Source organism: Cupressus sempervirens, chromosome 9, assembly GCF_028749045.1.
Source record: "Cupressus sempervirens isolate cs-2001-9-10 chromosome 9, ASM2874904v1, whole genome shotgun sequence".
Lineage (NCBI taxonomy): Eukaryota > Viridiplantae > Streptophyta > Pinopsida > Cupressales > Cupressaceae > Cupressus > Cupressus sempervirens.
Genome location: NC_143126.1, coordinates 127,053,544 through 127,125,632, shown reverse-complemented (window position 1 = coordinate 127,125,632; position 72,089 = coordinate 127,053,544). Strand labels below are relative to the sequence as shown.

Sequence of the window (72,089 nt, the reverse complement as noted above, 5' to 3'; positions counted from 1 at the left end):
AATCAAAATTTGTTCATTTTCAACTTGAGATGGTCTATATTGTTCTAAGATAGTTGGACTACCTAAATTACTTGTACTATTTAGAAATTTATGTTCATGATTTGTGTTTATATCCATGATGTCTTCTTCTTTTTTAGAATCTCTCTCTCTCTCTCTCTCTCTCTCTCTCTCTCTCTCTCTCTCTCTCTCTCTCTCTCTCTCTTTCATTATGGAGTAGACTTTGTTTCTCCCTTTCTGTATCATCCATCTTTTGTTTTTGTCTACATCTATATTCTCTTTGATATAGTTTTTTATATTGTCTTCTCTCATCTTCAGACTAACAATTAGCACGTCTTGGTAGCATATCTAAAAATTGAGAAGTAAAGTACTATTTAGACTATGTTTCTTTACTTTGATTGTTAGAGAAATTAAAATAAAATAAAAGAGTACATAATTTTATGTAACCAAATATGATTTTAATGTATTTTACATAAAATTAGATTGTCTTAGTATACATAAATTTTAAAATATCATTGAAAATATTTATTGTATTTATTCATTTACATATAAAATCACATTCTTTCCATAGTTAATTCTATCTTTCAAAGAGATAATCATAAGACTATATTTCCCTTGTTCTAAATTAAATACCATGTTTTTTAAAAAGAACATTTTTTATTGGGAAACATAATAAATTTGAAATATTACACTATAAAAGTAGGCCAAAAATATACTTCATCATTAAAAAGAGTATGTTGTATTAGTCACACATGAAATGACTATTTAATAGTGAGATTGTATGTAAAACATCTAGACATGTATATATTTAATATGTTTTTAACAAAGAAATAATAGGATCATATTCTAAAGACAAAAATTGCATTACATGTGGAAATATAAATTACAGATTTGGAGTATTCTCAAAATATATATGATTGTGTTGGCATTTTTTGTTATCTATATAGAATAGTGTCGTGCAAAGGCACCAACAACTTCTCTCAATAGGTTCTTGTCAGGACCCAAGTGGTACTTGAGCTTCACATTCATAGAGTTAATTATGTTTTTAACACTTCTAATAGTATCCACAACATCTGAACTTTGTGACTAAGAATTACATATTGTTTTTTCTTTGCATCATAATATCAATGTCCTCTTTTTGTAATTTAATGTGCATTGACTCAAAACATCATTGAATAATCCGATCAAAGGAACACAATGCTGAAGAACTATCAAACAAATTATAACCCAAACCTTCGATAAACTTTTGTATCCTAGTCATTGATATATCTGGAAAACTTTTTATTGTGTGTTGTTTTTTATGGTAGTTCATGAGTGCTGATCTTCTCAAATTACATACCTTTAACAATTCTTGGAGTGAGGCAATTGAGACTAATTGATCAACATGCATTGTCTTTACCTTTCTTATAATTGGAATATCCCCTTTTAAAATATCAAGCTCCCCAACTATTGTTTCATCAATATCCCATGCCACAATTACCTTGTCAAGGATGCTTCTATATTGTTTGATTTCCTTTTGAATCATGTGAATACCTAGAATTTCCAAATCATCCCTCTATGCTATAAATGCAGTGTGTATTCCATCATCATTGTTCTTATCTGAATGAAATACAAAGTCTTTGACCGGTGATAGAGAACATTGCACATGTTCATATGATTCAACATGAGGTGAATTGCATGTATTTTCAACATTTTGTAGAGACTGAACATGAAAATTTTCATCTTTATTCAAACCATCAGAAGTCACATCATTGATGTCCACTTCAAGAGGAGGTGAATTATCTTCATCCTCATCTATATTGTCATCATTGATAATAAAATCTTGATTTACACTGAGAACTTCATGTGAAACCATAGGTGGGCCCACTGTGACATCATCTCTGACAATATCCATTGGTTTTGTAAAAAAAAGTGTATAATATTCAAATGTGTGATATACCGAGTGCATTGGAAGTAATGTAAATGGATTTTTGACCCAACCTATTCATAGTAATATGACATCCATTGAACAACTTTCAACCAAAGTTTCTCCATGAGAGTACCAATCTATTGGATCAATTGGGAGACCAGATATATTCTATGTTTCATATAATGGAAGCAATCGATTCCCATCTTCTTTTAGGCCTTTTGGAATATTACAACTATTGCAAGATTGCATGAGCTCTAGTGACAATCTACAATAGTCCCCTTTTTTAGTTTGTTTTTCATTTACACAATTTGCCTAGTCAACACTTTCTGCACTTTCTGCTATTTCAAGATCAACACAGGAGTAGTTACCAATAGTTATTGGAAACTTAAAGAAATCTAAACATTAGTCCCCAAATCGTCTTGTTGCTTGAACAATTTATCTACACAACTCCAAAAGCAATAGTTTATTGGAAGGGTAGCGTGGCAACTTCCATGGATAACCATGGAAGCCAGAAACCCTTACATAGATGAATGTTCAAAATTGGATATACTAATTTCCATATTTTGCTATTTTATCAGTAGCCTCATTGGATATTCTTCTTTCCATTTCATCATGAAGTCTTCTTATGAAAGTGAAAGTGAAACCATCATTGACTCTACAAAAATACTTTTTACTTTCAATCCTTTCTAACTGAGGAAAACAATTGTAAACTCCTAGTTGAACCTCTCCAAACCTATCATTCTTATTTATTCCTAGAAATATATTCTGCAAGGCCAAAAAATAGACCAAATATGATGTCATATAGAATTTTTTGCTATGGAGAACATCAATTAACTGTTCGTGCAAATAGTTGTTGATAATGGATGCCCAATCGAATTGTTTTTTGTTCCAAATTTTGTGGATGAAATAAAGCATCCATTTCTCAAAATGAGTTGAGAAAGGACAACCACAAACCCTATTCAATAGAGTGATAAAACCTCTACCCTCTTCTATAAAATCAACTTTGTGTTGTCCTTTGGCTAGTTTTTTCACATTGGTATTTTGTTGATGCATCAATTTATCATTCAAAAAATTTCTTGCAATTGAATCGGATTGGGAATAGTAATCATTGGCAATTTTCATATCGACAATAGCATAGTGGTCATGATGTGGAATATTGAATGCTTCTCTAACAAATTCAGGTGTATTATCCAACAATGTTAAACCCTGGGAATTTTTAACTTTCCTATCATCTGCATCATAATAATGTGTGCATGCCAAAACCAATTCCATAGATTGAAGAGAAATTGGGAACGTAGCTGCTTCAACCAATACTGAATTTGTCAATCTTTGCTAGAGAAGAGACATTCCCTCACCCCTTTTCATTATATCTGAAAATTCCATAATATTAATGAACCCTAAGTTTGTGTCTCCTATCTCCTTGTATGCTGAATCAAACTTAGATTTATGAAGATTCCTTGTAATTTTGTACTTCATAGTGAACAATATAATATACGTGACCTAAAAATATTTCTTTTTAAAATTAATAAGAAAACAAACCTAAAAGACAAATGAGAAATGGATTTAGATGGAAGAAAATAAAAGTGTGGATGTCAAAAAATTAAACGTAGTTTTCATTATTTTTATCAAAGAAATATTTAATAGCGGAAGAAGTTGAAGCAAAGATCAATGCATGGAAATAAAAGCAGTGACAATATAAAATAATTGCATCTATATTTATTTTTTATATGAGAAATAATTTATAGCACAAAAAAGTTTAATGAAAGATTAAATCATGGAAATAAATTCCCATAGCCATTAAACATTGAATATATTATGCCAAATGCAATACAGTTCATGCTCCAAAGATATATGGATCTTGACCCAAATAAAACAATTTCATGTTGAAATCCACTATTTTAGTATCCAACTTTTGTTAACCTAATCAAGGGCTCAACGTACGAGGGAATGAGAATATGCTTATAGAGTTTTAGTTTTGGGAAAAAAGATTTCAAAAAATTGTTAGCAACTTAAAGGAGATTCAAAAATATCTATAACAACACCTGTCAACTAATAATTATTCTCAAACATATTGACAACTAAATCCACTAAAATATATTCAAGTAGGCTAACAACTGGAGGTGAAGGTCGAATAAATTCAATATATAATTCCTCTATAATATGCTCTTAGTTCCATTCATCTATTATAAAATTATCATATTCAATGATGAACTTAGGCCTCTGTGCATCCTATTATGGTTTCAGGGATCCATGCTCCGTTGTCATCACAACACACTTCTACTTTCATCCCGTAATGAAATTCCATGTTGTACAACTTAACCTTCAAAATATTTAATAAAATATTAATTTTCTAATTTAAACATTTAAATCAAATCCTAATGCATCTAATAACCAATGTCTCCAATTTCAAACTACGTAATCTCTCAATTCAGCTATCAATCTAATACTACACATTTTTAAATTTAAATACTTCAAATTTACATTCTTAATTTATTCTTTATCCAAATATGTGATTCTTAATGTATAATAATTTTGGGTCTAAAACAAATTATTTTCTAGGTAGTTTGAATGCATCTAGCAATCAATGTCTCCAATTTCAAACTATGTAATCTTTGTTTATTTTTCTACTTTTATCAATCTAATATTACATATTTCTAAATTTAAATACTTCAAATTTACATTCATAATTTATTCTTTATCTTGCAAAAAAGATAAAGAATTAATTATTTAAATGGTTTTCATGATTTCTTTTCTATAGTTTAATATTCATAATCTTAGGTCACTTTTTACAGTGCAATGTACATTAATAACCATTTAATTACATATGAAATTATACATTTATAAAGATACTTCAAAATATTTTTATTTTTTAATTTCTTTTCTTTTAAAATCTTGATTCAAAATAAACATTTTTAAATAATAGTTTTGTAGTGGTAATATTTTCAAAAAAAAACTATGAATCTTTACCAAATGACAAATTATCCTTTGAATATGACTTGTTTGAAAATATATTTACATTCATAATTCATTCTTTATTTTACAATTCAAAATTTCCTTATTTTAATTATTTTTTGTCTAATACTACTTATTTCCTACCTGATTTGAATGCATCTAACAATCAATGTCTCCAATTTCAAACTATGTAATCTCTCAATTCAACTATCAATCTAAAGCCTTGATAAAACCTATAAAATAACCATAATAAATCAACAACCATGATCCTACTATAAAATAACAATAATAAATCAATAACCATAAATCTATAAAATAACCATGATAAATCAAATAACTATCAAACTAAAGTATAGTAATATTGAGAAGGTATTGATTTATGAGTATGACAACTATATCTCATAATAGAAAACTATGATTGTACAAAGAAATTAAAAATTAAAAAAATGATTGTTCTCACCTAAATGAAAGTTATTCATCTATCAATTAAAGATAGAGTATATCTATGTATATCTATGTATTCTTTCTAACCTTAAGTAATAACACTATTCCTATTGAAGAGTGCAATCTTAGTGTTTTTAATCTTTGACAGCCACAATTTGCATTCCTTATCTTGTCTTCTACTTTCAATTTATTTAATTATTTTTAATTTGAGATTATATAAGATTTTCACACTTATAATATTTAACTGATAGAAATAAAACATATTAAAATTACATATCTTGTAATTATTAATATTTATTACCACTTTTACACTTCACCCATGTTGTTAGTACTATTTATAAATCTGTTCATTCCCATTTAATATATATTAATTATTGAATCATTTTATTTAACTATTTTTTCCTTTTCACATTATTACATTCCACTTACAAGTTTAATCTTGAATATAATAAATAATATTTTTGTCAAGATCATTATAATACATTTGAACACAATAATAGAACCAATAAAGGAAACAGTGTGTTATATATTTCTAGTTCACAATTTAACTTTATAAATTCATTTTTTAAAAAAACTTTTAGAATAACTATGAATATATATTCATATGTCTCAGCTTTTCAAATGTTAACTCTGTGTATTTTTTGGCAAGTAATTCTTCTAAGATCTGAGAAGATTTTTCACACTTATAATATTTAACTATAGAAATAAAATATTTTTAAATTACATATCTTGTAATTATTAATATTTATTCCCACTTATACACTTCACTCATGCTCATGCTGTTATTAGTATTTATAAATATTTTCATTATCATTTAATATATATTAATTATTGAATCATTTTATTTAATTTTTTTTACCTCATTGAGGGGATGACTGGAATTAGCAATTATATCACATAGGAATAAAAGCTTACCCTATTGAAGAGTGCAATCTTAAGGTTTTTAATCTTCGATAGCCACAATTTGCATTCCTTATCTTGTCTTTTACTTTCAATTTACTTAATTATTTTTAATTTGAGAATATATAAGATTTTCACACTAGGTTTATATAAGCAATAGAAATAAAACATATTAAAATTACATATCTTGTAATTATTAATATTTACTCCTACTTTTATACTTCACCCATGCTATTATTAATAATTATAAATCTTTTCATTCCCATTTAATATATATTAATTATTGAATCATTTTATTTAACATTTTGCTCCTTTTCACATTATTACATTCCACTTACAAGTCTAATCCTGAATATAATAAATAATATTTTTCTCAAGTTCATTATAATACATCTGAACACAATAATAGAACCAATAAAGGAAAAAGTGTGTTATATATTTCTAGTTCACATTGTAACTTTATAAATTCATTTTTTTAAAAACTCTTAGAATAACTATGAATATATATTCATATCTCTCAGCTTTTGAAATGCTAACTCTGTTTATTTTTTGGCAAGTAATTCTTCTAAGATTTGAGAAGATTGAGTTTGTGGATTTGCTAGATCTATTTCACACATTAGGCTCTTTTGGCAAACAACCTTGTCAAATATTTTTCATGTTATTTTTCATGTCTTTCCTATGCATCCATATTTTACTTCTTTCAATGTTTAATTACTTTCATAATATGTTCAAAGTGGATGCAACAATCTTCTGTAAACTCTTTCTAAGAAACAAAAATATTTCAATGACAAACCACTTTCCTTATGTTGCATAACTTCAATATAAACTATGATTCTTCTATCACACATATTGCTTATATAAATCCAACTACATTAAGAGGTGAATCAAAGATTTGAATACAAGCTTAAATTTGTTCGTAAGGTAGCACAAGAAGGATTAAAATTTTATTTTTATTTTTTCTAGTACAATAGAAGAAGATTACATCTTTCTATGAGCAACACAAACAAGATTGATTTTTTCTATGGTACAACACTATAGGATTGAATTTCCTATTGTACGGAGACGAAAATATTTAATTAATTCTCTCCTCAGTGGTGCTAGATTTTAAGGAAGGAATTATGATGATTCGTGGAAGATGTGATGAGAAATTCTGGTTAAATGAAATGTCGTATTGTGAAATGGTGTGGAGTACAACAAAGAGGGGTTCTGATTATGAAAGACCAATCAATTTTTCTAACATCATTCTCATCGTCACCTTTGATGCCATTACCAAAAATGCACCTTTAACTGCTCCTAGTTGAATCCATAAATCTATTAGCTTGGCTTCTAATGCCTGAGTGCGTAGTTATTCCCAAGATCCTACTTGGCAATTAGTCTATGAGATCAATATAATAAGGCGTGGTTTTTATTGCAAGTAGTTGATGAAGTAATTAACTATTCAATCCATCATTTAATGCCAAGAAATTGTATCCACTAGCACATTTAGCTTGGCTTACAAAGATATGAAATTGTTAGTCTATCAAAATGCCATAGGTAGGTGAGGCAGATGGAATGGACACAGATATTTTATGCACAACAGCCCTGGTTATACATAATTCTCAAAATATCAAAAACTATAACGATTTTGTCATGTTGACACACATATTTTATATATAACCCCAAGACATAAATATATCGAATACAAATTGAATCATTTCAATTTTATAAATCAATTCAAAGAATAAAGATGTTGCCCAATCTCTCTTGCTATCTTGAATGGAATAAAGATGTTGCTAAATCTTGTTGAAACTTCTCTAAAGTAGAATGTCTGAAGATTTGTAATTGTATATCCATAAAATCAAAATTGCTATGTCAATTATTTATGCATATGTAGCTCACTCCTAGACGAAGGTGCTCAGAATTTTAAAGTTGTTGCATGAATTATTTTTCCAAATTGTATGTGTAGTTGCATTGGAGTTCGATGCTTTCTTTATTTTCCAACAAAACCTCTTTTTCCTTTTTTAAAATGTTCACAAGAAACATATATTAGGGATAGACTTTTGAATATTTTCAAGAAACATATATTATGGTATAAATGGAAGGCTTTTATTATCTCGAATTGTTATTCCTTAATTTTTGGATTCAAAATAAAATCTTTATTGTTGAATAAATAACTATCAAAGAAACCTAACTGTTTAGAATCCAGAATTCTAACTACAATGGTCACGATTCAAGAAATTGTTAAAGAGGGTTTTGAAAACAATCAAATATTGGAGGTCTGGGAAGAAAGATACTAGCCGTTATGGATGAGAATGCATGAGAACAATAGTTAAATTTAAAATATGTTTGTTAATGAAAAAATTCACTTTAACTTGTGTGAATTTTCCTATAGAGTTTTGGAAAAAATGGAGGGGCATTGGCAAACAAAGAAGCAAGGAAAGAAGAATTTCTTTGACTACAGAGTATGAATAAGAAAGACTATTCTATGCTATTGTAATTGTTAAATACGTACCACAATTTTTTTATTCAATTTTATTTTGATTCACAATGTTGTGCAATATAAGTACCAATAGTCTTTTACACAACCTACCCCATGGTGGCTTTTTGACAATGGAAACGAAGCCTCATTCATCTGATTGTGCTGGATACAATTTCTTAGCATTAGATGATGAATTATCATACATTATCAGTTTTAAATCTCAACTATTGGAATAATCAGAAACATGACAAATGCAGGAAGACTAGAAGGCTTAGAAACTCATATTATTTGACTCAACAGCGTTCAAGCAAAAGGAAATGGGAGTAGTGAAAACAAAAATGGCAATCAGTTACATAAAGTGAAATTGTTAGTGTGGAGGAGTGAATTGAAGCTCAAGATGGCATCACTATCATTAATTTCTTACAAACCTATGTCAAGAAAAAGTCTACCGCAACTGGAATTTGACATCAAACTTCACACATGACACGTGATGGACGATCATGTTGATTGACATGTGAAAACTCCAACCTGTTTCCAGCCTTTGCAATCAGTCAATGTCTGTCTTGCTATGACAAATAGGGATACTTTGGATATGCATTGAATTCCCAAAGTCTTGCAAAAATTACCAGGAAACTTCTCCCCTTCAGTATGACAATGGTGAAATTTTAAGAAAACTATGTTCTATCCACATCTCATTATCTCCAAAAGAACGACGACAAATGACTTGAGTCATTGACCTTTTTACAAAGATTAGCAAAAAATCATTATAACTTAACTGGGGATCTTGAACAAAGAAAAGGGTGCCTAGTGAATGGAGTTCTTCAAACTCATCGCTTCAAAAAAGTTGGAGGTGAGGATAAGATTACAGGCAAGAGCATTCAGCAATAGAAAAACTATGAATGTGTTTTAAATCATGATTGTTTGTATTCAAAGAATGACAAAAATATAATTTGAATCTAGTAAAAGTCTTTCAAAAAAGATAAAATTTGCAAACAAAGCCAGATTTAGAACCTGCTTGTGATGGTTGCCAACTGGTCTCAAATTATTTATCTCCCTAACAATTCATCGCTTCAAAAGTCCTACTTCAAAGCAAACAATATTACAGAGTTTAGAAAATGGAATGACAGATAGTAAGAAACAAATAATCGCCAAGCTGGTTGAGATCCTTACTCTGCAAGTTTGAGAGTTCCAAAAAATGATGAATTACAATCAATGGCATGCAACGTATATCAGGAAGTAGTTACGAAAAACGATTCCGGATGGGATGGCATTGTTATCGCACTTAATTACGCCAGAGTATGAATAAGAAAGTTATTAATTTTCATTACACGGAGATAGTTAAGGATTCATTATTCAAATTCCATTACATCTTGGTTTGACACCTGTATTGAGTCTTTACATTATAAGTTGCAGGAACTTGGGTGATATCTAAAATGTTAGTTTGTCTGTGAAGTAAGTATAATTTGGGCCCACAGTAAAATGTTGTCATTCTGGTGCAGTCTAAGCTCTCCTCTAGTCATTCAATGATCTTCCACGTCTTTCGTAAGGCAGCGTATTATTTCCAAGCATAATATGCTGACAATGCATGGTCCCATCTTTACGAGTTTGGGATCTGTGTAATTCATTATAAATAATAATTACACAGATTTTAGATGTTGCACGTTTGAGTGGATCTCATATGAGATTGAAGTAGCCTCTCAGCTAATAACAAAAAACAATTGATGTAAAACAATTTATAATTAGTAAAAATTAGGTACTCTATAATTTTCACATAATGGAACAATTGATATTTGATGGGTAATTACTTTCACATAATCTTTATTTTTAGTAGTGGAGAAGCGGTGTTGGTTTGCTATGGAATTTTTGTTCGTATGAAGTGTGTTCATCATTGTTGCATGTGTCATTGTATTGGTTTTTTTTGTATCTTTTTAAATTTCAATATTCTATGCATAATTGATACATTATTGTTTTTTACCTTTTTAAATGAGATCTAGTATTCTTAGATAAATATTATATATTTATAAATTATAAATAGAACTAATTATAATAAATTAAAATAAGCTGAAATATATTTATATTAATAAATGTGTTGAAAACTAGATGGAGATAATTGTTTGGCTGGTAGGAGGAGACTCTAGATTAAGGCTCAAAGATAGATCATTATGTAAAATAGAGGCAATTATTGATTGAGAGAAAAAAAAAAGTTTCTAAAAAGAGGTTATTAATTAAAAATCAAAATAAATAAGTAAAATGGATTGTTAAAAGTAGATTTTTCAATGTTTAAAAAGATAATAATTAAGTTAAGATAATTAAAACAAATTGCCCATGGAAATTTAAAATGAAAGCTGGCATAATTGTATTGATTCGGAATAATGTGTATTAGATAAAAGACATGTTGATTAAGCTTAAAAAGAAAATAAAAAATCAAAATAATAATAATGTCAAGTTGTAGTTGGTTTGGTACTTTGGACAGTTGTTTTGTGTCACGTTTTATAAAGAAAAAGATATCAGAATGCAATTGTTCAACTTTAATGACATAAAAAATGATATTTGTGTTTAGAGTTTGAAGATGATGTAAAGTGATGAAATATGCAGAATTGGATGAATTTTATGCTACAATTTTTATAAATTGTTTGAGTAAGCATTTATTCATTTTTATTTTTAAAAAATTGAAGTCCATTTTTTAACTATAAAAAATACAGGGTGTAGTTCATGTCAAACAAGTATATGCAAATCATCACTTTTTGGTTTTGATTTGAAAAATATCTTATAGATGACATATATAGCTCGGGAACCAAAAAAAAGATTATGTATATTTTCTTTGTTATAAGTACTCAAGGCCGGCCATATCATAATCCAATAGCTCTTTCCTCCCATCCAAACTTCCCTATCAAATCTATACTTTTTTTTTTTAATTACATATCCTTGAAGAGGACTCTCTCCTCTAGAGATAAATATAATTTTTTATTTTTTTGATATGATTTACTATTTTTTCATTTTTTGAGGGAGCATCTTCCAAAATGTTAAATCGTCGACTTATAATATTTTGAAATTATAACATATTATAACTAATTAAAACACTCTAAAATTCATATAATGGTGATATTGAATCTAAGATCTATAAAAGGGTATTTTTAGTTTTTGAAAAAAAAAATTGAGTTTTGATAAAGAAATGAGATTTGACCAAAAACAAGTTTTGGTATTCCAAACAATTAGTTGTTAATTAATTGACAACCTTTAGAAGTAACTACAAACCAATTTTGTTATTGGTTGTTAAGTTGAATCAAATCTAAACCATTGATTGAGAACCAATCTTGGTTGTAGATTTTTTAACAATAAGTAGTATAAAAGGGGTCAAGGGGCATTCAGAGAACAACAAGTTTGAGAAGTGTTTGTAATGTTAGCAAATGTATTTGCAATGATAGAAAATAGTCTTGCAGTTTTAGCAAGGGCACAGTGACAACATTTGGGATAGTAGCAGGGGAATATTGGCAAGAGAAATTTGGAGATTGTCAGAGTTCTATGAATAAAAAGCCAATAATTTTGTATCTCTTGATTTGTTGAAGTTTAATATAATTCCTCATTTGTAGAAGTAGTTTTCCCTTAGAAATTTTTCTAGGGACAATTTGTCCAGAAATATTGTGTTATTGTGTTGCACTTTTTTCTGTATTTTTATTGGGGAAGTTGTAGTTGTATTTTTTTCAATATTAGTTGTGAATTAATTTTTGGTGATTAAATAATCATTTAAGGTAGGAGATTAATAATTAGTGACTACAATAATAATTTTCACAATTGTGACCTTGAAAAAGATAAGGAATATTTTTAAGAAACCAAATAAACTCTCAAGCTAGAGGAAAAAGTTTCTTATTTTTTATGATTTATGATTGAATGGCTTTAGAAATCACAGTTTGTGGTTTCACTCATTCCCATGTGTTTAAGATAGGAGATTAATAATTATTGACTACAATAATAATTTTCACAATTGTGACTTTGAAAAAGATAAGGAATATTTTTAAGAAACCAAATAAACTCACAAGCTAGAGGAAAAAGTTTCTTATTTTTTATGATTTATGATTAAATGGCTTTAGAAATCATAGTTTGTGGTTTTACTCATTCCCATTGGTTTAGTGTTAACCTTAAGGAAAAATAAGTTAGTTCACACTTAGCAAAGAAATAAATCAAGAGAGAGCTTGTATTGATATTGAAGGATTAATTTGGATCTCTTTGTTAGTAGAGTTTTTTTCTCAAAAGGTTTCTCCACCTTAAAAAAATTATTGTGTTTTTTTAATTTGTGCTTCTTTATTTTTTTGATCTTATGTTAAAATAATACCCAATTATATATACTTTTTATATTAAAAAGAAGTCACAATTTGGGTAATTGGCATAGAGAATAGGTACAAAGTGATAGAGTCACAATCAGAAGATACACAACTTACAAACCCATGGTTAGCAAACTAAACACCCATAGATAATATCAAAAATACAGTAGTGAACATAACCTACAAATAGAAAAAATGAAGACCATCCACTCTAAGCTAATAGCTAAGCTAAGCATAGTATCAGGGAGGTTCATAATTACAACCATTAAAACCATAATGATATTGTTCCAAATCCATCTGCAAAGGGCTTGATATCTTAACACATAACAAAAATAAAGATAAAGACATAGAAAGAGGATAAATCATTAATATTTTTTTCTCCTCTAGGCTAGACTTAGATAGGAACACATCATTCCATTTATCAACCAAGAATAAGTTCAACTTCCATGCATCATCATCATATTGTTGATCCCCTTTCTCCTTTTCCTATTGTAGGAGTTGGACGGTAATAGAAACATCATGTTGTTGATTAAATAAATAAGATTGAAAAATGAGTGTCAACACAGTTAACCATTTTCACTATACATGCCAAGTTATAGTATGTGTCGAGTAACTCAGGATCCAATAGGAGCTGAGCAATGTAGAAAACTAACAAGTGCTAGGTAACACAAGAATTCTATAGGAGTTTAGTAACGTAGGAAACACAATGGATTTCAAGCAATCCAGAATAGATGGTGCTGAGCATCAGTATTACTTCATGTGCCGAGTAATGCAGGATCAGCATAAAAGTTTGTACAATCACAAAAAAAGATGAAGAATGATTATGCATGACTCATAGCAAGATAAGGAGATAAGATCAAATCCTCACATCCACCTATGTGATCCTCATGCAGCCAATCAAAAAATTGGAGACTGCATGCAGCCAATGGGTGAATTTCAAGAGTTCGAGTGCCCAGAACATTTTATCTAAGGATGCATGATAGACCACTAATCTTTATAAGGGAGTCTTGATGCCATTGAACAATGTAAGAGTAAGAGAAGAGAGAGGAATTGTGAGAAAGAAGGAAAAGCATAGCTTATTAAGGTTTTTGCATAACATTGGTGTCAAACATTAAGAGGAAAGGACATCATTTACACATCTAGTTGATCAAAATAGAACAAGGAACACAATCAATAGATCAGATCTAGCAGAGACTAGTTAATAGTAGAGCAGATCAAGTACTTGAAATCAGCATCAGAGATTGCATTAGATCAAGTGTATTATTATAATACTCTCTCACAATTGTATTAGGAACTTGGAAATCCCATGGACTTGGGTAGGTTTAATAACCTTATGTAAATCCTTTAATAGGGTGGCATTCCAAGTTGAATGTTCTTAAGTCCTCTAACAAGGCACACTCCTAACAGGGTGTAGAAATCCTTTAATAGGGTCACATTTAAGAGTGTGTTGTAGCCTTTAATAGGGTAGGTCTTTAATAGGGCAAACCATCAGAAGTGGTTAAAATCAATTATTGCAATAATTTTGTGGGTATCATCCCCACCACAGTTTTACCTTCTTATCCCTGGAGGGTTTCTAGGTCACCAGAATCTCAAGTGTTATGTGGTGATGCATGTTTGTTTCTCATGATTATTTAATGTTTATATATATGTATGTTAATTTCAGTTATATGATATTAAGGGTTTAAAAGTGGTTAAGGGACCAGTACTTATGAAAGATATTGAGATCTCTACTTTAAAGATGTAGAATGAACAACTCCAGAATGAATTGAATAGAGAAAAAGAAATAGTAGAGAATCTCAACAAGTCAAGTGAAGCTATCAAGTACTTTGAATAGTTGCTAAAATCCTCAAGGTTAGCCCATGATACATCAGGACTTGGATACACTAGCACTGAAGTTGGTAGATCATCAAAGAGTGTTGAGCAAAGAAGTGACAAAGGAAAGAATTCTAAACCCACTTGTCATTACTGTAATAAAAAGGGGCATACTGCTAATGTTTGCAGGAGTAGAAGGATCAATAAGCCAAACACACCCAAAAGCAAGGGTTGCTGTCACAAGTGCAACATGCAAGGTTACATGACACAAGACTGCAGGTCCAAAGTCACAAGGACACAAAGATTTGATGGACATTGCCATAATTGCAAAATGTATGGACACAGAGCCTTTGAATGTAGAACAAAGCCTATGTGGACACCAAATCAGCATGTAAGGAGGGACAACTATGTACACCATTACAATTGGGATTACAATACAAGGCAAAGTTGTCAATATTGTCAAGAGTATGGACATATACCCCAGAATTGCATAAGAACACATTTCAAGGGGAACTGTAAAAGATGGTTGAACCAAACTACTTGCTTTAGTTTCTTGAAAATTGGACATGTCAGTAAGAATTGACCAACAAAGGCCAAGGCACCCAAGACTGAAGCAAATAAGGGAAAAGAAAAAGTTGATGAGGAACACACCAAAACAAACATGAAGAAAACATGTTAGAAAAAGGATGGATCAAGTACATCCAATGAAAGGATCACTTCACCCATGAGGTCAAGTGATCATTTCTCATCCAACTAATTGCAAGATGAGCCTATGGGGCTAATACATATAAGGAAGTATCATACATCAGCCCTAAACCATGATGATGCACTGCAAAGTATAAATTTGCATGAGACAAGATGCTAAGACAAAACTTGAATGATGATGTCAAGCTGACTTTAGATGCTGAGTGAAACTACTTTGGATGTCGAGTCAAGAAGTTTAGTGGAAGCTGAGTAAAACTATAAGTGGTGGCTGAGTTATTAACAAAGTTAGAAGATGTCGATTGAGAATAGCTACTAAGTAGATGTTGAGTTGAAAACCTTTGGAAGCCAAGTGATAGGTGAAGGTACAAAAATGCATTAAATGCAAGGTTTTTGAGATGTTTAAAGGGGAAAATCAATTCATTTTGAGACATTCAAATGAAAAGTGATTACCAGGAGTATGACTGAGCAATTTTTGAGTATTCAACTAGCAATTTGCAGTGATTCAGCATCTACCCAAGTGATTTAAGCATTTAACTAGGTATTGCCTTCAGGTGTCAAGTTGTACAATTTGTGAAGTTTTATTTTAAACGTCAAACCCTAGTTCAGTCAAAATGGAATCTAGTTCAAAGTCAACCCAAAGGAAGGAAAGCCATGAAATTCAACTTGTCAGTAGCGAAGTTAAAAAACCTGAGTTTAGGCCCATCCTAGAAGTTGCATATAAAAATGATCCTATTGGTGCCCTATCTGCCATCCCTGAAAAATTTGTTATGGTTCAGGATGTGCAAAAGTGTTATAACTGCAAGATAGGAGCCATAGGAGATGAGAAACTCTGTGATAATGGAATATTGAAGGATGAATTTTCAATCATAGAAAAGAAGGGTTTAACTAAAGCCCTAGTTTTTCCAATCGTATTCAAAATTGAGTGGATACGCATAATACTTAGCAGAATCCATGATGGAGCATTCTGGTTAGAGCAAGGACCAATCAAAATTACCAAGAAAATGGTTCATAGGGTTACAAGATTTCCAACCCTAGATCGGCCCAAGACATTGAGAATTGACAAAAAGGAAACAATCGAGAAGAACACGGGAACAAAGTGGAATAACAGAGGCATGACCATAGACACCATAACTAATCCACTTCTAGACTTTTCTGCAAGGATCATATCACATAAGTTTTATGAATCCAATAGGTTGAATAGTGTACCCTACATAGCAGTGGATGTGGCATATAAGCTTGTAAACAAAGAAAACACCTATGATCTTGTAGAGCTCATGTTGCAGCAGATTAATGAAAATCTTGGAGCTATTAGAAAGTCCAAGGGAGCATAATGTAAATTTGGGTCAGTGCTAGTCTATATGTTCTTCTATGTGATGAAGGAATTCCCTTCATTTGGCAAAGTCAACTGGAGTCAGAACAAACCAATTGTTGATCAAATAAATGATTTTATTGCACAAATGGGAGATAGCTTTGATGATCAAATGTCTATCTATTTTGATGATTTCAAGAATGCAATGAAGAAAAGAATGAGTATACCAGTTTCACTAGTAGAAAAGCATGTAGATGACATATGCTTTCTAGTTGACATTGATTTTACTTACATCCAAGCAGTCCATCCAAGAGCAAGATGGCTTAGACCATTGGGATATGAGCTTGATGTTGACCAAGCTTCTACAGCCATCACAACATTACTTGCAGAGGAAATGGACAAAATTGCAAAATCATTTGGGACATATGACACTGTCAAATCAAGAGTGGTTACAGAACTCAAGATAACCGCAATAGTAAAGAAGAAGGAAAAGTTAGTAAAGAAGATAAAGAAGAAATTTGGTGTTGTAGAAACAAGTGTAGCAGGAGAAGTAGAGGAGATTAGTGATGACAAAGAAGAAGGTGATGAAGAGAAAGATGAAGACAAGTCAGAACAAGAAGATAAAGATAAGAGTGTCGAGGAAGAAGAAGCCAAGGAAGCACCCATCAAATTCAAAGTCATCAAAAGGAAGGCAAAGACACCTCCTACTCCTCAGTCTAAACCGAAGAAAGCTGCCACACCAACATCCAAGAAGCCAACAACCAGAGCTAAAACAAGGGCCTCCACACAAAAATACAAAGAAGAAGAAAACAACCAAGAAGGCACAGGAAGAGCCAAGGAAAAGAAGAAGATATATGGCTCAAGTTGATACTGATGAGGAAGATCAAACTAAAAAGGTAAGTCTTCAGTTGATATATTATGTGAAATGATTGGGAATGGAGGCTTAAGTGATATGAAAAAGATTGATTTCAATAAGTTAAGTAAAGAGGAACAGAATAGCATAGAAGAATCAGTCTATGCATTAATGGCACAGTTCAAGTATACACCTCTTGAACTTGATGGACAATTGCCAAAGGAATTGTCTAAAATTGTAGAAGACGGATGGCATTTCTATCTAATGATGGAAAAGGAGATGAGGGAATCAACTCTACCAAGCATACTGCCTAATTTGACAAGGGAACAGATAACTAAAATAGTCAAAAGGCATAACACTAGGTTTACACCTAAGCATAGGGCACTCTCCATTCTCCAAAACAAAATTGAAGAAGTTGTATAGAAAACCACAAGATTGTGGAAGAATTTATATAAGAAAACTGAAGATATCCTTGAAGAGGAATACAAAGAAGAAGCTGTTGTTAAACCAGAGGAAAGAAGGAAGAGGAGAGAAGAGAAGACAGAAGTAGAGAAAAAGGTTGAAGAGGAAGAAAGAAAAGGTACTAATGAGCAGCAAAGTGTGCAAGACACACAACTACCACCTCCTAGTCCTCCTCACTCTACTATCACACCTGCAAAAATCATAAACATTAAGAATTTTGTTGACACCTCAAGCCAAAACATCAATCCACTAACTATAAAGGATCTCACTAAGATCCTTGACCAAAAAACTCTTCAAGCAAAGTTGTGTACAAGTCCCATATTGGTTAGTGTAGATGAGCTTCAAAAGGTAGTAGATAAACTCAAAGAATCCAAGGTGTCACCACAAGAACCACCTCAGATCACTCAAACTACTGAATTCTCATTTCTACTACCTCCATCACTACCAAGAACAGCCATGCAAGCTCATCAGGAGCCGAGTGCAACTATAGGGGAAGCCACAGGTACACTAGTACAGAAAACAAGTACACCCCTAGCACCAGTGACACAAGAAGAAGGTAAGGAAGAAAAACAGGATAAGGAGGAGTCTGAAATACAAAATTTGGTTGAATTACCAAGAACAGGAACTCCTACCAAACCTATTCAGCAGTTGAGTACTTAAAAGATGACCTTACATGTCAGTACACCAAGCTCAAGTTCTACTAGGGTAGCCAGGACCATTCATTATGGTATTCCTCAGCTTGATGAAGAAATTAAAATACCCTATTATGATTCAAGCAATCTAATTGAGGAAAAGATGAATGAAATATAGAGTGCATTGGATAAGAGAAGGAGGCAAGAGGCATTGAGGAAAGACTACAAATACAAGCAGGGAATGAATGAGATCAAAGATATATTCATGGATGCATTCAGCCTACAACCTCCAAATTCAAGCAGGCCAATCCTTGAGCAACTATCTAATATAGTTGACCAAGTGAATAATGAAGACCATGATACAAATGTAAAACTCATGGAATGTTTAGAGAAGAAGTTTCTAGGAAAATTCAACCAAAAGATAGCCAATAACATTATTTTGGGATAGGTTGATCTAGCCAAGAAATTGGATAAGGTAAAGATTGTACTAGGGAACATCTTTTCCCTTTATAGCAAATTGTGTGATTTTTCTAGGTTCACACAAGAAATAAATTAGAAAATTTTGAGCCTTGAGAGCAACCTTAAGCTCTCCAGTATGCAACTACCCTCAAATCCTACATAGAGTGAAAAGCATTTTTCTCAAATGCTTCACATTCAGAGGGAATTAGTTGCATTATCAACAGAAGAGGCTATTATTAAAGAAAAGCTGATGCAAATGCAAGCCTCTATCACTCCTCATTTAGAAGTCTTATGCAAGGAGAAAATGTATGCAGAAATAGTCCTGAAGAAGGATTAAAATATTTCTACACATGAAGGACTTTTTGATCTAGCAGCAAAGCTTGCAATCCAACACAAATCATTGGATATTGCATTGAATAACTAGGATGCAGCTCTCAAAATTCTTCTTGAGGTAAATAAGACATTTTTGGCCAAGCATGGCATTACTATTTAGGACCCTTTGACATAAGTGTCAAAAAGGGGGAGATATTGTAGAAAAGGGGAGATAATATAGAAAAGTAGAGATAATGTAGGAGATATATAAAGGGGGAGCACAATTGCCAAATTTTGAAATTTAGTTCAGCCTGAAGTTGATTGACTGCAAATAGCAATAAAGGAGTCAAGGGACATGCAAATTTTGGTAATCACATGAATACAGGGTCATCAAATAGAGAACAAACAAGATCATAAAGCAAGAACAGGATCAGAAAGCAAGAATAGGATTAGAAAGCAAGAACAGGATCAGAAAGCAAGAATAGGATCAAAAATAGAAACAGAGAACATCAGGCACAATGGCACAAGATATCAGAATTCATGACATAATAAGGCATAATCAACTCAGGAGAAGTCATAAGGTATATTGTTGTTCACAATATCTTTTTGAAATTTTGTAAGTGAAGAATGTACACATAAGGTTTATATCATGAATGATTAGTTAAGTATTTTTGACACTCATGTCAAAGGGGGAGATTGTTGATTAAATAAATAAGATTGACAAATGAGTGTCAACACACTTAACCATTTTCACTATACATGTCGAGTTACAGTATGTGCCAAGTAACTCAAGATCCAACAAGAGCCGAGCAATGCAAAAAACTAACATGTGCCAAGTAACACAGGAATTCTATAGGAGCCGAGTAATGCAGGAAACACAGTGGATGTCGAGCAATCCAGAAAAGATGGTGTCGAGCATCAATATTACTTCATGCACCGAGCAATGCAGGATCAACATAAAATTTTGTGCAATCACAAACAAAGATGAAAAATGGTTATGCATGACTCATAGCAGGATAAGGGGATAAGATCAAATCCTCACATCCACCTATGTGATCCTCATGAAGCCAATCAGAAAATTGGAGACTGCATGCAGCCAATGGGTGAATTTCAAGAGTTTGAGCAGGAACATTTTATCCAAGGATGCATGACGGACCACTAATCTTTATGAGGGAGTCTTGACGCCATTGAGAGTAAGAGAAGAGAGAGGAATTGTGAGAGAAGGAAAAGAAAAGCCTATTAAGGTTGTTGCAGAACATTAGTGGCAAAGATTAATAGGAAAGGACATCATTTACACATCTAGTTGATCAGAATAGAACAAGGAACACAATCAGCAGATCAAATCTAGCAGAGATCAGTTAATAGTAGAGCAGATCAAGTACCTGAAATCAGCATCATAGATTGCATTAGATCAGGTGTATTATTATAATACTCTCTCACAATTGTATTAGGAACTTGGAAATCCCATGGACTTGGGTAGGTTTAACAACCTTATGTAAATCCTTTAACAGGGTGGCATTCCAAGTTGAATGTTCTTAAGTCCTCTAACAAGGCACACTCTTAATAGGGTGTAGAAATCCTTTTATAGGGTAACATTTAATAGCGTGTTGTAGCCTTTAATAGGGAAAACCATCAGAAGTGGTTGAAATCAATTGCTATAGTAATTTTGTGGGTATCATCCCCACTCCAGTTTTACCTTCTTATTCCTGGAGGGTTTCTGGGTCACCAAAATCTCAAGTGTTATGTGGTGCTGCATGGTTGTTTCTCATGATTGTTTAATGTTTATATGTATGCATGTTAATTTCAGTTATATGATATTAAGGGTTTAAAAGTGGTTAAGGGACCAGTACTTTTGATTCAGCCCCCCCCCCCTCCCTCTCAAAAGCATTTTTCTATTAAGACATTCCAACACATGCATGACCTTGACCCAAAAATCAGCCAAGGTCGTGAAACAGGTCTCTGACTTGATCATCATGTCCTTTTACTTATATAGGTCGATCCAAAACTCCTTCAGCTCCTCTTCAACCTATGAGAAATCGTCCATGTCTAGACTAAGGGTAGGGATTTTGGACAGGTGGTTAGGGTGGGAGGAAGTTCATCTATGGGGAAGGGGGGATGTTGTGCGGGATGAAACAAGGAGGCAATCAAAAGTGCGGGGCTTTTAGGGGTTCAAGATTTTATTTTTTAACTATCAAACTTTGACATTATTTTATTAATATATTTTTATAATCTTCAACCTTAAGAGGTATGAAATCAAACAATAAAAAATACACAACAAAATAGTTTAATGTACAAATACAATATGTAAACGGACAAGTACTAATATATGTATATGTATTTTTGTATATGTATGTATGCATGTATATATACTTGCTGAATATATATATACATATATAGTATTTGTGTGAAGTTAATTATATATCGACCAGCCTGACTCCCAAACTATCCACTTGAAATCTTATAATAATATTTCAAATTAATTTTATCATCTCAACTTTGTTTATTTTAATCGATTATAGAATATATAGATCATAAATAACAAAAATGATATTAAAAAAAATCAACAAAATTCATTTGTGTTTTCATATTTCTAATTTTGACTAAAGATGCATTTTGGCCACGTCCTTAAATATATGGCCTCAATTGCAAACCAAACGTGTATTACTTTTAGTCAACCTATTCTACTTGGGTATATGATCAAACACATGGAAGCTCTATTTTCTCTTTTCGTTGGTTGATATGACTAAGTACCGACCTCCACTTACCTAACAAAAAATTGGTGAACTGTGTCATAAATGTAATTAGCTAGGTAGATAAATTCCAAAAGTACAATTTTAGGTTGGAAAACTAATAGATTTTATATTACTTTAGAGAAGATTATTTATACATAAAAATGGTGAAAAAGAGCAAATAAATTTCTGAAAGATTATCAGTGCAATTTGACATGTTAACTAAAGTAAAGTAATAATCTTGAATTTATTAATTTTCTATAATGATATTTGAAAGGTTTAGATGCAACTAATTTTATCATAATGATGATTATCTAAAAGAGAAATTATAATAGGGGTAAGGGTAAATCAGACATTCAAAAAGAGAATTGTAATGCAGAGAAAATGCAATAGGAAAAATGAGGAAATCAGATCTTTCAGGAAAAAGATATTGTAATCTGAACTATTTAAAAGATATTGTATTCATAGTTTGAAAATACTTGAAATCCATATCCATGATTTAAAATATCTTGAGATCCTAAAAAATCTCATCTAGAACCTACTCAAATTATTTAATGGGGAAACAGTAGCAGTGTGAGGTGGACAACAAACAGTGATCAAAAGCGGCAAATTCTGATAAAAGCATAGAAGTTGCATGTAGCGATGTAAACGAATTGGTAGCGAGCTAAACGAACATCAATATACTAACCCTGGATAGAATGCCTTCCTTGCTGCATGTGAGGAAATAGTCGACAATCCTTCAATAATCTAGGGATCCCTATACTGAAGAGGTAAAGAGGGAAAGGATATCTAGTGTGGCATAAAAGGAATTTTAAGAGATTGAGGTTTGAAGTTAGGAATCCAAATCATAATATATAGTCCAAACTCGCAACAAAACCATCCTTTTTTCTTATTCACCAAATCTCTAGAAGCTTTTGAATCAAAAATAGCAATAAAATATTTTATATTCTGAATCAATATTAAGGATATCCCTTAACTCTGACCAAGACGACTAGGCCCAATTTTTAACAATAGAAAAGAGTAGAGAGTTAGATGAAAACTTACCAATTAAAGTAGTTTGTTGAAGCGGATTGATAGATTTTTGTGACATATGACGAGGAAGTGTAATCATCAACCTATCAGTAGGTTGTGCATGTGTATCATTTGAGATGGGATCGACCACTTGCTTCTTTCTTCGTACTTGATGATTCTTAGTTAGTATGAAGGGGGCCCTAGGAGGATCTTGAGTATTTTTAGAAACCCTGACAACAAAAACTGATTTAGAACCTTCAATACCATAGGATTCATCCTAAGAGATATGGGATAGATCTACAGGGAGAGTGACTATTTCTTGACTTGAAACCGTATCCTAAGCTGTGGCCAGTCGAGGTTGGTATGTGGGTCTTGGGGGAAACCCTTGACAAATATCAAAAACTAGTTGTTTGGCTTGTTGATGACAATTAGATCCATTCTTCTAGTTTAGGTTTGATTGCCCCTTATTCACAAGAGACTCAAATTTGTACCCTTCTTGAAATAAATGTTGTTGAACTCATTTTGAAGCCTACTTTGAAGATTCTCCCTTTTCAAACGTCGAATTGTGCCCATATCGCAATTTTTCCCCAGGATCCTACTGTCAGGTAACATGGAACTAAGGGGTAATGAAGAAAGGTTTAGCTAGTTGTACCACCCCTTTCCCTCAGAATATTGATTTTTCACCTGAGTATAGGTGAGATTCCAAAAAAATACCATAGTTGGAATTGTAGTGTGTCATGATCCTTCCTAGCCGGCTACACTATGGGGATGGAAGAAAAAATACTAGAAAGGGCATCAAGATACAATTTTTTTTTTTTTTGAAAACCCTAGGTTGGTTTTTAATGTTAATCCCTGAATGAAGACCTATCTGTATAGCTAGTTTATGCACACCTAAACTTGCACCTACGCCACCACCTGCACCTGCTTGTGCTTATCCTACCCCTGCAACTACACTTATGCCATTACCTACTATTGTTCCCGCTATTGCTCCTACCATATTCCTGCTATTGCTTCCACTCATTTCATTTTATACTAAGAATTTGTTTTTTTTATACAATTTATATTTACTTCTTCTTTAACTATATTTTCTCTACATGAGCCTCTAAACCTATATCTCATTATCACCTTAAATAATCCCTAATATTTTCTAAAGTAATCATGATCACTCTAAATAAACCCTAATCTTTGTACAATAATTTAATCATGGGATGATCATTAATACTCTAGAAAAATCCATGCTAAGCAGTGATCCTAGATTGATTTGAAGAAACACCTAAATATTTCTTTGCTAGAAAATAATGAGTATTTTTATTCTTTATTGGTTCAAAGATATGATGTATTTGTAACTTTCATGGGATAAGTGTAGCGTTAAATATAGTTCATAATCTTCATATTACTAAGAATTTATAGTCATTGTACTAGTATTTTGTGGAGTTCAACAATCAAAACTTCAAATGAAAGATGAAGTTAGTGTGTATGCTCAAGCCTTCCAAATGCAACATGACACCAAAAGTCTTTGGAAGGAGGCCCTCTATTAGGTTTCAAATATAAAAATGTTTTCATTTGTGTTTATTTTAATCATGGAATTATTCACAAACTTCAAAGGAAGAATTTGTCTCGTCTATAATCTTGAAGACAATTGAACTAATTCTAGATAAGACTCATACTAGGCATAAAAAAGAAGTCATTGGCGTATTAGATTTACACAATTATATTAGATTTCATAATTAGTTAATACTTATGTAGTTTCTTTTTCAACAAAGGCCCTATTATTTCCCAAAATATTTCATATGAAATGACCAATTTCAAATAAAAGAGATATCACATAGAAAATGGTGGAAAACCTAACACCTACTCCAAGATTTTCATTAGTGCAACACATCTAGAAAATGGTTCAAAATAAGCTTATCAACCACATGAGGGTGTGTCCTATGTGGCAGGTATAATGAGGTTTACTTAGTTTTTTTATTATAAAATAAAAAATAAAAAATAAAATTGTATCTATTTTTTCCTGTAAGGCTACTTAACTGGTGCACTTGTCATAGTACAACTGAAACATAAGTAAATGTGTGCATTATATTTTTGTAAAAGGAATGAATAAATTCATTATTGTTTTATTTCCCTTTTATTTTCCAAGTAAAAAGGTATGACTTAATATAATAATAAGAATCTATTTATCAATTTTTAAAATTATATTTAAATTATGATTTTTAAAGGATCTATATAAACATTTATTTGTTTGTTTTAAATCCCTCTATTATATAAAACCATAACTCCTTTTAATTATATAATTCACAACCTAATTTGTTCACACACACACACACACACATGTATGTATGTATATGTATATACATACACATACATATACATATGCATATACATATATATAGATATAGATATATATACACATATATATTGTTCGAAATGTAAGAGGAGTAACTGAGAGGTGAGGGGTGAATCAGTTACCGCAAAAAAAAATTCCTTGTTCCTTAGATGTCAATACAATGTTCCACTTATCATACGTTATTGAATAACTTGGTTAACACAAAAATATAACTGATTCTTAATTAGCAAAGCAATCTTAAGATGTATTAATATATTTTATCCTTGAATGACACAGTTGTAGAAATATAAAGCATAAGTTAATAACATGAACATAGATGACACCAAGATTAACATGGAAACCCAATTTGGGAAAAACCACCTTGCAACTAGTTGAACAGCAATTTCCACTCTTCTAAAGTGAGCCTTGTTAGGAGTTAACCATGTTAAAGGATACAAAACATATTGTTATGTATGACCTTGTTAGATGAGATCACTTTGTTAGGAGTGGCCTGGTTGGAAGGTCTTTGAACACTTCAATCTAGAAATGTCACCTTGTTAGAGGATTTACAAAATGACTGTTAAGTCAACTCTATTAAGAGATTTCTTTACTACTACAGTAGCTAGAAAGAAAAAACAATTTGACCTTATTTAAAAAGAAACTTTCTTTGTTGATTCAGATCTTTGCTCTGGCTTGACCTTTGGATCCATGCTAATCAAATGTTTCTTTGTAGCTTAACTTTTACACTTTCTTGCTATGTGCTACCTTTGCTCACATATCCATCTATTTTATATTCATCTTGATACACCTCTTGTCCTCACAACTTGACCTTTCTTATATATCTTGCTTACAAACCCTTATAAAACATTAATAAAAATCCAAATAGTCAGCCTTAATTAATAAAACATTTTGTAATTTCAATCTATTGTCACTTGATCAACATTGGAATTGAACACTCCGTTGACACTGACTTTTTTGATGCTCGGTCACTCGGTCAATACTAAAATCTTTTGATATCCGATCACTTGGTCAATACTGCAAGTAGAGTCTTTATTATTTGATTGCTTGGTCAATACTAAGATATACAAGGTTAATACTACAAACTCTATATTTTTTGGTTAATATTGTCATTTGTGTAAACATCAATGATAATATACAATTGAATAATTGATTCCAACAAACTCCATATTTGGCACTGATGGCAACACAACATGTTAACATAAACTGATAAAAGTATGAGAAATTATATAATATCCTTAGTTTCTTTATTATTCTTATCCATACTAGCTCCCTCTGACACTCTACTTGGATTTGTCTCTGTTGCTTTCCTGTCATTGCTCTTCTGTCATTTTCTCACTCCTAGCTATCTAGACTCCATCATCAAGACTTTCATTCAATCTCATTAATATTGATCTTTTCACAAACTTCCATGTCACTCCTCCATGTTGACACTAAAATCTCCCTCTTTGACATCAATTTCCAAAGGATACAAACATCTAAAATTACAATGTACCTTATGTACTAATTCATATGCAATATGCTTTGTATTTTACTACATCAACTTAATTGATCTTCAATAGAGCTTGGTTGATACCTTACTATCTTTTTCTTTAGGAATAACCCCTAGTTTACCTCTTAAATACATGAATGCATCCTTAGGTAAATCTTTGATGAATATATCTACTAACTGCTCGTCGATGTTCACATATTCCAATCTCACCTCTTTGTCTTGAACCAATTCCCATAAGAAATTATATTTGATTGCAATGTGTTTTGTCTTAGGGTGCATCACTAGATTTTTGGATATATTGATTGCACTTGTGTTATCACAATAGATAACCACTAGTTCCTTGATTTCTTCCTTCATTCTTGACATCAACTACTTGATCCATATTATGTTAGAGCAATTTACTGCTGCAACAACATACCCTACTTCAGCTATGGATTGAAAAATATATTTTTTCTTCTTACTTATCCAAGATACTAGCCTCTTTCCAAGAAAGAATGCTACTCCACTAGTATTTTTTCTATCATCAATGCTTCCTTCGCAATCTGCATCGGTGAAGGCTCTTAATTCAATATTTCCTCCTTTCTTGTATCATAGCCCATAGCCTTTGATTCCTTTTAGATATCTCAAGATTCTTTTGACTGTCATCTTGTGATTTTCTTTAGGATTAGCATAAAATCTTGCAACTATGTCAACTGCCAATGCAATATTAGGTCTTGTGTGAACCACATACTAACGTTTCCCAATCATTGATCTATAAGTGGTTTGGTTTACCTCCTTTGAATCATCATTCTTTGAGAGCTTATGTCCATTAGACATAGGTGTTCCAACTAGTTTAAAGTCTTTCATTCCAAATACTTTCAATTTTTCCCTACTGTATTTTGACTAAGTGATAAATATCTCATCCTTCATTTGATTAACTTGCAGATCCACAAAAAAATTGATTTCTCCAAACATAGACATTTCAAATTATTTCCTCATTTCTTTAGAGAATGACTTACATAAGTTATGATTTCATGTAAATAAGATATCACCTACAAATATTTTTTCAAAAAATATCTTCTCTTGAGGTCCTTTCTTAATATACAAATTGTTATTATCATTTGCCTTCTCAAAATAAATTTGTACTAGATATCCATGAAGTCTTTCATACCATGCTCTTTTAGCTTCTTTAATCTGTATAGGGCTTTACGAATTTTACATATCGTGTCTCTTTGGCTTGGATCAATGAAACCTCAACGTTGATCAATGTAGACTTCTTCCTCTAAGACTTCATTCAAGAAAGTTGATTTGACATTCATCTGATATTTTTCGAATCTTTTTTGTGTTGCATATGCTAGAAGTGTTCTAACTCCTTCAAGTCTTGCAATAGGGGAAAATTTTTCCACATAATTAATACTTCTTCTTGAGCATAACCTTTGCAAAAAAGTCTTACCATGCTTCTTGTTACTTCACCTTTCTCATTCATTTTATTTCTGAATATCCATTTTGTACCAATCATATTTTTATCATTGAATCTAGGAACAAGAGACCAAGTTTTATTCTTTTCTATATCATCAATCTCTTTATTCATTGCTTCTTTCTAACTTTCATCTTTTACATATCTAGGTTCAACTTAACTATGTAAACATGTACCTTTTAGTTTGTTCCTTGTCAATATGCCCTCTATCTCTCCTCTAATTATTTGATCAGGTGCATGGTGCCTTCTAACATATTTCACAAGCCTTGGATCTTTCTTTCTTTTCTCAAAACTTGGTTCACTTGGTTCTTCAAGATCTTCATCTTGATGCTCAAGTTATGTTAGGATTAACCACAGATAGAAATAAAAGTTACATGAAAATATAACCAATATTAGAGGATAATAAATTGCACAAATAAGAACACAAGACAAAAAGATTTATTGTGATTGATCCAATCCCTGGGCTACGTACACCAACAACAAGTCCAATATTATTATTATCTAGTGATTACAATTTGTAATCCCTTATAGCTCAATACAGCTCAATATAACTATACATTATGAAATTGCTAACCCTAAGCCATTTTATGCATGCTTTTGTCACTTACAAAATTTTGACTAGAATAAGTCATCCAATAGAAAAATAGTAGCTGACACCTTTTACAATATAAGGTCAATTTTTGGCTTTGAGGGCACTGCCACTAAAAACCCCTGCAAGGTCTTTTCCCCTCAACCCCACTCTATATTGTGATAGGGAGCACACCTAGGGCACTGCCCTTAACCCTGCCTTGGGGGTGTTGCCCTCAAAACACCATAGAAATAATATCAGGGAAACTGCACTGAATAAACCTTTGAGTCTGATTAGGCTCCACATCACAAAAATCTCCCATTTGGAGACTAATCAGACTCCATACTAATAACATTCCACACAAAGACTAATCATGGCACTGCTAAACCTATACCTCCCACTAGAATTTCAAACCACCCTAGACTCTGTTGTTCTTTTATTTTCTTCAATCTAGAAGACCAACCAAAGTTGAAGAGGAGTTTAGCATCTCCCTTGTTACTACCTTGGTAAACATATATGTTGGATTATCATTTGTATGTGTCTTCTCCAGTTTTAACTATCCATCATCCAAAACTGAATGAATGAAATGGTATTGCAACTATATGTGTTTTGTCTTTGAATGTAGAGCTAAATTCTTTGCAAGATAAATGGCATTCTGGCTATATGTAAATAAATCATTATCCATCTTTAGGTGTCTTAATTCTTCTGTAAATAATTAAAGCCATATCATCTCCTTACCTTCCTCTGTAGTAGCAACATGCTCTACCTCTATAGTGGATAAAGCACTAACCTTCTGCAAATGAAAAACCCAGCTCACTACTCCCCACCAATAGTAAATACATAACTTGTAGTACTCCACCTGGTATCAATATCCCTTGCCAAATCTAAGTCAACATAGCCCTGTAAATCAATAGTAGAGCCCCCAAAATGTAAACACTTACTGGATGTTCCTTTCAAATATCTAAGAATCCATTTGAGTACATTCCAATGCTCAATCCCTGGATGAATCATATACCTGCTAATGACTCCCACTTCATGTGCAATATCTAGCCTAGTACATACCATAGCATACATCAAGCTTCCAATAGCTGAAGCATAGAATACCTTAGACATTTTTATTCCTCTTTTTGTGTCTTTGGACACATCTCCTTAGTCAACTTCAAATGACCAAGTAAAGGTGTGCAGACATCTTTAGCATTCTCCATAGAGAAATGTTGCAACACCTTTGCAATATAATCATCCTCAAATAATGTCAATTTTAGGTTATTTCTATCTCTTCAAATCTTTATACCAAGGATTTTCTTTGATGCCCCCAAATGCTTCATAGCAAATGAATGTGCTAATTGTTCTTTTAACCCCTTAATGTGATCCATGTTAGACCTAGCTACAAGGCTATTATCAACATATAAACATAAAATAATATAGTTGTCATCATCTAACCTCTTAAAATAAACATAATGATCTTGATGGCACCTACTATATCCATGCTTATGCATAAAACTATCTAGTTTAAGATACCTTACCGAGGTACTTGCTTCAAGTCACATAGACTTTTCTTCAATATGCACAGTAAGTTATCCTTATCTTTGACCTCAAATCCCCATGGTTGGGCCATATATATCTCTTTATCCAACTCACAATGAAGAAAGGTTATTTTAACATCAAGTTGCTCCAAATTAAAATCCTCAATAGCCAGAATACTTAAAATAGTGTGAATAGAACTCTTTTTAACAATAGGAGAGAATATATCATCAAAATCAATGCCCTTTTTATATGTAAATCCTTTTACAACTAATCTGGCTTTAAATATTTTCTTACCTCCATCCTCTTCTTTCAACTTGTAAACCCATTTATTCTGTAGAGCCCTTTTAGCTTCAGGCAAAATGCATAAAACCCATGTCTAATTTTTCAGCAAAAACTCCATTTCTTATTTCAATGTAGACTCCCATTGAATCTTTGTATCCACCTCCATAGCTTCATCATAACATTTAGGTTCACCAATATCAGTAAGCAAAATAGAATACAAAGAAGGAGAAAATCTCTCTAGAGGGCTACTTAGCCTTGTTGATTGTCTAACATTCACTGGGACATGTGGTATTTGTTGTTGTGGTTGTTGCAGATCATGAGGAACTACTGGAACATCATTTTTTGGAGTATCATCTAGCACTACATAATCATTTTCTTTATTCTCATGTTGTTACAATAGATCTTTGTACAATGTTTTCTCATTGAATATGATATCCTTACTTCTTACAATTTTACGATTTTTTAAAATCCCAAAGCCTCTAAAAAAATTAATCAATGCCATATCCAACAAATACACATTTATTTGACTTAGCTTCTAGCTTGGTTCTATTTTCATAATCTATATGTGCAAATGCTTCATGATCAAAGGTTTTGAGAAAAGAATAACTCACCTTCTTACCAGTCCATGCTTCCTCTGGAATACCACATCCCAACAAAGTAGAGGGACCTCTATTAATCAAATATAAATCAGTATTGATAGTCTTCTCCCACATGTTTAAGGGCTACACCCACCAATAGTAAGTCCAATATTATTATTCTCTAGTGATTACAATCTGCAATAACTTATAGTTCAATACCATCGAAAGAAGCTACAATATCACCATACATTATAAAATCCCTAACCCTAAGCCATTTTATACACACTTTTTCCACTTACAAAATTAGGGCTAGAATAAGTTGTCCAATAGAAAAATAGTAGCCAACGACAATATAAGGTCATTTTTTTCCTTCAAGGGCACGGCCCACCAAAACCCCCATGGGGTGTAACCCCTTGACCCCACCCTATATGAAAACAAGGAGCACACCTGGAGCACTGACCTAGGACCTCGTAGGGATGCTAACCCTTGACCCCATCTTGGGAGCACTACCCCCATAGAAATAATTAGTGGGAAACTTCACTGAATAATCCTCTAAGTCTTACTAGGCTCCACATCACAATAGGGTTCTTAGATAGTTGAACTTGATGTAAGTTAGGTAGTATTGATTGTGACTCATGTTGAACTAATTGTGATTTGGGTTCCTTTCTTATGACTAGGGCTAAACTACCAATGAATTGCTAGGTGAACTTAGTTGTTGATTGGCTTCAACCTTTTGAGGTAATGTTTCAAGTTTTTCATAGTATACAAACCTTATGTAATCTACAAGCTCTTTATTTCTTTATTCTCCACTTCTTTCTGCAAACTCATCAATTTTTACATATGCACTTTCTATGACATTGTGAGTAGAAAGATTCAAACATTTGTATGCCTTGCTTTTATTTGAGTACCCTAGGAGTATTCCTTCATCACTGTTTGCATCAAACTTTCCTAATTATAGCATTTTCTTCAAAACACTTTAAGATAGAAAACATTAGGCTTATATACATACCATAATTCATAAGGTGTTTTGTTTGTACCTTCTTTAATTGAACTCAATTCGGTATGTGAACTGTTGTGTTGATTACTTCTCTTTGGTACTTTGGTGCAACATTCTTCTCTAATAATAATATTCTTTCACATTCCATGATGGATTTGTTCCTTCTCTCTACTATTCCATTTTGTTCTGGAGTTATGGGTGTTTATACCTATCTTTTGATTCCTCTTTCATTGTAGAACTTTTTGAATTCATTTGAGATGAATTCTCCTCCTCCATCTAATCTTAGGCATTTCAAATTTTTCCTTCTTTCTTTCTCAACTCTAGCCAAATACCATTAAATCTTTTGAAAAGCATCAGACTAATCTTTTAAAAATATTACAGTCATCATTCTAGAATAATCATCAACAAATAAAATGAAATATATATATCCACATTAGCTTTCTTGATGAAGGGCTACACCACTTTTATTGACTCACAACCAAAATCACAACAATATGGAGACAAAGAGATGAAAAAATGCTTCCCAAAGAATGCTTTTATTATACTTGAAAATCCTTACAAAATCATCAAAATGATATCATAGACATGAATTCTTCCAAAAGAAGTTTACAAATGCTTCAACATAAGAGAACTCCCAAATAAGAGCTTCCATAAGAAGAGTCTTCACACCCAGAGCTTCACCAAGAAGAACTTCCCAACTAAGATCTTCCACATTAAGATCTTTCACCTCCAAAGCTTTCTTACAAGCTATTACACCATGAGAGCTTATACTTGAAGAACTTATACTTGAAGAGCTTACACTTGAAGAGCTTATACTTGTAGAGCTTGATCACAAATGATCGTAAGCCTTGCTTAAATAGGCACTTATCATCCAAGATATTTCAAACACAACCAATGTGGGATAAAAGGTAAATACAACTACCTTAAAACAAATGTTAAATTCCCACCCAAATACAACTAAGCACCACCATGTGGCCAAATTACAAAATTATATTTCTTTTGTGGATCACAACAAATATTAAATGCATGATTTAAGGAACTTTCCACAAGCTTCTAAGATGCCACAAACACACCTCGATAAATGGAATGACAACCATTTTACTTAATTTTCTATTTATGCCACCTATACACCTTGAAAGTAGAAATTCCTCTTTTTCTCATTTTTTCTATTTTTTTTATTTTGAAATTGTTTTCCTCTATTTTTTCACTTTCTCTCTCCTCCAATTTTTTTTTAAAAACTTCCAACATGCCCCTTTTATTTTTTATGCAAGATGCTCTTGCATCAAATACCCATGGTAGGAGAAATTTTGTGAATATGGATTCACAAAATGAAGTAGCCACTGCTGTCATTTTTTTTTCTCTTCTTCCAACACCTAGCTAGAACAAGTATCCACTACCAATATATGTATTTCTTTCTTCTTTTCCAACACCTAGCTAAAACAAGTGTCTGCTGCTGAAAATACTCCTCTGCAATGAACTCTCTCCAAGTATAACTTTCATCCTCATCTAATCTTGCTGAATTAAATACACCTATAATAAACTCAACAATGTCATAACAATCTTCCTTTCCATACCACACTTCACTAACAAGATCCTCATGCAAACTATCATCATTATCTTTCAAATTCATCTCAAATGAACAGCATCCTATAATTCATAGAAATTTACCTCTTTCACATATTCATCTTCACTCACTTCTTTCATGTTGTCAACAAGGCATATAACTGCTTCAATTGTTTGATCTCCAACCAAGGCATTCTAATCTACTTGTACTATTGCAGTCTTCAAATCATCTTCATCTTCTTTTGTTTCACAAATATTTTCATCTTTGTGCCCTTCATCTTCTTTCTTTTCCACATCTAAAGAATTGTCAACATTTCTTTTCTGGTGACATGCTCTTTTCTTTCTCAACTCTTCTTCTAATTCATTCACTTTCTTCTGTAAATCAAAGAATGCAATTCGCAATACCTCTTGATTTATTGCTCTAATTTTCTCAAGTCTAGGAATCCTCAAAATTGATCCAATAAAAAAATTCATCTTCTTGTTTCTCTTCTCCATGCTCAAGTCTTCATAAGAAAAAAATTCATGCACAAGCACCTCGTGCAAACTGCCTCACAATTGATGATCGGTCTAAACAATCAAGAACTCCTTCTTGACAAACTTTACCCAATCCAAGGTCCTAGTGCAAAATGCCTCACATTTGATGATTTTTCCACATGCTCATGAACTCTCACTCTGATACCACCACGCCACCCTTACTAACTCACAACCAAAATCACAACAACATGGAGACAAAGAGATGAAAAAATGCTTTGCAAAGCTTATGTATATATATGATGTGTGTGTGTGTGTGTGTGTGTGTGTGTGTGTACTAATAAGAGGAATTCACATTTTCCAATGAGAGGATGTGTAGCTTTTTATAAATAATATATATTTATATAAATAAAAGTGATGAATTTAATCTATATATTGAATTTAACTTCTAATTACATAAAGATATTCAATTGATCTATGATCCATGATTTTGATTTTGAGTATACTAATATAATTTAGATAGATTAATGCATAAATGGTGATCAAGGATACTATAATTTTATTGGTTAGGGTTGTATCATCATGTGAATCATGATTTGGGTTATCTCTTGGCACTTATTAGAACCCTTATATTATTATTTTATGATATTTATGTGATGTAGTTATTGGAATGATTGCTAACGTATTTCATTGTTGATTTGAGGTTTTTTTCTTTTGATTTTTTGTTATCTGAGATTTTACTCCCTATGATATTCTAAGGTTTTCTTTGAACTCAACTTAAATGTTATTATTCATTATATGTTCTTTATCATGATGATCTTGATATGGATATTATTGGATCCACATTTGGGGTTGACACATGAACATTTATGAAAGTTATGCCTTTGAGGAAATTTAGTTGTTGTGTGGAGATATTATTCTCATGGTGTATAGGTTATCTTATTTATTATACCCCTTGGGTATTTGGTGGATATTTATGATTATGTTTTGGTTATGATTCCATTTTTTATTTTGATGTTATGGAAGGGTTTTCTAGGATCGTTGCTTAGAGAGTGGATCACTACAATCATCGCTCAGGCCCAAAGTGATTAGTCTAGGATAACCCATTGTGGAGTTGTAATCAAGTAAAAATATAATTAAAATGAACTAGGATGGGTTATAATTTAAATAAGATAAATCAAATACCTCACTCATTTTCATGTGAGATCCTATATGGACCATGAATGGGATGGAGAAGGACTAGTTGTATTTGTAGTCTTCATAGATAAATCAACAATCCTTGTCCTCACTAAAGGTTATCAATTCCACATGAGTTCCACCTGGGGACTAGGGTTTGGAGAGACCTCTAGAATAAATTTAGAGAGGGAGCTATGTGATGACACTCTCCAATGTGTTTCTTGGGATTCTCTTATTCAACCTTATGGTTTTCCTCTAGTATAGAGTGGTATATTTTGGTATGATCCCATGTGTATCTTTGTGCCATGATATTTTTTATGTCATTTTTTATTTTGTTCTTCTTTCCTATAATTTGTTTTTTTATGTTTTCTTTTGTAGTGAGGGGCCATGTGTTATCTTCTTGCTCAAGGGAGTGGCCTCAAGGTTCCATGTGGTTGAGTGAAAAATATTTTTCCATCAAGATTCCTGATTTTAGTCATGACTCTCTAGCTTTCTAGCATATCCATTGTACCCTAATGCTAGCTTCTTGATAAATTATCATTACTCTAATTTGTATCATATGTTGTGAGGAAAATTTTGAAAATGTAAAACATATTATTATGAATTATTATAAACTTTTCATTCATTTGTATTATCGATTACTTAGGTGTAACATTTAGTATGAAAGGGGTTGATTATCTATTTGATCGTTATCATTATATAATCTACTACATTCATGTGGATTTATTAGTCATATAAATCGATGTAGCATTATTAATCTATAGTTTATGTTTTATGTTTACATTATTTTTTGTTCATGCTTTTATCTGTAGCAACATCAGAGGACCTAAGAGGACATGGTGTGCATATTTTAATACTCTAATATATTTCATTACATGATGTAATATTATAGTTAGATGTGTAGTTAAATCATTTTTTTAAAATTGTGTCATGTTTATGAAAATTCCATGTTGTCTTCTTAGATTCCTTGGTTAAGTGTTACGTGAAATCCCCATGCAAAACCTACAATAGGTTAACATTATAAAGATAAATTATAAATCCCTTATCACAAAACATGCCATAACTCAAAAAAATTGGGTACTCTACTTTGCACTCATTTCTCTTTTCAAAAATACTCTATCATGTACCATAAATTTGTTAAAATTCATAGTCAATTGTGGGCATCATAATATATTGATTGAATATTAAACTATCATAGATGATTCTATGCATATTACATGACATTAGATATTATATCATCATATAAAAAAATTACACCTAGCATAATTTGTCACCTCAAGTGGGACTCCATTTTTCATATGAGAATATTGAATAATATAAAATAAATAAACCAGCAAAACATTAAGATTACAAGAAGTATGATAGCTAATCTCAATAGGATTATATAATAAACATCATCATATAAACTATTATAAGATAAAGACAGGAAAGATCTAACGTGATATAAATAAAATTATTTTTCCATTATATATAATAAGCATATATTCATTAAAAATGTTACCATTGGAAAGAATTGGTCACAGTAATATGAAGCATACAAGAATGAATAACATCTAAGAAATTATCATGTATTTCTTAAGAAATGTGATCATTACATTGAGCATGAATAAACAACATATAAGGGTAGTAAAGTGAGCTTGGGTTGTGGGTTTTCTTCCCATTGGTCTCGAATCTTTGCTTCCAGTTTAAAGATGTGAGATAATTACACATGGAGGATCTCATTCATGGAGTACCCATAGAAGTACCCAAGATATAGGTTAAATGTTGGGGTAGATCATTAAGATAGCTCCCACGTATTAAAAAAATACCATAAAAAATAAACAATTTGATATATAATAATGTTTAAATTTTAATTCAACATTCACTAAAAAAAACTCAAAATTTATTAAAATCATAACATTCAAAATCTAAATGCAATCTCAAATATCAAATTATTGTGTTTTCATTTAATATAAAAATATATTTAATTGCTCAACCTTAAAGCCATCAATTTTCTTGTATAAAATACGTTGAGCACATTCGGAGGAAAAAAGAACATCCCATATTTTAATATGATTGCTTAATACTGTTACCTAGATACTCTTCATCTTTATTTAGAGCATAATGTCAACAAAAACTAAAACTTTTAGAAAGCATAAAATTCCACATAGCAATCTCCATGAAAGAAAATCATAAGTAGCGTTCCATATATGAATCCACGGTTGTGTATTTTACTTCTAGATAAAGCTCGGTAGCTTCTACTCCATTAGCTCCAATTTCAAAATTATAAAGATTGCCCTTATAGAACATCTGGTAGAAATGTGCTATTCCAATTTGCTCTCCATATGGTTGACCTAACACAAGCATTGCAAAAAGACCATATTAATGTCTTAATTTTTTTTTTTTTTTTTTAAATTATGATAAAAAATTGCAACATATACCTTTCATGCCTGCAAGAAAATCCTCAACGGAAATATATATTTTATTCAAGCTCTTTCTCGATAATTTTTCCCATTTTTCAACCACTTCCTTTTGAGAAAGAATGTTCAAAGGTGGCCTGATGTACATAGTCTTATTTACGGTACGAGGGTCATCAATTGCTTTGATTGTATATATTCCAACATCATCTTCATCTACCCAAACAGCTGTCAAGAGAATACATACCTTTTGTTACAGTAATTAATCAAACCATATGTTTTTGTTTTTCTTATATAGAGATGCATAATATTTTAGAATATATTAATCACTACAAGGGTAAAACCATAAGTTAAAAATTTGAAAATCTTTGATAGATCAGCGAGATGTATAAGCTTAAGGGTAACATACTATTATTGTGAGGCTAATGATTTTATGCTTTAATACATTTTAAAGTAGTGCACCTTTATATAAGGTAAGCAAACAACATGATATGTTTTGATGAGTCAAATTACTAGAATATTGTAATTTACATTTAATCATTGAAAAAATGTATTAAAAACATATAATGCATTGTAAATACCTTTGACATTTCCATCTCCATATAGCAATACTTTGTCTAAAGGAGGCATTACACGGCCAAGTTGAGCTAAACCACCAACCAAATAGCCAGCAAATATGTTGGCAAAGATATAAGTGTGAGGAATGGTTGCAGCTTCTATGGCCTCTCGAACTTTTATTTTGTCCATAAATACAATGTTGCCAGGTGCCATTGCATGTTCCATCAACCCTGGATCCATCCCAAATTCTGAAGGAACAAACCTCTAAAAACAATAAAATTTATGAAGCTCAATGTAAGAGATAATATTGTATATTATTTTTTATTTTATTTTTCAACTATCAAACTTTGACATTATTTTATTAATATACTTATGTAATTTTCAACCTTAAGAGGTATGAAATCAAAGAATCAAAAAAACCACAAAAAAATAGTTTAATGTACAAATACAAAATGTAAAAGGACAAGTACTAATATATGTATATATATATTTTGTATATGTATGTATATATATATATATATATATATATATATATATATATATATATATATATATATATATATATATATATATATCCACACACACTTACTGAATATGTATATACATATATAGTATGTGTGTGAAGTTAATTATATATCTACTAGTCTGTTTCCAAAATTATCCACTTGAAATCTTATAATAATATTTCAAATTAATTTTATCATCTCAAATTTATTTATTTTAATCGATTAGAAAATATATAGATTATAAAGAACAAAAGTAATAATAAAATTCAACAAAATTCATTTGTGTTTTCATATTTCCAATTTTGACTAAAGATGCATTTTGGCCACGTCCTTAAATATATGGCCTAAATTGCAAACCAAATGTGTATTACTTTGAGGCTGCGTTTTCCCTTTTCGTTGGTTGATATGACTAAGTACCGACCTCCACTTACCTAACCAAAAATCGGTGAACTGTGTCATAAATGTAACCGACTAGGTAGATAAATTCCAAAGTACAATTTTAGGTTGGAAAACTAATAGATTTTATATTACTTTAGAGAAGATTATTTATACATAAATATGGTGAAAAAGAGCAAATAAATTTCTGAAAGATTATCAGCGTAATTTGACATGTTAACTAAAGTAAAGTAATAATCGTGAATTTATTAATTCGCTATAATGATATTTGAAAGGTTTAGATGCAACTAATTTAATCATTATGATGATTATCTAAAAGAGAAACTGTAATAGGGGTAAGGATAAATCAGACATTCTGAAAGAGAATTGTAATGCGGAGAAAATGCAATAGGAAAATGGGGAAATCAGATCTTTCAGGAAAAAGATATTGTAATCTGAACTATTTAAAAGAGAATGTAATATGAAGAAGGGGAATTGAGATGTTCAGAAAAGGATAATGCAACTAATTTTAGACATTCTGAAAGAGAATTGTAATCTGAACTATTTAAAAGAGAATGTAATATGAAGAAGGGGAATTGAGATGTTCAGAAAAGGATATCAGATCTTTCAGGAAAATGGGTAAATCAGATCTTTCAGGAAAAAGATATTGTAAGTTGCATGTAGCGATGTAAAAGAATTGGCAGTGAGCTGAATGAACATGAATATACTGACCCTGGATAGAACGCCTTGCTTGCTGCATGCGAGGAAATAGCCGGCGATCCTTCATATAGAGTTAATGTTTTCATATACTTCATAGTTTACATGATTCGATCTCTCGATATCTAAAAAGAAATCGCTACGATATACAGCATGTCAAACCCTTTCTTCGTTCTTTCAAAACGGAAGATTCGCAATCATCTGAATAATTCTTTTATAAATATTTTAAAATACAAACTAGTCATATTTGAGATTGACACATTTAACAACCTACGAACAAAGATATCCGCGGAAGTTCTAGGTATTAACAGACAAAAATTTAAAATATTTAAATTTTATTTTGTCTTCCGTCTTGTGCTTCTGATCTGCTCAATTCTTAAGAAATAATCGACAATTTATCAACTATTTACACAGCAGATCTACCCTATTTTCACAAATTGATCAACATCACGTGCCTAAAATCTGTCAAAGAGAGTGACAAAGGAATCACAGACCTTAATATTTCCAGCTTCTTTAATGGCCGCCACTAATTTGAGCTGTTGAAGGATGTGATGCCGCATGTGGTTTCCGGCAACTGCGCTTATCACAACATCAACCTGCTTCACGGCATTTACAAGGCTTCCGTGATCATCAAATGAAGAGAATATGTAAGGTAAAAAGATAAAAAGATAACATGTGGTGTGAGGAGAATATTTTTAGAATAAAGAGAGTGAATAATAATTGTAAGGTCAAAAAGTTATGGAAATATATGTTTGAATATTAATTATTTATTGTTATTGTAAAAGAAATTTATAAATTTTTTATTAATTATTTTTTATTGTTTCTTGAGTTCCAACATTTCTTTCAATAATAGTCTCAGTGAAAAGTTTTTTGTATACTTTGGAAGCAAAGCCATCAGGATTCTCTATATTTGCCAACCGTGTCAACATTTGATGGTAGGTCTCAGAACTTTTCTCTACTTTGGATGCATACTTTGCAATATACTTAATAACAGCATGTGCTGACAAAACAGGTTGCCAATCTATATTTTCTCTCCACAATTGTAAAATGTAACAATTATGAGAGTTGACTCTATCATCATTCCTTTGAGGTTCAAATTTTTTTCTCCACTTTCTACATCCTCATACAATTTTGATCCATTTATATTTACTGCCCAAGGAGCATTATACCTACAATTGGTATGCAATTAGTTAGAATGCAATAAATAATTTATTCTAATAGTTTTGTTTAAGAGAAATTAAATAGATAGTACCTACATGTCATTTTTCCCTTTTTTTTTTGAGACATGCTCCCTCTTTACAAATTGTATGTCATTGCATAGTATTCAATATTTCTTCATAGTCCTTGTCCACATTCATTTCTAGTATTTGGCTTGTGTTTCTAAGACATGGATCTTGTGCAAAATTCTGCAATGGCTTCATGAAGACAAATACATTTAAATCGAGAAAGAAAAGATGGTTGTGAACAAATAACAATTATAAAAAATTAAATTATAGAAATCTCAACACAATGAAACTTAGTGTACATTGAGGTGTATATGTTTTTCACTGTCACATGCTAGTGGATTCCATGCATGCACAATGTGATGGAAAAAAGATTCAGCTTCTCTTACTTGTTCTTCATTATGCCAATCTAACTTATCCATATTTGGAGCACCATGAAGCCACAAAAAACCATGTACATGTGGAGATCCCCTATGTTTCCATTCAAATCTTGACCAGAAGTCTTTAACTTTGAGGCCTTTCTCCAAAATTTCTTTATGAAACATTGTGTGCCTGAGGTGCATGTAGTGCGCAACAATATGAGGATAATCAATAACATTTTCTCTCTTCCACTTCTAAGCCTCACTTGGATCTGATGGTTGAGTTCTAGGCATGAGTGCATGTAGATCGGGCCAATACAAATCAGCTGCACTAAGTGTAAAGAAAATTGTGGGGGTCCCTAGTTGTTTCAGAAAATCGTATAATTTTGATTGATTTTTTTTCTAATATGACCTTGTACATCTTAAGGTTGTTCCAAAATGCATCAATCTATCAGCAAGGTGTGTGCCAGAGGAATTTTCCATATGTTTGTGTATCTCATCAATGGTCATTGGCAACTCTTCAATATTTCTTTTTACGAAAATTGAACTGGAATTTTGTGCACGGTGCCGCATTATCATGTTTTCCATGTAATATCTAAATCGGGGATGTCTACCAAAGCGATGATCCCTATACTGAATTAGATGCTTCACAAATTCATGAAGGTATACTTTTCATAGTTAATTTTATCTTTCAAAATATAAATCTCAATAGCTTATTATATTCTTGTATATAATAAGCTATTGAGACAAGGTCCCGATCCTTTTTTATTAACAATGATGGAAAGGATAGAATCCATGTTGTATTTCTGTATAAACCAATTACTGAAGGATGTAGATAGGATACACAAACTAAAAATGGAAAAAGAGGCTTGGAAATGAGAATTCGATAGACAAAGAACCCTAATGTGCCAACAATTGAGGAGTTCATTATTATGTACAAGGAAGAGAAGATAGCATGTCGATTCTAATACTCTGACGGACATGAAGAATAGCGTTGTTTATATGCAATAAGTGCAGACACATTCATACACAGTCAGAAGAAAATGTAATTCAATAGGTGCAAAGAAAGCCAAATTTGGAACCTGGTTGAGATGCTTGCAAACTGGTGTCAACTTGTTTGCTCTCCCTAACAATTCTTTAGCTCAAAATTCCCTGCTTCAAACCAAAAAATAGCATAGAATTATGAGAATGCAAACACAATAACATTGATTTTATTTTTCATTCTTGGCAACTAATTGAATCAATTTCCTTCATTAAAAAAAGTTAAATGTACCCTCTACTCAAAATTAACTCATCAAAACATTATAGTTTGCAAGAACAATAGAATAGAATGCTTGAATTTTGAAGGCTTGTATTCGTAATCGAGGTTGATCATCTCAAACATCATAGTTGGGTATATGCTGGGTGCATTTGGTCTTGGAAATCACACATTTATGGACCTCAAATTGACAGAAAATCTCCACTAACATATTTATAATTATTCAAAAATGGGTTTCATACAATAGTAAAGAGAATATCAAGTGAGTCAACATAATCATCCGATTCTTGGTAACTCCAATCTTATATGAACTTGAATAGCCTGTACAGGGATACTTTATGCTGTACAACGATGGTAAAGTGAGAGACAGTAAAAAACCATAATTTCCTATGTCCAACTAATTGTTTGTGCCAAAGTACGCATTTAGCTAAATCAAATACTGTGTAACTGAAAATCAACCCTCTACTCTAAGTTAACTTATCAAAACATTACAATTTGCAAGATTGACATAATAGAATGCTTGAATTTCAAAGGCTTGTATTCGTAATCGAGGTTGATAATCTCAAAAGATCCCACTTACCCTGCAAGTTTTTCAATTCCTCTCCAAGTTTCTGACTTCCAAACAATGTCGAATTACAATCAGATGGATGCAATGTATATCACGAGACGGTTACGAAAAATGATTTTCGATAGTTGCGACTATTCAAGCATGAAGGCTCGTATCAAAAACCAATAGGCTGAGGATAGTTGTGATTATTCAGACATCTTCAATAAAATAATAATCGAACAAGCTTTGTTATGATTGCTATTCCCAGATGAATTAGAATGATTGAAAAGCAATATTATGATTATAATTCGAATACATGTGCTGAAGGTGAAGAGTGCAGACATTATACTAAAGTCGTGTGGAAAAAATCATAGAAGCTCGAATGTGCCCATGTTAAATGTGACAATGGTGCCATTTTCATCTCCTACAATTACGCTCATTATGGGAATGTTGTTAGGCAGAAGCCATACTAACTCATGTATGTTGTATTTTTTATGTTTAATGTATGTTGTATTTTATAAAGTTTTGGTATAGAATATGTCTATTCTAAATGTGGGCGTTTGAATTAATTTAAGGTTATTAAAATTTCAATGGCATGGGAGTGCACAATGCGGGAGATGTGACATAGTTGGCACCATTGGTGAAGATAATGACAGATGTAAACGTGGGCTCCCCAAAATTGTAGGTTATTATTTTTTTTTTTAAACGATGAATTACACAGACCTCAAAATTGTAGGTTTTTTTTTTTTTTTTTTAAACGATGAATTACACAGATTTCAGATGTTGCACAGTTTGTGCTATCCTCTGGCTAGCTTTTTCACATTGCTATTTTGTTGCTGCATCAATTTATGATTCAAAAACTGTCTTGCAATTGAATCGGATTGGGAATAGTAATCATTGGAAATTTTCATATCAACAATAGCATAGTGGTCATGATGTGGAATATTGAATGTTTCTCTGAAAAAATTAGGTGTATTATCCAACAATATTACACCCTAGGAATTTTTAATTGTCCTATCATCTACATCATAATACTGTGCACATGCCAAAACCAATTCCACAAATTGAAGAGAAATTGGGAATGTAGCTGCTTCAACCAATCCTGAATTTTCCAATCTCTGTCAGAGAAGAGACATTCCCTCACCCCTTTTCATTCTATCTGAAAATTCCATAATATCAATGAACCCTAAGTTTGTGTCTCCTATCTCCTTATATGCTGAATCAAACTTAGATTTACGAAGATTCCTTGTAAATTTGTACTTCATCGTGAACAATATAATATATGTGACCTGAAAATATTGTTTTTTTTTAATTAATAAGAAAACAAATGTAAAAGACAAATGAGAAATGCTTTTAGATGGAAGAAAATAAAAGTGTGGATGTCAAAAACATTAAACACACTTTTCATTATATTTAGGTAAGAAATATTCAATACCAGAAGAAGTTGAAGCAAAGATCAATGCATGGAAATAAAAGTGGTGACAATATAAAATAATTGCATCTATAGTTATTTTTTATATGAGAAATAATTTAAACACTTATGAAAATTTTAATGAAATATTAAATCATGGAAATAAATTCCCATAGCTAGTCAAAATTGAATATATTATGTCAAACGCAATACAGTTTACTGTCCAAAGATATATGGATCTTGACCCAAACAAAACAATGTCATGTTGAAGTCCACTATTTTAGTATCCATCTTCCATTAACCCAATCATGGGCTCGACGTATGAGGAAACGATAATATGCTTGAAGAGTTTTAGTTTTGGGAAATAAAATTTCAAAAAAATGTTGGTGACTTAAAGGACATTCAAAAAAATCTATAACAACACCTGTCATTGTTTGATCTCCCATGCCATTAAAATTTTAATAACCTTAAATTAATTCAAATGCCCACATTTAGAACAGACATGTTCTATACCAAAATATTATAAACTACAGCATGCATTAAACATAAAAAATACAGCATACATGAGTTAGTATGGCTTCTACCTAACAACATTCCCATAATGAGCATAATTGCAGGAGATGAAAATGGCACCATTGTCACATTTAACATGGGCACATCCGACCTTCTGTGATTTTTTCCACATGACTTTAGTATAATGTCTGCACTCTACGCCTTCAGCACATGTATTCAAATTATAATCATAATATTGCTTTTCAATCATTTTGATTCATCTGGGAATAAGTTATATAATATTATATATATATATATATATATATATATATATATATATATATATATATATATATATATATATATATATATATATATATATATATATATATATATATATATATATATATATATATATATATATATATATATATATATATATATATATATATATATATATATATATATATATAAGTTATATATATATATATATATATATATATATATATATAGACGCGCTTTACTTCTAATGTCTATATATATATATATATATATAAAGTTATTAATACAGATACTTTATCCATGATGTCTTCTTTTTTTCTAGAATATATCTCTCTCTCTCTTTCATTATGGAGTAGACGTTGTTTCTCCATTTCTGTATCATCCATCTTTTGTTTTTGTCTACATTTGTATTCTCTTTGATATAGTTTTTTATATTCTCTTCACTCATTGACAATTAGCACATCTTGGTAGCATATCTGAAAATTTGAGAAGTAAAGTACTATTTAGACTATGTTTCTTTATTTTGATTGTTAGACCAATTCAAATACAATAAAAGAGTACATAATTTTATGTAACCAAATATGATTTTAATGTATTTTAAATAAAGTTAGATTGTCTTAGCATACATAACTTTTAAAATATAATTGAAAATATTTATTGTATTTATTCATTTAGATATAAAATAACATTCTTTCCATAGTTAATTGTATCTTTCAAAGAGATAATCAAAAGACTATATTTCCCTTGTTCTAAATTAAATACCATGTTTAAAAATAAATAACATTTTTTTATTGGAAAACATAATAACTTTGAAATATTACACTATAAAAGCAGGCCAAAAATATATTTCATCATTAAAAGGAGTATGTTGTATTAGTCACACATGAAGTGACTATTTAATAGTGAAATTGTATGTAAAACAGTTAGACATGTATATATTTAATATGTTTATATCAAAGAAATAATAGGACTCTATTCTAAAAACAAAAATTGCATTACAACCACTAAGTTGTCTGCGATTGTCATATTAATTACAAAAATTGCATTACAAAAATTGCATTACATGTGGAAATATAAATTATAGAATTGGAGTATTCTGAAAGAATATATGATTGTGATGACATTGTTTGTCATCTATATAGAATAGTGTCATGCAAAGGCACTAACAACTTCTCTCAATAGGTTCTTGTCAGGACCGAAGTGGTAATTGAGCTTAACATTGACAGAGTTAACTATGTTTTTAACACCTCTAATAGTATCCACAGCATCTGAACTTTGTGACTAAAAATCACATATTGTTTTTTTTCTTTGCATCATAATATCAATGTCCTCTTTCTATAATTTCTTATGCATTGACTCAGAAAATTGTTGAATAATCTGATCGGAGGAACACAATGCTAAAGAACTATCAAACAAATTACAACCCAAACCTTCGATAAAATTTTGTATCCTAGTCATCGATATATCTAGCAAACTTTTTACTGTGTATAATTTTTTATGACAGTTTATTAGTGTTGATCTTCTCAAATTATATACCTTTAACAATTCTTGGAGTGAGGCTTTGCTATGACTTATACCAATTGAGACTAATTGATCAACAGGCATTGTCTTCACCTTTCTTATAATTGGAATATCCTCTTTTAAGAAATCAAGCTCCCCAACTATTGTTTCATCAATATCCTGTGCAACAATTACCTTGTCAAGGACACTTTTATATTGTTTGACTGCCTTTTGAATCACGTGAATACCTAGAATTTCCAAATCATCCATCCATTCTATAAATGCAGTGTGTATTCCATCATCATTGTTCTTATCTGAATGAAATACAGAGTCTTTGATCGACTATAGAGAACATTGCACATGTTCATATGATTCAACATGAGGTGAAGTGCATGTATTTTCAATATTTTGCGGAGATTGAACATGAAAATTTTCATCTTTATTCAAACCAGCAGAAGTCACATCATTGATGTCCACTTCAAGAGGAGGTGAATTACCTTCATCCTCATCTATATTGTCATCATTGATAATAAAATCCTAATTTACACCGAGAACTTCATGTGAAACCATAGGTGGGCCCACTGTGACATCATCTCTCACAATATCTGTTGCATTTGTGAATTCTTTTGTATGATATTCGAACATGTGATATACCGAGTGCATTGGAAGTAATGTAAATGGCTTTTTGACCCACTCTGTTGATAGTAATATGACATCCATTGAACGACTTTCAATCGAAGTTTCTTCATGAGAGTACCAATCTATTGGATCAATTGGAAGACCAGATATATTATTTGTTTCATATAATGGAAGCAACTAATTCCCATCTTCTTTTAGGCCTTCTGTAATATTATGAATATTGCAAGATTGCATGAGCTCTAGTGAAAATCTACAATAGTCCCTTTTTTTAATTTGTTTTTCATTTACACAATTTTCCTAGTGGTCCTCTAAAGCAGCCTGGTGTTTGAAACTTCCATTTACAATACCAGATATCCTTCCTATTGGATCAAAGTTATATCATACATCGCCAATAGTATTAATTCAAAGATGAGCCACATCAAGTTCTGCACTTTCCACTATTTCAAGATTAGCACAGGAGTAGTTACCAATAGTTATTGGAAAACTAAAGAAATCTAAACATCGGTCCCCAAATTGTCTTGTTACTAGAAAAAATTGTCTACACAACTCCAAAAGCAATAGTTTATCGGAAGGGTAGCGTGGGAACTTCCATGGATAGCCATGGAAGCTATAAACCCTTACATAGGTGAATGTTCAAAATTGGATATACCAATTTCTATATTTTGCAATTTCATCAACAGCCTCATTGGATATTCTTCTTTCCATTTCATCATGAAGTCTTTTTATGACAATGAAAGTGAATCCATCATTGACTCTACAAAAATACTTTTCACTTTCAATCATTTCTAACTGAGGAAAACAATTGTAAACTCCTGGTTGAACCTCTCCAAACCTATCATTCTTATTTATTCCTGGAAATATATTTTGCAAGGCCAACAAATAGACCAAATATGATGTCATATAGAATGTTTTGCTATGGAGAACATCAATTAATTGTTTGTGCAAACAGTTGCTGATAATGGATGCCCAATCAAATTGTTTTTTGTTCCAAATTTTGTGGATGAAATAAAGGATCCATGTCTCAAAATTAGTTGAGCGAGGACAACCAAAAACCCTACTCAATAGAGTGATAAAATCTCTACCCTCTTCTATAAAATCAACTTTGTGTTGTCCTCTGGCTAGCTTTTTCACATTGCTATTTTGTTGCTGCATCAATTTATGATTCAAGAACCATCTTGCAATTGAATCGGATTGGGAATCGTAATCATTGGCAATTTTCATATCAACAATAGCATAGTGGTCATGATGTGGAATATTGAATGATTCTCTGACAAATTTAGTTGTATTATCCAACAATATTACACCCTAGGAATTTTGAATTGTCCTATCATCTACATCATAATACTGTGCACATGCCAAAACCAATTCCACTGATTGAAGAGAAATTGGGAATGCAGTTGCTTCAACCAATCCTGAATTTTCTAATCTCTACCAAAGAAGAGACATTCCCTCACCCCTTTTCATTCTATCTGAAAATTCTATAATATCAATGAACCCTAAGTTTGTGTCTCCTATCTCCTTATATGCTGAATCAAACTTAGATTTATGAAGATTCCTTGTAAATTTGTACTTCATGGTGAACAATATAATATATGTGACCTAAAAATATTGTTCTTTAAAAATTAATAAGAAAACAAATGTAAAAGACAAATGAGAAATGCTTTTAGATGGAAGAAAATAAAATTGTGGATGTGAAAAACATTAAACATGCTTTTCATTATATTTAGGTAAGAAATATTTAATACCACAAGAAGTTGAAGCAAAGATCAATGCATGGAAATAAAAGTAGTGACAATATAAAATAATTGCATCTATAGTTATTTTTTATATGAGAAATAATTTAAACACTTACGAAAATTTTAATGAAAGATTAAATCATGGAAATAAATTCCCATAGCCAGTAAAAATTGAATATATTATGTCAAATGCAATACAGTTTACGGTCCAAAGATATATGGATCTTGACCCAAACAAAATAATGTCATGTTGAAGTCCACTATTTTAGTATCCATCTTCCATTAACCCAATCATGGGCTCGACATATGAGGGAACGAGAATATTCTTGAAGAGTTTTAGTTTTGGGAAAAAAAAATTCAAAAAATTGTTGGTGACTTAAAGGAGATTCAAAAACATCTATAACAATTCCTGTCAACCAACGATTATTCTCGAACACGTCGACAACTAAATCCACTGAAATATATTCAGGTAGGCTAACAACTGGAGGTGAAGGTCGAATAAATTCAGTATATAATTCCTCTATAAGATGCTCTTGGGTCCATTCATCTATTATAAAATTATCATATTCAATGATGAACTTAGGCCTCTGTGCACTGGCAACATATCCTATTATGGTCGCAAGGATCCATGCTCTGTTGTCATCACAACACACTTCTACTTTCATCCCGTAATGAAATTCCATGTTGTAAAACTTAACCTTAAAAATAATTAATTTTAGATTAATTTTCTAATTTAAACATTTAAATCAAATCCTAATGCATCTAACAATCAATGTCTCCAATTTCAAACTACGTAATCTCTCAATTCAGCTATCAATCTAATACTACACATTTTTAAATTTAAATACTTCAAATTTACATTCTTAATTTATTCTTTATCCAAATATGTGATTCTTAATGTATAATAATTTTGGGTCTAAAACAAATTATTTTCTAGGTAGTTTGAATGCATCTAGCAATCAATGTCTCCAATTTCAAACTATGTAATCTTTGTTTATTTTTCTACTTTTATCAATCTAATATTACATATTTCTAAATTTAAATACTTCAAATTTATATTCATAATTTATTCTTTATCTTGCAAAAAAGATAACGAATTATTTATTTAAATGGTTTTCATGATTTATTTTCTATAGTTTAATATTCATAATCTTAGGTCACTTTTTACAGTGCAATGTACATTAATAACCATTTAATTACATATGAAATTATACATTTATAAAGATACTTCAAAATATTTTTATTTTTTAATTTCTTTTCTTTTAAACTCTTGATTCAAAATAGACATTTTTAAATGATAGTTTTGTAGTGGTAATATTTTCAAAAAAAAACTATGAATCTTTAACAAATGACAAATTATCCTTTGAATATGACTTTTTTGAAAATATATTTACATTCATAATTTATTTTTTATTTTACAATTCAAAATTTCCTTATTTTAATTATTTTTTGTCTAATACTACTTATTTCCTGCCTGATTTGAATGCATCTAACAATCAATGTCTCTAATTTCAAACTATGTAATCTCTCAATTCAACTATCAATCTAAAGCCTTGCTAAAACCTATAAAATAACCATAATAAATCAACAACCATGATTCTACTATAAAATAACCATAACAAATCAATAACCATAAATCTATAAAATAACCATGATAAATCAAATAACTATCAAACTAAAGTATAGTAATATTGAGAAGGTATTGATTTATGAGTATGACAACTATATCTCATAATAGAAAACTATGATTGTACAAAGAAATGAAAAATTAAAAAAATGATTGTTCTCACCTAAATGAAAGTTATTAATCTATCAATTAAAGATAGAGTATATCTATGTGTATCTATGTATTCTTTCTAACCTTAAGTAATAACACTATTCCTATTGAAGAGTGCAATCTTAGTGTTTTTAATCTTTGACAGCCACAATTTGCATTCCTTATCTTGTCTTCTACTTTCAATTTATTTAATTATTTTTAATTTGAGATTATATAAGATTTTCACACTTATAATATTTAACCGATAGAAATAAAACATATTAAAATTACATATCTTGTAATTATTAATATTTATTACCACTTTTACACTTCACCCATGTTGTTAGTACTATTTATAAATCTGTTCATTCCCATTTAATATATATTAATTATTGAATCATTTTATTTAACAATTTTTTCCTTTTCACATTATTGCATTCCACTTACAAGTTTAATCTTGAATATAATAAATAATATTTTTGTCAAGATCATTATAATACATCTGAACACAATAATAGAACCAATAAAGGAAAAAGTGTGTTATATATTTCTAGTTCACATTTTAACTTTATAAATTCATTTTTTTTAAAAACTTTTAGAATAACTATGAATATATATTCATATGTCTCGGTTTTTCAAATGTTAACTCTGTGTATTTTTTGGCAAGTAATTCTTCTAAGATTTGAGAAGATTTTTCACACTTATAATATTTAACTATAGGAATAAAATATTTTTTAATTACATATCTTGTAATTATTAATATTTATTCCCACTTATACACTTCACTCATGCTCATGATGTTATTAGTATTTATAAATATTTTCATTCTCATTTAATATATATTAATTATTGAATCATTTTATTTAATTTTTTGTACCTCATTGAGGGGATGACTAGAATTAACAATTATATCACATAGGAATAAAAGCTTACCCTATTGAAGAGTGCAATCTTAAGGTTTTTAGTCTTCGATAGCCACAATTTGCATTCCTTATCTTGTCTTCTACTTTCAATTTATTTAATTATTTTTAATTTGAGAATATATAAGATTTTCACACTAGGTTTATATAAGCAATAGAAATAAAACATATTAAAATTACATATCTTGTAATTATTAATATTTATTCCTACTTTTATACTTCACCCATGCTATTATTAATAATTATAAATCTTTTCATTCCCATTTAATATATATTAATTATTGAATCATTTTATTTAACATTTTGTTCCTTTTCACATTATTACATTCCACTTACAAGTCTAATCCTAAATACAATAAATAATATTTTTCTCAAGATCATTATAATACATCTGAACACAATAATAGAACCAATAAAGGAAAAAGTGTGTCATATATTTCTAGTTCACATTTTAACTTTATAAATTCATTTTTTTTTAAACTCTTAGAATAACTATGAATATATATTTATATCTCTCAGCTTTTCAAATGTTAACTTTGGCAAGTAATTCTTCTAAGATTTGAGAAGATTTAGTTTGTGGATTTGCTAGATCTATTTCACACATCAGGCTCTTTTGGCAAACAACCTTATCAAATATTTTTCATGTCTTTCCTATGCATCCATATTTTACTTCTTTCAATGTTTAATTACTTTCATAATATGTTCAGAGTGGATGCAGCAATCTTCTGTAAACTCTTTCTAAGAAACAAAAATATTTCAATGACAAACCACTTTCCTTATGTTGCATAACTTCAATCTAAACTATGATTCTTCTATCACACATATTGCTTATATAAATCCAACTACATTAAGAGGTGAATCAAATATTTGAATACAAGCTTAAATTTGTTCATAAGGTAGCACAAGAAGGATTAAAAAATAAATTATTATTTTTTGGTCATCTTTCTATGAGCAACACAAACAAGATTGATTTTTCTATGGTACAACACTATAAGATTGAATTTTCTGTTGTACGAAGAGGAAAATATGGAATTTTTTCTCTCCTCAGTGGTGCTAGATTTTAAGGAAGGAATTATGATGATTCGTGGAAGATGTGATGAGAAATTTTGGTTAAATGAAATGTCGTATTGTGAAATGGTGTGGAGTACAACAAAGAGGGGTTTAGATTATGAAAGACCAATCAATTTTTCTCACATCATTCTCATCATCACCTTTGATGCCATTACCAAAAATGCACCTTTAACTGCTCCTAGTTGAATCCATAAATCTATTAGCTTGGCTTCTAATGCCTAAGTGCGTAGTTATTCCCAAGATCCTACTTGGCAGTTAGTCTATGAGATCAATATAATAGGTGTGCTTTTTATTGCAGGTAGTTGATGAAGCAATTAACTATTCAATCCATCATTTAATGCCAAGAAATTGTATCCACTGGCAAATTTAACTTGGCTTACAAAGATATGAAATTGTTAGAGTCTATCAAAATGCCATAGGTAGGTGAGACAGATGGAATGGACATAGATATTTTATGCACAACAGCCCTGGTTATACAGAATTCTCAAAATTTCAAAAACTATAATGATTTTGTCATGTTGACACACATATTTTCTATATACCCCCAAGACATAAATATATCGAATACAAATTGAATCATTTCAATTTTATAAATCAATTCAAAGAATAAAGATGTTGCCCAATCTCTCTTGCTATCTTGAATGGAATAAAGATGCTGCTAAATCTTGTTGACACTTCTCTAAAGTAGAATGTCTGAAGATTTGTAATTTTATTTCCGTAAAATCAAAATTGCTATGTCAATTATTTATGCATATGTAGCTCACTCCTAGACAAAGGTGCTCAGAATTTTAAAGTTGTTGCATGAATTATTTTTCCAAATTGTATGTGTAGATGCATTGGAGTTGGATGCTTTCTTTATTTGCCAACAAAACCTCTTTTTCCTTTTTTAAAATGTTCACAAGAAACATATATTAGGGATAGACTTTTGAAAATTTTCAAGAAACATATATTATGGTATAAATGGAAGGCTTTTATTATCTTGAATTGTTATTCCTTAATTTTTGGATTCAAAATAAAATCTGTATTGTTGAATAAATAACTATCAAAGAAACCTAATTGTTTAGAATCCAGAATTCTAACTACAATGCTCACGATTCAAGAAATTGTTAAAGAGGGTTCTGAAAACAATCAAATATTGGAGGTCTGAGAAGAAAGATACCAGCCATTATGGATGAGAATGCATGAAGACAATAGTTAAATTTAAAATATGTTTGTTAATGAAAAAATTCACTTTAACTTGTGTGAATTTTCCAATAGAGTTTTGGAAAAAATGTAGGGGCATTGGCAAACAAAGAAGCAAGGAAAGAAGAATTTCTCTGACTATAGAGTATGAATAAGAAAGACTATTCTATGCTATTGTAATTGTTAAATAGGTACCACGATTTTTTTATTCAATTTTATTTTGATTCACAATGTTGTGCAATACAAGTACCAACAATCTTTTACACAACCTACCCCATGGTGGCTTTTTGACAATGGAAACGAAGCCTCAGTCATCTGATTGTGCTGGATACAATTTCTTTGCATTAGATGATGGATTATTATACATTATCAGTTTTAAATCTCAACTATTGGAATAATCGGAAACACAAAAAATGCAGGAAGACTGGAAGGCTTAGAAACTCATATTATTTGACTCAATAGTGTTCAAGCAAAAGGAAATGGGAGTAGTGAAAATAAAAATGGCAATCAATTACATAAAGTGAAATTGTTAGTGTGGAGGAGAGAATTGAAGCTCAAGATGGCATCACTATCATTAATTTCTTACAAACCTATGTCAAGAAAAAGTCTACCGCAACTAGAATTTGACATCAAACTTCACACATGACACGTGATGGATGATCATGTTGATTGACATGTGAAAGCTCCAACCTATTTCTAGCCTTTGCAATCATTCAATGTCTATCTTGCTATGACAAACATGGATACTTTGGATATGCATTGAATTCCCAAAGTCTTGCAAAAATTACCAGTAAACTTCTCCCCTTCAATATGACATTGGTGAAATTTTAAGAAAACTGTGTTCTATCCACATCTCATTATCTCTAAAAGAACGACGAGAAATGACTTGAGTCATTGACATTTTTACAAAGATTAGCAAAAATACATATAACTTAAATGGGGATCTCAAACAAAGAAAAGGGTGAATAGCGAATGGAGTTCTTCAAACTCATCGCTTCAAAAAAGTTGGAGGTGAGGATAAAATCACATGCAAGAGCATTCAGTAACAACAAAACTATGAATGTGTTTTAAATCATGATTGTTTGTATTCAAAGAATGACAGAAATATAATTTGAATCTAGTAAAAGTCTTTCAAAAAAGATAAAATTTGCAAACAAAGCCATATTTGGAACCTGCTTGACATGGTTGCCAACTGGTCTCAAATTATTTATCTCCCTAACAATTCATCGCTTCAAAAGTCCTACTTCAAAGCAAACAATATTACAGAATTTAGGAAATGGAATGACAGACAGTAAGAAACAAATAATTGCCAAGCTGGTTGAGATCCTTACTCTGCAAGTTTGAGAGTTCCAAACAATGATGAATTACAATCAATGGCGTGCACTTAATTACGCCAGAGTATAAATAAGAAAGTTATTAATTTTCATTACACGGAGATAGTTAAGGATTCATTATTCAAATTCCATTACATCTTGGTTTGACACCTGTATTGAGTCTCTGCATTATAAATTGCAGGAACTTGGGTGACATCTAAAATGTTAGTTTGTCTGTGAAGTAAGTATAATTTGGGCCCACAATAAAATGTTGTTGTTCTGGTGTGATCTAAGCTCTCCGCTAGTCATTCAATGATCTTCCACATCTTTCATAAGGCAGCGTATTATTTCCAAGCATAATATGTTGACAATGCATGGTCCCATCTTTACAAGTTTGGAATTTGTGTAATTCATTATAAATAATGAATTACATAAATTTTAGATGTTGCACGTTTGAGTGGATCTCATATGAGATTGAAGTAGCCTCTCAGCTAATAAGAAAAACAATTGATGTAAAACAATTTATAATTAGTAAAAATTAGGTACTTTGTAATTTTCACATAATGGAACAATTGATATTTGATGGGTAATTACTTTCACATAATCTTTATTTTTAGTAGTGGAGAAGTGGTGTTGGTTTGCTATGGAATTGTTGTTCATATGAAGTGTGTTCATCATTGTTGCATGTGTCATTGTATTGGTTTTTTTGGTATCTTTTTAAATTTCAATATTCTATGCATAATTGATACATTATTATTTTTTACCTTTTTAAATGAGATCTAGTATTCTTAGATAAATATTATATATTTATAAATTATAAATAGAACTAATTATACTAAATAAAAATAAGCTGAAATATATTTATATTAATAAATGTGTTGAAAACTAGATGGAGATAATTATTTGGCTAGTAGGAGGAGACTCTAGATTAAGGCTCAAAGATAGATCATTATGTAAAATAGATGCAATTATTGATTGAGAAAAAAAAAAGTTTCTAAAAAGAGGTTATTAATTAAAAATCAAAATAAATAAGTAAAATGGATTGTTAAAAGTAGATTTTTCAATGTTTAAAAAGATAATAATTAAGCTAAGATAATTAAAACAAATTGACCATGGAAATTTAAAATGAAAGTTGGCATAATTGTATTGATTCAAAATAATGTGTATTAGATAAAAGACATGTTGATTAAGCTTAAAAAGAAAAGAAAAAATCAAAATAATAATAATATCAAGTTGTAGTTGGTTTGGTACTTTGGACAGTTGTTTTGTGTCACGTTTTATAAAGAAAAAGATATCAGAATGCAATTGTTCAACTTTAATGACATAAAAAATGATATTTGTGTTTAGAGTTTGAAGATGATGTAAATTGATGAAATATGCAGAATTGGATGAATTTTATGCTACAATTTTTATAAATTTTTTGAGTAAGCATTTATTCATTTTTATTTTTAAAAAATTGAAGTCCATTTTTTAACTATAAAAAATACAGGCTGTAGTTGATGTCAAACAAGTATATGCAAATCATCACTTTTTGGTTTTGATTTGAAAAATATCTTATAGATGACATATATAGCTAGGGAACCAAAAAAAAAAAAATTCCCTTAGAAAATTTTCTAGGGACAATTTGTCCAGAAATATTGTGTTATTGTGTTGCACTTTTTTCTGTATTTTTATTAGGGAAGTTGTAGTTGTGTTTTTTTCAATATTAGTTGTGAATTAATTTTTGGTGATTAAATAATCATTAAGATAGGAGATTAATAATTAGTGACTAAAATTTTTCACAATTGTGACCTTGAAAAAGATAAGGAATATTTTTAAGAAACCAAATAAACTCTCAAGTTAGAGGAAAAAGTTTCTTATTTTTTATGATTTATGATTGAATGGCTTTAGAAATTATAGTTTATGGTTTCACTCATTCCCATGTGTTTAAGATAGGAGATTAATAATTATTGAATACAATAATAATTTTCACAATTTTGACCTTGAAAAAGATAAGGAATATTTTTAAGAAACCAAATAAACTCACAAGCTAGAGGAAAAAGTTTGTTACTTTTTATGATTAATGATTAAATGGCTTTAGAAATCATAGTTTGTGGTTTTACTCATTCCCATGGGTTTAGTGTTAACCTTAAGGAAAAATAAGTTAGTTCACACTTAGCAAAGAAATAAATCAAGAGAGAGCTTGTATTGATATTGAAGGATTAATTTGGATCTCTTTGTTAGTAGAGTTTTTTTCTCAAAAGGTTTCTCCACCTTAAAAAAATTATTATGTTATTTTAATTTGTGCTTCTTTATTTTTTTATCTTATGTTAAAATAATACCCAATTATATATACTTTTTATATTAAAAAGAAGTCACAATTTGGGTAATTGGCATAGAGAATAGGTACAAAGTGATAGAATCACAATCAGAAGATACACAACTTACAAACCCATGGTTAGAAAACTAAACACCCATAGATAATATCAAAAATATGGCAGTGAACATAACCTACAAATAGAAAAAATGAAGACCATCCACTCTAAACTAATAGCTAAGCTAAGCATAGTATCAGGGAGGTTCATAATTACAACCATTAAAACCATAATGATATTGTTCTAAATCCATTTGCAAAGGGCTTGATATCTTAACACATAACAAAAATAAAGATAAAGACATAGAAAGAGGATAAATCATTAATATTTTTTTCTCCTCTAGGCTAGACTTAGATAGGAACACATCATTCCATTTATCAACCAAGAATAAGTTCAACTTCCATGCATCATCATCATATTGTTGATCCCCTTTCTCCTTTTCCTACTGTAGGAGTTGGACAGTAGTAGAAACATCATGCTGTTGATTAAATAAATAAGATTGAAAAATCAGTGTCAACACACTTAACCATTTTCACTATACATGCCAAGTTATAGTATGTGCCGAGTAACTCAGGATCCAATAAGAGTCGAGCAATGCAGAAAACTAACAAGTGCTGGGTAACACAAGAATTCTATAGGAGTCAAGTAACCCAGGAAACACAATGGATGTCGAGCAATCCAGAATAGATGGTGCTGAGCATTAGTATTACTTCATGTGCTGATCAATGCAGGATCAACATAAAATTTTGTGCAATCACAAAAAAAGATGAAGAATGATTATGCATGACTCATAGAAAGATAAGGAGATAAGATCAAATTCTCACATCCACCTATGCGATCCTCATGCAGCCAATCAAAAAATTGGAGACTGCATGCAGCCAATGGGTGAATTTCAAGAGTTTGAGCAAGAACATTTTATCCAAGGATGCATGATAGACCACTAATCTTTATAAGGGAGTCTTGATGCCATTGAACAATGCGAGAGTAAGAGAAGAGAGAGGAATTGTGAGAAAGAAGGAAAAGCAGAGCCTACTAAGGTTGTTGCAGAACATTTGTGTCAAAGATTAAGAGAAAAGGATAGAATTTACACATCTAGTTGATCAGAATAGAACAAGGAACACAATCAACAGATTAGATCTAGCTGAGATTAGTTAATAGTAGAGCAGATCAAGTACTTGAAATTAGCATCAGAGATTGCATTAGATTAGGTGTATTATTATAATACTCTCTCACAATTGTATTAGGAACTTGGAAATCCCATGGACTTGGGTAGGTTTAATAACCTTATGTAAATCCTTTAATAGGGTGGCATTCCAAGTTGAATGTTCTTAAGTCCTCTAACAAGGCACACTCCTAACAGGGTGTAGAAATCCTTTAACAGGGTCACATTTAATAGTGTGTTGTAGCCTTTAATAGGGAAGGTCTTTAATAGGGCAAACCATCAGAAGTGGTTGAAATCAATTGTTGCAATAATTTTGTGGGTATCATCCCTACCCTAGTTTTACCTTCTTATCCCTAGAGGGTTTCTAGATCACCAGAATCTCAAGTGTTATGTGGTGATGCATGTTTTTTCCTCATGATTATTTAATGTTTATATGTATGTATGTTAATTTAAGTTATATGATATTAAGGGTTTAAAAGTGGTTAAGGGACCAGTACTTATGAAAGATATTGAGATCTCTACTTTAAAGACGCAGAATGAACAACTTCAGAATGAATTGAATAGAGAAAAAGGAATAGTAGAGAATCTCAACAAGTCAAGTGAAGCTATCAAGTATTTTGAATAGTTTCTGAAATCCCCAAGGTCAGCCCATGATACATTAGGACTTGGATACACTAGCACTGAAGTTGGTAGATCATCAAAGAGTGCTGAGCAAAGAAGTGACAAATGTAAGAATTCTAAACCCACTTGTCATTACTATAATAAAAAGGGGCATAGTGCTAATGTTTGCAGGAGTAGAAGGATCAATAACCCAAACACACCCAAAAGCAAGGGTTACTGTCACAAGTGCAACATGCAAGGTTACATGACACAAGACTGCAGGTCCAAAGTCACAAGGACACAAAGATTTGATGGACACTGCCATAATTGCAAAAAGTATGGACATGGAGCCTTTGAATGTAGAACAAAGCCTATGTGGACACCAAATCAACATGTAATGAGGGACAACTATGTACACCATTACAATTGGGATTACAATACAAGGCAAAGTTGTCACTATTGTCAAGAGTATGGACATATACCTCAGAACTGCATAAGAACACATTTCAAGGGGAACTATAAAAGATGGTTGAACCAAACTACTTGCTTCAGTTGCTTGAAAACTGGACATGTTAGTAAGAATTGTCCAACAAAGGCCAAGGCACCCAAGACTGAAGCAAATAAGGGAAAAGAAAAAGTTGATGAGGAACACACCAAAATAGACATGAAGAAAACATGTTAGAAAAAGGATGGATCAAGTACATCTAATGAAAGGATCACTTCACCCATGAGGTCAAGTGATCATTTCTCATCCAACTAATTGCAAGATGAGCCTATGGGGCTCATACATATAAGGAAGTATCATACATCAGCCCTAAACCATGATGAAGCACTGCAAAGTATAAATTTGCATGAGACAAGATGCTAAGACAAAACTTGAATGATGATGCCGAGCTACCTTTAGATGCCAAGTGAAACTGCTTTGGATGTCGAGTCAAGAAGTTTAGTGGAAGCTGAGTAAAACTGTGAGTGGTGGCCGAGTTATTAACAAAGTTAGAAGATGTCGAGTGAGAATAGCTACCAAGTAGATGTCGAGTTGAAAACCTTTGGAAGTCAAGTGATAGGTGAAGGTACAAAAATGCATTAAATGAAGGCTTTTGAGATGTTTAAAGGGGAAAATCAATTCATTTTGAGCTATTCAAATGAAAAGTGATTACCAGGAGCATGACTGAGCAATTTTTGAGTATTCAACTAGCAATTTGCAGTGATTCAGCATCTACCCAATTGATTTAAGCATTTAACTAGGTATTGCCTTCAAGTGTCAAGTTGTATAATTTGTGAAGTTTTATTTTAAATGTCAAACCCTAGTTCAGTCAAAATGGCATCTAGTTCAAAGTCAGCCCAAAGGAAGGAAAGCCATGAAATTCAACTTGTCAGTAGCGAGGTTAAAAAACCTGAGTTTAGGCCCATCCTAGAAGTTGCATATAAAAATGATCCTACTGGTGCCCTATCTGCCATCCCTAAAAAAATTGTTATGGTTTAGGATGTGCGAAAGTGTTATAACTGCAAGATAGGAGCCATAGGAGATGAAAAACTTTGTGATAATGGAATATTGAAGGATGAATTTTCAATCATAGAAAAGAAGCGTTTAACTAAAGCCCTAGTTTTTCCAATCGTATTCAAAATTGAGTGGATATGCATAATACTTAGCAGAATCCATGATGAAGCATTCTAGTTAGAGCAAGGACCAATCAAAATTACCAAGAAAATGGTTCGTAGGGTTTTAGGATTTCCAACCCTAGATCAGCCCAAGACATTGAGAAGTGACAAAAAGGAAACAATTGAGAAGAATACAGGAACAAAGTGGAATAACAGAGGCATGACCATAGACACCATAACTAATCCACTTCTAGACTTTTCTGCAAGGATCATATCACATAAGTTTTATCAATCCAACAGGTTGAATAGTGTACCTGTTATCATTTGTTCGCCCCGCCAAGATTCAAATTTCAAATGTCTAGCCCGTCCAATGGCTAATTCCCAAAGTTAATATTATTTTAATGCCTAAGCCTTATAACATGGTTTCTACGGCCTGCAGGTTCTCCATCGTCAGATCTAAGAAGATCTACAGTTGGCGCTATCTTGCCATCGAAAGCTGCACAAGATTTATGTTTGCGACATGGCGCCCTGATGACACGTGTCTGGTGGGTCTAGCTTGTCGGGCAAACATGTTTTTGCAGGTTACAGCACCGTGGGTGCTATGTCACTATCATGTGTTGGCTGAAAAATCTTCATAGTGACATAGCGCCCGGCAGGCCAAAGGGTGTTCTACGGTGAGTCCTAGTGTTCGGAAAGCAAAGTTTAGCAGGTCAGAAAAGTCACCATGGCAAGAGCTTTAGGCAAGTGGTTGAGTCCCATTTTGTACCTCATCTACCTAGTTGGTGGAGTTCGGTACCATGGTGGTGAATCATTAGAAGACACATGCAAATCAAAAGACATGTCATCGTTGGGTGCCATGGCGCTATGAGAAGTTGGCCTCGATTTTCCCATAGCAACATAGTGCCTGGGTGCCATGTGTCCCTCAGTAGGGTCAAAGCAGTACAGACCCTCCAGGTTGGTGCCTTGTCAGACCAAGGTGGTTCTTCGTTAGGCTAATGGGGAACAGCCATGTATGCCAGGTCAGAATACAGATAGATCATGGGACCAGATCTTCAACACGGCCAGTGCAGTAAAAGGTTAAGATCTCCACCGTCTAATATGCAGTGATCAAGGGTAGGCACAATTGCGCTATGGAAGAGTTGCATGGTTATTATGATAGCGAGTTGGCACCTGGAGGACACGTTTCCTCGTGGGTCCAAGCTTGGAGGTGTAGGAAATACAGACAGTGATACGTGGCCGATTTCCATTGATTGATACACTAAGGAGCAGTATCTATCGCTTGCCGTTAGATCAAGGAGAATCGACGGAAGACGCCATGTCACTATGGTGAAGTTGTGTGATCTTTACCATAGTGACATAACTCCCATCTGCCATGTGGATCAGTAGGATCAGGTCTCACCAAACTATGCCAGGTGTCATTCAAGTCTGATGCGGTTGCTAAGGTGGCGCCAGATATGATGGGCCCAGGGTAGGGGCAGCATAGTGGTACGATGAGTCTTCATGATCATTTGATTTTAGGCAAATCAATGGAAGGTGTTGTCTCGCTATGGAGAAGTTGTGCGATCTTTAACATAGCAACATAGCATCTTGCTGACACGTGTCTCACTGGCTCGGCCAGGGTTGATAGCTAACGGTTGGCAGTTAGTGTCGCGATCAGGTTGTAATCGCCACAGTTAATGATAGTAGTTAGAGAGTGGCACGGTTAGTTCAATAAAAGCAGGTCAACCACGGAGGACTTCCCAGGTGGTAGAAGGAAGGAATGTGATTGGCCCGCGTGGCCCAGTTGGCTTGTGGAACCATTTGACCTCATTGATCCTACTGATTCATGTACCAAGAACGAAGGTAATCAACTTGGTTGTACGATCTGATCTTCATGATCAATCCCGACCTACCTGGAGTGAATGCAGAATGAGGAAGAACACTCCACAGCCTTAGTCGATCCATCTACCCAGTCAAAACATCGATGGCGCTACTTTCAATCCTCTCAGGACACTTGTTGCAACAAAGATCAAATTTCCATGATTGTCCTACGCAGGACTTAATGGCAGGTAGCTGCAAGGTCACTTCAGTAGAAAAAGATCTCAGTTATGCCTAAACTATAAAGGAAAATTTTGTAGTTTTTTGGGGGGGACTCCTTTCTAATTTCTCTGCTACTTCTTGCAAGTCTGCAGTGTAAAATTCCCTTTGTCTCTAAGCTGTATAACATTTTGTATCATCTCGTTCAGCCATCAATGTATATGTGCATCCATCTTGCCTCCCATTGGTGTATTGTTGAGATCTGTGGCCTGCATACTGTTCAATAGTGCATATGTGGGCAAAAATGAGTCTGAACACTCTATTTTGGTGCATCACCTCCTTAGATTAGAATTAGGTAGATTTTCTTTCGTGCTCACTTCCTCCCTTTTTCTCTCCAAAATTAGTTAGGTGCACCCTAATAGTAAGAGGAAGTCAGCCTTCTCCGAAGACTCAACCTCACAGTTCAAGTCCCACAGCTTGGAGGTTGTTTCCATGTTTCACTAGGTTTTCCTCGCACATAGGCCTTGGACAAGGGTGTAAACCTAAGTGACAAAAATTTTTGGCATGCCCGATGGGACAACATCTTCCATACAAAATTTAAAGTCTACTGGTGTCAAGAAGAAAGAGTTTCAGAGATTAATACTGAAGAGGTAGTGTTGGCTTCAATATTCAAGCTTTCAAGAGGCTAATTCTTCAAAGTACTTGGCAACTCTGAGCATCAACAAATCTGGTTCCAGGCCAAAGTTGCAGCAATTCATGCCCAAAGCTAAAACAAGGGTGTCTTCTAGAGGTAAATTTCAATATCAAGAGCTTTCTCTTTCAAATCCTAGAAGAAGGAGGACTAGAACTTCATTATCACCAATTAGGGGTGTAATAACAGTTAATATACTTGTAAGATCTATCTCTACTCCTCCTATCACTCAAACTCAGCCTAGATTGCCATCAATGCTCATCAATAGAACACTTGTTTACATGGCACAGCCAAGAATTCATGCTTTTGCCACCTTTAATGGTGGAAGTCCTCTATTGTTAGCCCAAAGACATGATATACCAGTATCTGCACTAAAAAGTATACCTGATTTTACTGGTGAAACTTCCATCTCCCCTTTAGAGCATATCCAAGAAGTAGCAAATGTCTGTAATATTCATGGTATCACAGAGGATGATGTTGTTGTCAGACTTCTAGCCTCATCTTTAAAAGGAAAAGCATTACAGTGGTATAGAGGCCCCTCTTCCTACAACTTCTACATCACAAGCCCTTACTCTAGTTCCCCAAGCTTCCACATCCTCAAATGGGATACTCCAAGGTCTAGTGTTGAATATAGATAAAAGAGAGAAGACCCTAGATAAAAAATTGCAAGAGCAGGGGAGGGAGTTGAAGGACCAAGTGAAGAGATCAGAGGATAGTTTTTCTATAATACAAAAAATGAGTAACGAGGTGGTGGCCTTAGAAAGGCAGCAAGCTCAAGGTGGCAAGCCTCCCCAATTGCAATATCAAGCTCCAAATGGTGGTAGGCCTCCTAATAAGTGGAATAGCTCTTTTGATCAGGGTAGGAAAAGTAGTCATGCTTCTGCTTCAAGCTCAAATCAGAACAGAGCTATAGTCCCTCAAAATCACTTGGCCCAAGATCAAGATTTTGTCCTTCCTGCAACTATTCTTATACCTATTGCATGTGCTAGAATGCAAAATCTTATTTGGCCCTAACTGACCAAGAACCTGTAGCAAAGCAATCATACAAGGAGGATCATCCCAAGGAGGCCTCATATATTCAAGGACATGATGATTGCTCATTCATGAATCATCAGATTGGGGAGCATTGTAATGTAAACCAGGATTCCGTTTCTCATAACACAAGAAGTAAGAGGAGAGCTATGGAGCATGCTGCCCCTCCTTCTCCTAGGTAAGCCTCAACTTCAAGTGCTACACCTCATATGCATACAGAAAATGAACAAACAAGTACTTCACAACAGCAAAGGAAAGATTCTAGAAAGAATGATGCAGGTGATCCTTATGTTGCCCCATCTCAACCTCCTATAAGTGCAACTTCCAAAGTTTCTACCAAAGTTCATAACACACCATTCAGTGTGGTAGAGAAAATGAAGAAGACCAATGTGAATATCTCCATGTGGGATGCTATTGCTACCATACCAATACAGAAGAGGATGATACCAATATCTATCATGGAAAGTGCCACAAGTCTAGTACAACCAGCAGGGGATGTGGAGACAAATAAAAAGGTTAGACCTCCTCCATTCTATGTTTCTCTGATTATAGGGGGCAAATTAGTCCACAATTGCATGATAGATTCAGGGGCTAGTAGCTCAGTAATTCCTAGGTGTGTTGTTGATGCTTTAGGAATGAAATATGAGCCCATTGTTAGGGATGTGTTACAATTAGATGGTAGTACTGTCAAAACTGTAGGTATCCTTAGGAATGTGGAGATGGCCCTACACGCATGCCCTAGTTGCACTATGATTCAAGACATATCTGTTACTAAAGCTAAGCCCTACTTTGCTATCTGTCTTTCAAGAGACTTCACTGCTCAAATTGGTGGGTTCATATCTACTGATTGGTCATATATGTCATTTAAGACCCGATATGGAGCCAATGCCTCAATTAGAGCAGAACCTCAAGCCCTTCATCACACTGAATCTTACAACCCCTATCCCATCAACATGAATTGTCCTATTTTAGAGATGGATGAAAATGACATGGTAAATGAGCCTACCACTTCCATAGCAGAGATTCCTGATTTCTTCTTGGATGAATGGGAAAAAGCATATCAGTTTGAACCTATGTCAGAAACTCTTGAGACAGGCCTTAGTACATATTGCATAATAGAGAAAGATGCTCAAGTTCTTGACCTTGTTGGGACTAATGATGATATAAATGGAACATGGAGTATGTACTTTGATGGCTCAAGGAATATAAATGGATCAAGGGCTAGTGTTATGTTGATCTCTCCTGCACAAATAAGATATTACTTCTCCTTTAGGCTCCAATTCAGTTGCACCAATAATGTGGCCGAGTATGAATCTTTGATTCAAGGTCTCATACTTGTCCAAAAGAGAGGAATTCAAGCCTTGAGAGTATATGGGGATAGTGATTTGGTAGTTAACCAAGTGAGAAACTAGAATATCACCAAAAATGGCCTGCTCAAGTCTTACAAACATAGAGTTTGGGATTTTCTTGAAGGCTTCAGTACATTTAATAGTCAGAGCATTCCTAGGAAAGAAAATAGACGTGCTGATAGACTTGCAGCAGTGGGTGTAGCTTATGATGTACCAGGGAATCTTGAAGAGAAGAAGAAGCAACAAATAAAGGTGGTAGTGAGGCTTGCCATCCCTGAAAACAACACTCATTGGCAGGTGTTTGATTCTGATGAGCAAATTGTGAGTTTCTTGCAAAATGAGGCAGAATTCTCAGATAGAAACCAGTCAACATTGCAAGATCAGTATGGTGATCAGATCATTCATCTCAGTTCTAACAAGTTGCCCAAGGGTCTCATTACCTTGGAGAGTGTCTTTAATCTTGATGATCAAACAAGAGGCAAAGGAATGAATCTAGCTATAGAAAAGGATGATCATGCCCCAGTTACAATTGCTGATGGAAAATCTCTGAATATAGGGAAGGTATGTTCTGAAACTGAGCAAGAAAACTTCATTTAGTTATGTCAAGAATTTAATGATGTATTTTCTTGGACATATGATGATTTAAAAGGGTTTGACCCTAGTTTGTTTCAGCATACCATAGATTTAATTGATAGGGCCAAACCAGTAAGGCAAAAACAGAGGCCAGTGAATCCTAAGATTGAACCTCTAATGAGAAAAGAGCTATCCAAGTTGATTGAGGCTAATATAATTTTTCCCATCAAACACTCATCATGGGTAGCTAACCTTGTCCCTGTACGGAAGAAAAATGGAGAAATTAGACTATGTGTGGACTTTAGGGATCTTAATCAGGCTTCTCTTAAAGATCACCATCCTCTCCCTTCCATGGAGCAGATTCTGTCCAAGGTTAGTGGTTCAAGGAGATTCTCTTTTCTTGATGGATTCTCTGGTTATAATCAAGTGCTGCTTAAAGAATCAGACAGACATAAGATAGCATTTACTACTAAATGGGGCACCTATTCTTATTGCAAGATGCCATTTGGACTAACAAATGCAGGTGCCACATTTCAGAAGGCAATGGAGATGGCCTTTAAAAAATTAATTGACAAGTTTGTCTTAGTATACCTTGATGATATAACTATATATTCAAAAAATATAGAAGATCATTTTGATCATCTAAGACAGGTATTTCTAAGATGTAGAGAGTTTGGGGTTTCCCTTAACCCAACCAAGTGTGTCTTTGCTACAAGTCAAGGAAAATTATTGGGACACATTTTGTCTAAGGAGGGGCTGACCATTGATCCAGAAAGAACAAAGGCAATACTTGTCCTTCCTCTTCCTAAGCACAAGAAAGGGCTGCAAAGTTTCCTTGGTAGAATAAATTTTGTAAGAAGGTTTATTCCTAATCTTGCTACCATGGTGAAACCTCTTACAGCTATGCTTAAGAAAGGTATGGTCTTCTCATGGACCAAGGAAGGGAAGGAGAGTTTCGAAGAAATCAAGATAGCCATAGCCTCATCCCCTACTCTCATGAACCCAAATTTCAAAAAAGATTTCATTCTCTACACTCTAGGTGGTGAGTCAAGTATCTCTGTTGTCTTGACTCAAACAAATGACAAGGATGAGGAGCAGCCCATAGCCTTCTTTAGTGAAGGGCTCAAGGAATATGAAGATAAGTATAGCTTTGTGGAGAAGTAGGCCCTTGCGGTCATCAGAGCCTTGAATAAATTCAAGCACCTCTTATCCCACAATAAAATCCATTTTTTGGTGCCCCATGCTAGTGTAAAAGACTTCCTGTTAAGCAAGGATATCAGTGAAAAGAGAGCTGGATGGATCACTAGGGTAATGGAATATGATGTTGATATTTAGATTACCAAGCTGATAAGAGGGAGAGGATTATGCAAAGAAATGTTATCAAGCCAGGATTCAGATGAAGAGGCTGCTATGGTAATAACAGAGCAGCAGTAGGAAGGAAATGTTAATGGTCCAAGGAGCTGGATAAATGATATGAAGAACTTCTTATCAGGGAATGGATACCCTCAGGGATTGGACAGAACTAAAAGGAGACAATATAGACTACAGTCCATCCCCTATGTTGTAATTGAGGGTATTCTATTCAGAAGGGATTTTAATGGGACCCTGCTGAGATGCATTGAAGTGGATCAGGCTGAGAGGATGATTAAGGAACTTCATGATGGCCCTAATGGTGGTCATTTCTCTGCAAGAACAACTGCCATGAAGATCATGAGGGCTAGTTATTATTGGCCATCTTTGTTCCATGATTGTTATGGATATGTGAGAAAATGTGAGAAATGTGCTTTCTTCTCAGGCAAACAGAGGCTTGCAGCTCTCCCCCTTCGTCCTATTCAGGTGGATCAGCCCTTTACCCAATGGGGGTTGGATTTTATAGGCCCCATTAATCCTCCATCTAGTGCAGGTCATAAATGGATTTTGGCTGCTACTGATTATTTCACTAGATGGACAGAGGCAGTTTCCTTGAAGGATGCCATAGAACCATCAATTGTTGAATTCCTTGATGGAATTGTATTTAGGTTTGGTGCTCCTTCTACTATCATCTCGAACAATGCTAAGTCTTTTGTTGGAACCCAGATCTCTGCATGGGCAATGAATCACAATATCTACCTGAGCACATCATCAAATTACTATCCCTAGGGTAATGGTTTGGCTGAGTCTTCCAACAAGAATCTGATCAAAATCATGAAGAGAACAATAGAAGACAATCAGAGGGTCTAGCATAAGAAATTAAGAACTGCTCTGTGGGCTGATAGGATAACACCCAAGAGATCTTTTGGGAATTCACCTTTTGTGTTGGTATATTGTAGGGAGGCCAAACTCCCAATTTCATTGGAATTCCCATCCTTGGAATTGGCTCATCAGCTGGAATTGATTGAAGATAATGCCATGTCAGTAAGAATGGCAGAGCTGATTGAATTAGAAGAAAAGAGAAATAAGGCTATGCAAACCCTAGAGATACATTAGCAGCAGATGAAAAGGAGTTTTGATAAGAAAGCTAGGGTCAGAACCTTTAGAGAAGGAGATTTAGTTCTAAAGTGGGATGCAGATAGGGAAAAAATAGGAAGACATTCCAAACTTGATGCACTATGGAGTGGCCCCTATCTGATTGCCAGTTGCAAACAAGCTAATGCATTCCAACTAAGCCGGCCCAATGGAGAGATTTTTCCCATTCCAGTCAATGGGATCTATCTAAAGCCCTGTTTCTAAAAATTTGGGATCCATGTACATAAGTAGTTTAGTTTCTTTTCTATTGTTTCCTGCTTTGCAAGAAGTGCGCAGACACAATCGTCTCCCTGTGAGGTAGCATATTTTGAGGTGTCTCAAGTTGCAGAGGAAGTTTTGTTTTTTGTTTCCAGTTGCAGTTGCAGAGCTAGGGTTTTCAATGTTTTGATCTCCTCGCAGAAGGGTTAGGGTTTTGTAGTTCTTAGATTCATACTTTTTGACTCCATAGCCCAATGGATACATGAGGCCACTAGTCATATACATAGCAGGCTTGTGTCCCCTATGAGTCGCCAAAAATGTTATCATTTGTTCGCCCCGCCAAGATTCAAATTTAAAATGTCTAGCCCATCCAACGGCTAATTCCCAAAGTTAATATTATTTTAATGCCTAAGCCTTATAACATGGTTTCTACGGCCCGCAGGTTCTCCATCATCAAATCCAAGAAGATCTATGGTTGGCGCTATCTCGCCATCGGAAGCTGCACGAGATTTATGTTCGCGACATGGCGCCCTGATGACACATGTTTGGTGGGTCCAACTTTTCGGAAAAATGTGTTTTGGCGGGTTGAAAAAATTCCATGGCACCATGGGTGCTATTTCGCTATTATGTGTTGGCTGAAAAATCTTCATAGCGACATAGCGCCTAACCAGCCAGAAGGTGTTCTACGGTGAGTCTTAGTGTTCGGCGGGCAAAGTTTGGCAGGTCAGAAAAGTCACCACGGTAAGAGCTTCAGGCAAGTGGTTGGGTCCCATTTTGTACCTCATCTGCCCAGTTGGTGGAGTCTAGTGCCATGGTGGCGAATCGTTGGAAGACACATGCAAATCAGAAGACATGTCATCGTTGGGCGCCATGGCACTATGGGAAGTTGGCCTCGATTTTACCATAGGAACATAGCGCCTGGGTGCCACGTGTCCCTCAGTAGGGTCAAAGTAGTATGGACCCTCCAGGTTGGTGCCTTGTTAGACCAAGGTGGTGCTTCGTTAGGCCAATGGGGAACAGCCACATATGCCAGGTTAGAATACAGATAGATTGTGGGACTGGATCTTCAACGCGGCTAGTGTAGTAAAAGGTTAAGATCTCCATCATCTGATCTAGAGTGATCAAGGGAAGGCACCATCGCGCTATGGAAGAGTTGCACGATTATTACGATAGCGAGTTGGTGCTTGGAGGACACGTTTCCTCGTGGATCCAGGCTTGGAGGCACAGGAAATACATACAGTGATACGTGGCCAGTTTCCATTGATTGATACACTAAGGAGCAGTATCTATCACTTGCCATCAGATCAAGGAGAAGCGATGGAAGATGCCATGTCGCTATGGTGAAGCTGTACGATCTTTACCATAGCGACGTAACGCCCATCTACCACGTGGATCAACAGGAATAGGTCTCACCAAACTATGCCAGGTGTCATTCGAGTGTGATACAATTGCTAAGGTGGGGCCAGATATGATGGGCCCAGGGTAAGGGCAGCATAGTGGTACGACGAGTCTTCATGATTGTCCGATTTTAGGCAGATCAACGGAAGGCACTATCTCGCTATGGCAAAGTTGTTGGATCTTTACCATAGCGACATAGTGTCTTGTTGACATGTGTCTGATTGGCTCGACCATGGTTGATGGCTAACGGCTAGCAGTTAGTGTTGCGGTCAGGTTGTAATCGCCACAGTTAATGATAACAGTTCAAGGGTGGTGCAGTTAGTTCAATAAAAGGAGGTCAACCACGGAGGACTTCCCAGGTGGTAGAAGGAAGGAATGTGATTGGCCCGCATGGCCCAATTGGCTTGTGGAACCGTTTGACCTCATTGATCCTACTAATTCATGTACCAAGAACGAAGGTAATCAATTTGGTCGTGCGATCTAATCTTCATGATCAATCTCGACCTACCAGGAGTGAATGCAGAATGGGGAAGAACACTCCACTGCCTCAATCAATCCGTCTACCCATTCAGAACATCGATGGCACCATTTTCAGTTCTCTCAGGACACCTATTGCAACAAAGATCAGATTTCCATGATTGTCCTCTGCAGGACTTAATG

The 72,089-nt window shown here is 32.7% G+C and overlaps 1 protein-coding gene across 1 annotated transcript; it reads right to left on the bottom strand.

Moving 5' to 3' along the window:
- Positions 1 to 37,619: 37,619 nt before the first annotated feature.
- On the bottom strand, positions 37,620 to 40,948 carry LOC149537852 (bifunctional pinoresinol-lariciresinol reductase 2-like). Its single transcript, XM_089802228.1, has 4 exons — positions 40,758 to 40,948; positions 38,689 to 38,929; positions 38,132 to 38,335; positions 37,620 to 38,044 (listed from the first exon to the last, which is right to left on the bottom strand). The coding sequence occupies exons 1-4, from the start codon at positions 40,821 to 40,823 to the stop codon at positions 37,881 to 37,883; spliced, it is 675 nt and encodes a 224-aa protein (XP_089658354.1). The 5' UTR covers positions 40,824 to 40,948; the 3' UTR covers positions 37,620 to 37,880.
- Positions 40,949 to 72,089: the final 31,141 nt, after the last annotated feature.

What these genes read in the sequence shown, in the direction of transcription:
- LOC149537852 (XM_089802228.1), bottom strand. Translation starts at nt 40,823, where the DNA reads ATGCGGCATCACATCCTTCAACAGCTCAAATTAGTGGCGGCCATTAAA. An exon ending in AAGAAGCTGGAAATATTAAG is followed by an intron (nt 38,930 to 40,757) that starts GTCTGTGATTCC and finishes TATTGTTTTTAG; the next exon opens with AGGTTTGTTCCTTCAGAATT. An exon ending in TTTTCTTGCAGGCATGAAAG is followed by an intron (nt 38,045 to 38,131) that starts GTATATGTTGCA and finishes TGCTTGTGTTAG; the next exon opens with GTCAACCATATGGAGAGCAA.